Genomic DNA, 72,089 nt, shown 5'->3' with positions numbered 1-72,089 from the left:
CTTTTAGCCATGGAAGCCCGGTAAGCGGAGCTCAGAAGTGTGGATTTATTTCACTTTTAAATGCCTGGGTCGGCACAGTGCAACTAGTGTTGTCAAAAATATCGATACTGAAATATCTGTAAAGATACGATAGCCTGCTCAGTTTCTACAGTATCGATCCCAGCTGCGCTCTCCTCTCCTCTCCTCTCTGACCGACAGCGAGTTGACGCGCAGCCGCATATTCTCATTCAGCCCGGTTAACCCTCTGAACACGACGGACGCTCGTTCTGCTGGACTTTTCCTTACGACAGTGTGTGATCGGTCTGAATTTCGCGTGGGATTGCACATCATTCTACGAATCCCCGCAGATTTCGCGCTCACATCTAAAGTGCACACACATACCGTAATAAAGCCCCCTCTGACATACAAGTGCAAATATTTGCTTCTTTTTCCAGCTCATTATTGGTCAAACACTCAAACAAATTCTCAGTGCACATTTTGAAGAGTATTAATGTAAACAGTCTTAAACAATTCAGGAAGAAATGAAGAATGAGTAACAGGAACAGTGTTCAGGATCCATGATTGCGGCAGTTCTTAAAGGGACAGCAGTTATTTGTTATTCAAAGTCAAACTACAAAACGACAAACGATCACACTGCTTTTGACTGATCAGCTTGTGTAACTTTAATGGTTTTATATGTAACTTTTTAATTCTTTGCAAAAAAACATTATCCGATGTTATTTTAAATTTAATTGGTTTTTTAATTAAAAACCACTTTGCGTTTTTATTTGTGCTATTTTTTGTAATATGTTTATTTGTTCTTATTTTATTACTGTTTAGTCGTCTTTGTTAATTCAATTTACCATTCGAAATCAAGCTTCCTTGTGCTGTGTGTAAACTATTGCAACATAGTTACCCCATTGTAAAAAATACATTGAGTTATCAAATATTTGATAATTTCAGATAATTTTAACAGTAATTGATCAATGTTTATATATGAGAAAAAGCTTAAAAGCTTTATCATATAAAGTGATCTCTTCAGAAGAAATTTTTGATTGCCTAGACTTTCAAAAGACAGACACAATTTTTTTTAATATATAAAACATTATATCTAATTGACAGTATATGCAGCGTTTTTCCCCCTGTGGTATTAAAAATAGCATTGAATATCAATGTGACATGTTTTGACTCCACCCCTCAAAGAATCGGAATCGAGAAACGAAAAGAACCGGAATCGAAAGTAAGAATCGGAATCAGAATCGTTCAAATTAAAACGATGCCCAACCCTATTCCTGAGGCTTTTAAAAACTCCCAGCCTGGTTCATTACTCACAACCGCAATCATCACTGCCGACCCGACCCTGTCCAGAAGGCCATCATTGACACCCTCAAGCGAGAGGGTAATACACAGAAAGAAATTTCTGAATGTTTAGGCTGTTCCCAGAGTGCTGTATCAAGGCACCTCAGTGGGAAGGAAAAAGTGTGGCAAAAAACGCTGCACAACGAGAAGAGGTGACCGGACCCTGAGGAAGATTGTGGAGAAAGACCGATTCCAGACCTTGGGGGACCTGCGGAAGCAGTGGACTGAGTCTGGAGTAGAAACATCCAGAGCCACCGTGCACAGGCGTGTGCAGGAAATGGGCTACAGGTGCCGCATTTCCCAGGTCAAGCCACTTTGGGCTACAGAGAAGCAGCACTCCACTGTTGCTCAGTGGTCCAAAGTACTTTTTTCAGATGAAAGCAAATTTTGCATGTCATTCGGAAATCAAGGTGCCAGAGTCTGGAGGAAGACTGGGGAGAAGGAAAGGCCAAAATGCCTGAAGTCCAGTGTCAAGTACCCACAGTCAGTGATGGTCTGGGGTGCCATGTCAGCTGCTGGAGTTGGTCCACTGTGTTTTTTCAAGGGCAGAGTTAATGCAGCTAGCTATCAGGAGATTTTGGAGCATGCTTCCATCTGCTGAAAAGCTTTATGGAGATAAAGATTTCGTTTTTCAGTACGACCTGGCACCTGCTCACAGTGCCAAAACCACTGGTAAATGGTTTACTGATCATGGTATTACTGTGCTCAATTGGCCTGCCAACTCTCCTGACCTGAACTCCATAGAGAATCTGTGGGATATTGTGAAGAGAAAGTTGAGAGACGCAAGACCCAACACTCTGGATGAGCTTAAGGCCGCTATCGAAGCATCATGGGCCTCCATTACACCTCAGCAGTGCCACAGGCTGATTGCCGCCATGCCACGCCGCATTGAAGCAGTCATTTCTGCAAAAGGATTCCCGACCAAGTATTAAATGCATAACTGAACATAATTATTGGAAAGTTGACTTATTTGTATTAAAAACACTTTTCTTTTATTGGTCGGATGAAATGTGCTAATTTTTTGAGAAATTCGGGTTTTCATGAGCTGTATGCCAAAATCATCAGTATTAAAACAATAAAAGACCTGCAATATTTAATTTGGTGTGCAATAAATCTAAAATATATGAAATTTTATTTTTTATCATTACATTATGGGAAATAATGAACTTTTATCGCATATGCAAATTTTTTCAGAAGGACCTGTATGCTGGAGCAACAACTCGGTGAGTGAACGGCTGAATGCGACTGAGCATAAACACACAGAAAGAAAGAAATTATGTGCTTTTACTTCCAACATGCTCTCATTCATGGCTGTTTTGTTTCATTCATGTGAAGTTACGTCTTTATTGTGACATGACGGATTACCTGATGACTCTGTCAGTGAGTTCGTCTCTACCACGCCAAGTTTAAACTACATAATATCATTTCATAACATCTTATTTGTACATATTTTAATTGTGTATTAATGTTATGTTAAACAAAGTTTATTAATTAAGGGATGCAGGTTATATTACCTTTGAACACCGTTGTTGACTCATCCCCGCTCAGACAGTCCGTTAATGGGGCGCTTGTATGCAATTCTCAAAATGTCCACAAGATGGCGCCATTTATCGGGAAATCCGATACTACAAAACCGATACCCGATTATGGGAAATGCTTAAATATCGGGAAAAATATCGGGAATTCGATATATCGGTCGATAACTAATTTTTACCATCCAGAGATATATGGAATTCACAATTCATGTACGAATGAGGTAATGAATTTGTTATTGTACTAACTGTACACACTATTTTATGTCACCGTAAGGAATTAGCTGCAAGGTATGTGAAATGTAATGCTATTAGCCCGTTCTGTTCTATTACTGTTCTGACGATTTGTCAAATGATTTGGCAATCAGGCCAATGGCCTCGCGTCATTCTATCATGGCCCCCATTTAAGCACTGCTTGCCGCATTTGTCCCATTGGTTACCTTTTTTAAAACATTTTGTACTTAACCATGAAAAATTGTGATCCATTATGACTGAAAGGCAAAATGTTTGCATTTGTCCACGTATTTTGCCGTGATTTCTAAAAGTGGAAACCGAGGATAGCGAGGATATTATCTCATTTGTAGGTGACAATGACAAGGGGCGAGCCATTATTTAAAAACAAAAGTTTCTCTGAATTTACAAATCTTTGGGAACTCTTGGGATAATTTAAGTACACAACTGCATGAAATGCATCACATTTTGTAAGTAATCATTTAATACTGTTTCTCAATATCCTGTGCTGTGCATATATAGTCCTCATATATAGCCCACAATATATAACTTTCTTGTTTCTTCTTCCAGTATCTTTCATCTGTTTGTTTTGTGGATTAAAGGCCTGCTATTAAATATATATATATTTATATATATATATATATATATATATATATATATATATATATATATATATATATATATATATATATATATACACACATACATACAGTGCTTTGCGAAAGTATTCGGCCCCCTTGAACTTTGCGACCTTTTGCCACATTTCAGGCTTTTAACATAATGATATGAAACTAATTTTTTTGTGAAGAATCAACAACAAGTGGGACACAATCATGAAATGGAACGATTTTTTTTTTGGATATTTCAAACTTTTTTAACAACTCAAAAACTGAAAAATTGGGCGTGCAAAATTATTCGGCCCCCTTAAGTTAATACTTTGTAGCACCACCTTTTGCTGCGATTACAGCTGTAAGTCGCTTGGGGTATGTCTCTTTAAGTTTTGCACATCGAGAGACTGAAATTTTTGCCCATTCCTCCACACAGCTCGAGCTCAGTGAGGTTGGATGGAGAGCGTTTGTGAACAGCAGTTTTCAGTTCTTTCCACAGATTCTCGATTGGATTCAGGTCTGGACTTTGACTTGGCCATTCTAACAACCAAGATATGTTTATTTTTGAACCATTCCATTGTAGATTTTGCTTTATGTTTTGGATCATTGTCTTGTTGGAAGACAAATCTCTGTCCCAGTCTCAGGTCTTTTGCAGACTCCATCAGGTTTTCTTCCAGAATGGTCCTGTATTTGGCTCTATCCATCTTCCCATCAATTTTAACCATCTTCTCTGTCCCTGCTGAAGAAAAGCAGGCCCAAACCATGATGCTGCCACCACCATGTTTGACAGTGGGGATGGTGTGTTCAGGGTGATGAGCTGTGTTGCTTTTACGCCAAACATAATGTTTTGCATTGTTGCCAAAAAATTCAATTTTGGTTTCATCTGACCAGAGCACCTTCTTCTTTGGTGTGTCTCCCAGGTGGCTTATGGCAAACTTTAAACGACACTTTTTATGGTTATCTTTAAGAAATGTCTTTCTTCTTGCCACTCTTCCATAAAGGCCAGATTTGTGCAGTATACGACTGATTGTTGTCCTATGGACAGAGTCTCCAACCTCAGCTGTAGATAACTGCAGTTCATCCAGAGTGATCATGGGCCTCTTGGCTGCATCTCTGATCAGTCTTCTCCTTATATGAGCTGAAAGTTTAGAGGGACGGCCAGGTCTTGGTAGATTTGTGGTCTGATACTCCTTCCATTTCAATAGTATTGCTTGCACATTGCTCTTTGGGATGTTTAAAGGTCCCATTCTTTGCGATTCAAACTTTAGTTAGTGTGTAATGTTGCTGTTAGAGCATAAATAATACCTGTAAAATTATAAAGCTAAAAATTCAATGCCAAGCGAGATATTTTATTTAACAGAAGTTCCCTTTCAAAGCCTACAGCGAACGTCCGGTTTGGACTACAGCCCTGCACTTCCAGGTTTAATGACGCAACTAAAACCGTTTGTTGACGAACCCTCCGCCCACAAGAACACGCAAATTCGGAGGGCGTGGTCCTTTTGCTCTCCCACGTTGAGAATAGTAAGCGTTGTTTTTGTAGAGTGTGTTTGTCGCCATGCCATTGAAACGCTTTTATTTTCATCCCGGAGTCAAATCACCTTTGTTTGGCCTTCCCACGGACGCTGTACGTAGAGATCAATGGCTACAGTTTATGTTTAACTCGGTTCCGGAAAATTATAATCACAATTTAAAACTCACAAAAAAAAAAATCACAAAAAAATGTGCAGCACATTTTGCTGAGGACTGCTTCGTCAATCTCAATCAGTTTAATGCCGGATTCGCAGAAAGATTATTCTTAAAAGATGACGCAGTTCCCTCTTTGTCTGGAGAAGGTGTTGTTTATGGACCACAACCGGTAAGTTTATTTTTTAGGGTTTAGGGTTAGTTATGCAATTATGCATAATTTAGTTATTACTAGTAAGTTACTACATGTAACATGTAACAAGGGCACAAAGGTGTTGTTTATGGACCACAACCGGTAAGTGTATTTTATTATTTAAGTTGGTCCGTTTAACAGTTTATGTAACTCATTACACAAAGTGCAACGCTGTTTAGCTTTGTTAACTAACGTTAGATGGTAATTGAAACTAATCCGAAAAACTTAGCATATAAAAGTGTAGTAATTCATTCAGACACCATCGATTGTTGGTGTTTGTAATGATCAGTTTAAACTACTGAATAGACAGCTTACCATTCTGAAACATCCAGCAAAAGTCTTTCCTGAGCAGGTTGTAATCGATCCTCTTCGATATTCTTTGGGTCTGATTCCGGCTCAAATTGATAAGGCAATGTAGACATTTTTGCAATAACACTGAGCGCGCGTATCTACCCGTTATGGTAAGAGGCGGGACCTTTCCGGACAACGTGCGCTAAGCTGCTGTCCAATTACAGCGCGGGAAGCACTGGCCTAATCAGAACTCGTTACGTATTTCTGAAGGAGGGACTTCATAGAACAAGGAAATCATCAGGCCGTTTTTAGGACAGAGGAAACAGCGGTATACAGATAAGTAAATTGTGTGAAAATACTGTGTTTTTTTACACGCGAAACATGAACTCATGCCATATTGCACACTGTAAACATAATCAAAGCTTCGAAAACACACAAAGAATGGGACCTTTAAAGCTTGGGAAATCTTTTTGTATCCAAATCTGGCTTTAAACTTCTCCACAACAGTATCTCGGACCTGCCTGGTGTGTTCCTGGTTCTTCAAGATGCTCTCTGTGCTTTAAACGGACCTCTGAGACTATCACAGTGCAGGTGCATTTATACGCAGACTTGATTACCCACAGGTGGATTCTATTTATCATCATTAGTCATTTAGGTCAACATTGGATCATTCGGAGATCCTCACTGAATTTCTGGAGTTTGCTGCACGGAAAGTAAAGGGGCTGAATAATTTTCCAAGCCCAATTTTTCAGTTTTTGATTTGTTAAAAAAGTTTGAAATATCCAATAAATTTCATTCCACTTCATGATTGTGTCCCACTTGTTGTTGATTCTTCACAAAAAAATGCAGTTTTATATCTTTATGTCTGAAGCCTGAAATAGGGCAAAAGTAGCCTGACAAGCCAGACCCACATCAAGATGTTTGGTCTGAAAACTCACCATAGACGGGGCTCAATCCGAGGGGCGGGATAAACGGTTGTCTTTCAAACTCCCTCTGCACGCGATAGGATAGCGCTAAGTTACACCAACAACCAGAGCAACGAAGGTGAAGCAGAGCTCGCTGACTGATTAAACATTCGCCGTATCCGGTCGGCTAAACTACGAACACATCTTCCCGCTCTTTGTTCTTTTCTCAGAGAAAAGCTTAACTCCAAGTCTTCCAGAGTCGCGGTCAGAGCTGATTCGAAAGACTGCCGCCGTTCGCCAGTTTCTGTGTTAACTAGAAGCACGCAAACGCAACTTGGCCGTCGTCATTATGGCCCCGCCTGCCGACTCTATACACGATGTGATTGGGCCGTCCAGATTTTGAGGAACACAGCTCAGAATTGAGAGTGCCTAGACGACACTTGCGGGCAAATTAAATTTGCTGCCGCTAGGGTGCGTCTAGATTTCTAGGCTAGGGCAAAAGGTCACAAAGTTCAAGGGGGCCGAATACTTTCGCAAGGCACTGTGTGTGTATATATAAGTACTTATTAATTGTAATTAACTACATTTATTATAGGGTTAGGATTAGACTTGGTTTAGGGTTAGTTATGCAATTATGCACAATTTAGTTATTACTAGTAAGTTACTACATGTAACATGTAACAAGGGCACAAAAATTAAGTGTTACAAAATGGAAAAGTGGAATAATTGACTCTGAATGCAATGAATGCATTTTCTTTGTAATTTATTTGTCCATCATCATTTATTTCTCAATAACCACATTCTCCAACACATATTTAACACTCATCTTCAATGGATATTTCGCAAAAGAAGATATTTGAAAGAATGTTGGTAACAAGACTTGACTTTAGCCACTGACTTCCATACTAGGAAAAAAATACTAAAGAAGTGAATGCCTACCATCATCACTCTATCTTCTTTTGTGTTCAACAGAATAAAGAAACTCATACAGGTTTGGAAGAACATAAGGCTGAGTAAATGACATCATTTTCATTTTTGGGTAAACTATCCCTTTAACAAATTCATTACTATTAGGGAGCAACAATAACTTAAGATAAAGGGTAAATATGTAGAACACCAAATAGTTCTTGGGCTCATCAATCTGTGCTGCCGGTTTTATTTATAGGGTCACTCACCACAAAAAGAAGATAATCCCCTTAGATTTGTGTATCGGTAGCATGGAGCGCTGCTTCAATGGAGGAAGACCGCCAAGGGACAAAACAGGCCTCTCAGTAGGAAATGGGGCTTGCATCTCAGTAGGGTACAACCATGTTCCCCTCTGAGACGGGGCCTGGAGAGCAGAATATTGCACAGTGTGAGAATAGTGTGTTCTTCAAGCGGATTGTGGGAGAAAGTGTGTGCAATGAGATGAGTTTGGGGCGTCAAATACAAGCTGCACTGGCTTTGTCAATTGAGAATTTGGTCAAGCTAGGCGTGTCTGTCATAATAATAATGAGAATAACAACAATAGCAAAAGTGCATTACTATTTGTTCTCATTGTAAAGAACTGACCAGGGACAGGAACAACGAGACTTGCTTAATCGCTCAATGGGAAGCGAGTTAGCGCGTAGCTTTTTGACGAAGACTGACAGACATGGAAGCACCCCCCTGTTCTCAGACGCCCCAGAGATTGTGCTACAAAAGAACCTAAAGACGTCCAGGTTAGGAAACAAACAACATTATGACCACACCTCCCCTTCATCGCTGGCTCCCAGTCTTGGCAGCGGGAGTCGTTGGGCACTCTACCCCACGCCTCGCACAGTAGGGGTCAACGTTGAGAGGGGCTGGGTACAGCATGAATAAATGCGCCTCTCAGTGTCGGCTGCCAGTCACCTTTGTGTTCTGATTACTGATAGCCTGAAAGGTCGTTAAGGGGATTTACATCGCATTTTGCACCACTTCCGCAGTCTCGTCAAGAAACGTGCGCAGCCTTCGCAATATTTCACTGTCATCGAGTTAAGTTTCACCCACAGCACGAAACCTACTCTTTTGGACTTGCATAACGAATTGTGGTTAGAGCACAAGGCTTAAAGGGATAGTTCACTTTAAAATGAAAATTCTGTCATCCATTACTCATCCTCAAGTTGTTTCAAACCTGTATGAATTTCTATTTTTCAGCTGAACACAAGGGAAGATATTTTGAAAAATGCCAGTAACCAAACAGTTAACTGGAGCCTTTGACTTCCATAGTAGGAAAAAAAAATACTATGGAAGTCAATGGCTCCAGTTAACTGTTTGGTTACTGGCATTCTTCAAAATATCTTCCCTTGTGTTCACCTGAAGAAAGAAATTCATACAGGTTTGAAACAACTTGAGGGTGAGTAAAGGATGACAGAATTTGCATTTTAAAGTGAATTATCCCTTTAAAGTATTGGGAGCATAAAATTCACTCTTAAAGGGTAGCATTGTGAAAAATCTTGATTTCATTGATATATTGGTATTTAAAAAACATCTGTGTCAGTTTTCAGATCTCCAAACTTCCTCTCAAATCCAAGATCTTTCTTTGAAACTAACCTAAAAAAATGGTTTGCTGCAACCCTGACATCACAATCATTAATACATAAACACCGCTTACATTTGCATGACACCTATTTGGTGTTCAGCCACTTGGCCCGTGCCATCATGGTGAAGAAATAAGGGCCTGTGAGGGAAGTTTACTGAATGTATTTCTTAGTTAAGTGGTAGCACTTGAACAAATGAAACCCATGTATATTTTCTACCAGGGTCCTTGAACAGTCTTTTGGAAATGATGTCTGGTTTACTTTGTAGATTGCCAAGAAAATAAAAATAAAGAAACTTCTCCTCAATGTTTTTAAGGGATTGTTCACTCCAAGATGTAAATTCTGTCATAATTTACTCTCCCTCATGTGGATTCAAACCTGTATATTTTTCTTTGTTTTGTTCAAGATAAAATAAAATGAAAAATTTCTTAGTTGTAACCAAATTAATTGGTTACCAACTTTTGTGTTCCATGGGTGTCCAATAATGTCATAAAATTTTGGAATGACGTGAGGCTGTTATATGTTGACATCATTTTCATTTGGAAGTGAACATTCCCTTTTCATGTGAATGTTTAGTATGTACATTTTATAAGCAGTGTAGATACTTAAAACCAAATTGACATGGCCTTTAGTGTCACCTTGTTTGGCATGCTTTGTGAAACGCTTAGCTTGTTGAAACAAACCTGAGACCAAAGACAAATCCACTTGGCACAGTGCGCCACATTGTCATTTTGATCTGTAAGCCACCCTTGCCTCACAGGTGTTTGTCCTCTCAGGATGAAGGCTAAGAGATGGCAGTCGAATTCCCCTAATGGGGTTAAAGGGAGTTTAACCATGTAAAGAACCTCTCAAAGCGTCAGAGATCTCATAGCTCTAAGGTGGTCCAGGCGTGTCTCCTCAGTGCATTTCACATCACACCAGTGTCTCTTTTGATATGATCAAATCCCCATAGACAAGCATTTCTCCTTGATGGACATAATTTCTTTAATTATATTTAATCCTGCACTTGTGGCAGAGTCAGTCTATTGATTGTGAAGTATGAATCCCTTTTGACACTTAAGAACGCTGCAATGTAGTTGTCAGCATTTCACCCATGTCACAAAGAGACTTAGATACTCCTTTTGTTTTTTTCGGAATCAAAAGACAGTACAAATAAATGAAGATGCAGGAAAATATTCCTTGATAATGGAATGATTCATTTTTACGTTAATGCAGTGTCTTGTCTGTGCGCCAACACCTGTAGCGGCTTCCAACTAGAAGACCTTTGGCATTCCCTCTCTCATGCTGTTGCAGAGCACACCTGTCCTCCTCAGGGCTAAATAAAATACCTCAGTACCTGGCAGGCGGCAACAACCACTCATTGCCGTCTGACATGGTGGTGTGGTAACGTCTCTGGAGACTTGTCATTTTGCTTTATTAAGCCCCACTGACAGGCTGTTTGACACTGTGTGTGGGGTCAAAGGTGTCAGGCCACTGTGAGTGAGATGTGGGTTATACTGATTACTTCACAAATTACAGCTGAGGAGAGCCGAGCAACTGAGCTTCATAATTACAAGGGATGCTTTCACCATGAAAGGCCTCTTGAGAGACTTTATCTATATGTGTATGTGCGTTTGATCTGCAGGGTGGAATGTTAGTCCAGGCAGTATTTGAAAGATCTACAAGCACATCTGTATGAAATGCACCATCCGCAATGTTTGGGTGCAGTAAAAACTTTTGGAGCTTCACAGGAATTTTTATGCATGCCGTAACTGATTTGAAATTAGGACTTTGCACACGGTAACCCAGTGTTAATCCTCAGTTTTAACTTGTCTTTATGTCATACGCAGATCAGACTTAAAGGGTCAGTTCACCCAAAAAGGAAATTTTATCATCATTTATTCACTCTCATGTTTTTCCACATTCATTAAAGGGGGGGTGAAATGCTGTTTCATGCATACTGAGCTTTTTACACCTTTAAAGACTTGGATTCCCATCCTAAACATAGACAAAGTTTCAAAAACTAATGTTGGACGTTTGATGGAGTTATTTCTGTGTTAAAAATACTCCTTCCGGTTTCTCACAAGTTTCGGCGAGTTTCCTATGGGTGACGTCGAGCGACTTCAACGCTTCAGCACAGCATTCCGGGAAGGCAGCGCTGCATTTGAACCGATTTGAACGCAGAAATGACGGGAAGCTTCAAGGCATCGCTTCAGTCGCGTCGCAAAGTGGATTTCCACGGTCACTGCTGTCACAGGACTTCACCAAATCATACCAAAGAAGTGTGTTTTTGACAGAGCGGTCCTGCTTTGGAAGATCCCGGTGAGTAAATCAACTTCAAATGTCTCTGCTATTGGCTACCGTCGCATGAGTAAACATCAGTAAACGATACGATCGCGTGCTTCGTCATTCAAATGCGCTAACGGTTACTCCATTGTTGTTCTGTATAACGTTACACTATTCTGACTCTGACGTGCAAAACCGTTTTGCTTGCTACCTCTAAGGTCTAGTCACATACAATAGTCCATAAACCGAATCATGTCCTCATAAACTGCACACAAAGGCCCCTAAATACAGTACATACCACAGAGACGGACATCCTGATGTTGCCGTTTCTCCTGTTCAATTTATTTCAGCCTCAGATTTGATTGTGGATCATTATCTGTATTAGCTGAGATAGATGGGTTTCTCCACGCTTGAGGACGTCACCGCTTTGCGCGCTTGTCATTCTTTAGCTCCGCCCACACGATACGCCTCCAGGCGTTCGGTTTTTTCCGGAAAGACTCGGTACAGCCCATATTTCTTTTATAAATATGATAAAACTAAAGACTTTTCGGAGATATGAAGGATGCAATACTACTCTATAGGTACTCAAGATTGACATGAGATTGACTGAAACTGAGTGTTTCACCCCCCCTTTAAGACTGTTGTTCATTTTTGGAACACAAATGAAGATATTTTAAAGCTACACTGTGTAACTTTTTTAATTTATTCTTAGCTAAAAACACTTAGTTCTTTCAAAAATATATGTGCTCATTAATGTATATTTACTTCTTTCAAGTAATAAAGTGTTCTCGTAAGTTTATAATATGCCATAAATAATGCCGTAAATTCAAGCTTCGCCTTTCGCGTTTTAAATGTGCCCTAGAATGATTTGAAACAATACGTTAAATTGTTCTCTGATATCTACATAGAAGGTATGTGGCTTATTTAAGGGAAAAATATGTCCAGATACAGTTTTACAGGTCCATTTACAACCCTATAAATTGTCCCTATATAATGCTCTGTTTTTGCCTTACTGGGAAGGGTCATGAATATTAATATTGAGCTCAACTCTGATTGGCTTATTTCAGCAGCTCACAGCAGTTCAGTAAAGCGGCTCAGGAGTCCTGACCGTCCTGACAGAACATAGACAGACTAAATTACACTTTTAAGCAAAACATCTCAAATGGAGATTGATAAAATGCAGCTTACTTGTTTATTTGGTGTTTTCAGATCATTTGCGCGCGAGAAAGAGCTCTCGTTCGTTCGGTTGCAAGATTTCAGTAATTAAATCCCCCAAACAGAGATTTTCTGTGAAAAGAAACCCGTATACTCTCCAGTTTTTACCTACACATGTCCAATCTGGCAACCATATGCCAGCTCTCTCTCACGCACGGATGATCTGAAAACACCAAACAAGAAAGCTGCATTTCAGCAAACGCCATTTGAGATGTTCTGCTTAAAGTGTGTCATTCAGCCTACATTTTAGAAGTGCCTTTTTTCGTCAAAGATATTGCATGTTTATATAACGTTAGTCACAATGTAGGCTAACATTACGCAGTGACTGTGATGTAGCCTAATCTGAAATACAAATAGGCAAAAACATCATAGGAAACACCATACTTCAGTTCTCAAAAATATGAATATATATAACTTATATTTTTACAAAATGAATAGCCTTGTCAAATGACTGTCGTTTTAACTTATATGGTGGAAAAGGTGACATTTGCTAGAAGGATCGAGTGAACGATCTGTAAGCAACGTATCTACGTTTGTATTTTGTAATACAAAATAATATTAACCTTTGTCATTAGACACATTATTTAGTTTTGTATGGTACTTGGTGTTTCCTATTGTTACTGTACTAGCATCTTGCGTTATCTAGACAATGCTGTCTCTCTAAGAAACTTTCAATTTAATCAGAAATTGTTTAAACAGTCAATAAGTGGATAAAATCAGTACTTACTGCTTGCAGGAATATAGTTGTCACTTTCTTCAGTTTAAGATGCTGAGCGAAGCTTGCTTGAAATGGGCCGAACGAACGATCTTGAATTAAATAGTTGTGGTATCGGATTATAAACATCAACCATGACTGTTGACATTTTTTATCTGTGGGAAGGGTAGAAGTCCTCAGGTCTCCTGAACAGCCTGGAACACGAAGTGTGTCCATGCGAGCAGCTTGTTTTGATGATTCGCTCCATTTCCACCTGATAATGAACATGTTTGGACAGATGCAAATGTTGAGGACGGGCATATAAATGGTCCCCAATGCTTGCGTCACTGTTGGGTTTATGATGAGAAGCACTTTTTTTTCCGTGGAATTTTGGATTCACGAGATTTACATAAGAAGTAGGAGGCAATGATGTTTGAGACTCACAGTATGTGATGTCCATTTACTAAACTCTTATTATTTCGCCATGGCAAGGTTAATTCAATTTTTCATTCTAGGGCACCTTTAACACTCAATGGCACTCATGGACGAGGTTGAACTAGAAGCCATGTTGATCTTGGACTAAATTGGCTACCGTAGAAGTTACAACGAAAACAGAATTGAGAGGAACAGAAACTAATATTCACTGGATGGTCATATACCTTTTCACTGCTAGATGGGGGAAAATATCACACAGTGTAGCTTTTAATAGACAAAATCCACGAGACGGGCCTATGCGTTTAATTGGATCCTCTTCGTCAGCTGGTGTTCTTCTCGCCAAGAAAACCCCTGGAAATGCCCGATCGGGTTCGTGCTCTCATTTCTCCAAGAAGGGATGGATCGAAGGCTGTCTCCTTCCCCGCTATCGCCGCCTAACATGACCTCTTGGACCCGGTAAACACCCTTGTATATAGTCTACTTCAAGGAGTGAATGTAAACGATTGAACAAATTTAGGATGTTTTCACACTTGGGTCCTCTTTAAAAGAATCGAACTCAGACTCCTTTAAGTGGACCAAGAAGTGAACCAAGTGAAAAAGGACCCAGTTCTCTTTACGTTCACACTGTCCCTGTCCCTGAAAGAGGACTCAGATCCTTTTTTTGGTCCACTTTAGTAGGAATGTGGTTTCAGACCCATTTGTGTTCATACTGTTGCTTTTTGGATCTAGACCAGTTCAGTGTTTTATGGCTGACCCTATGGCGTTCAACATTTGATCCCATTCACTTACATTGTTTGTGCCTCAGTAACCAAAATAATTGTTTACAAAGATTATTTTTTATGACATTGCTACAAATGCTGTTAAATTAAGCTGTTTATCTTTTTACACAAATATATATATATATATATATATATATATATATATATATATATATATATATATATATATATATATATATATATATATATATGCTTTTGCAATTCTACCTGTTATTGCACTAGCTATATCACACATCCACCTTTGTAAAACATTTATTTTGAATAGTTTTCCTTGATTCATGTTTATTTTATTGCAGACTTATCATCTAAGTCTGTGAACTAACCCTTTAATGCAGCCTAACAAAAATTTAACTGATTTGAATAATAGAAATGGATAATGTTCTATGTGTATGCCTGGTTAAAGAGATGTGTTTTAGAGCAGAGTGTGTCTGCTTCCAAACAATGCTAGAAAGACTGTTCCAAAGTTTAGGTGCTAAAAAGGAAAAGGATCTACCGCCTGCAGATGATTTTGTCAGTCCAGAGCCAGTCGAGCCCGCACCTGTCAGGCCAGAGCCAGTCGAGCCCGCACCTGTCAGGCCAGAGCCAGTCGAGCCCGCATCTGTCAGGCCAGAGCCAGTCGAGCCTGCAGCGGCCACGCCAGAGCCAGTCGACTACAAATTGTCATGCCCTCGAAAGCGGAAGAAAGGGAGAGCCCATGTTGGCGAGTCAGATGCCCTTCTTGAGGCCCCTCGCCTGTTGGTCCAGGAGGGCCGAAATCAAGTGGCTCCAGCCCCTGAGCGCAGTCCAGTGTCGGCTCCAGCCCCTGAGCGCAGTCCAGTGTCGGCTCCAGCCCCTGAGCGCAGTCCAGTGTCGGCTCCAGCCCCTGAGCGCAGTCCAGTGTCGGCTCCAGCCCCTGAGCGCAGTCCAGTGTCGGCTCCAGACCCTGAGCGCAGTCCAGTGTCGGCTCCAGCCCCTGAGCGCAGTCCAGTGTCGGCTCCAGCCCCAGAGCGCAGTCCAGTGTCGGCTCCAGCCCCAGAGCGCAGTCCAGTGTCGGCTCCAGTCCCAGAGCGCAGTCCAGTGTCGGCTCCAGCCCCAGAGCGCAGTCCAGTGTCGGCTCCAGCCCCAGAGCGCAGTCCAGTGTCGGCTCCAGCCCCAGAGCGCAGTCCAGTGTCGGCTCCAGCCCCAGAGCACAGTCCAGTGTCGGCTCCAGCCCCAGAGCGCGCTTCAGAGGTGGCCGTCCCAAGAGCCCGCTTCAGAGGAGGCCATCCCAGAGCCCGCTTCAGAGGAGGCCGTCCCAAGAGCCCGCTTCAGAGGAGGCCATCCCAGAGCCCGCTTCAGAGGAGGCCGTCCCTGAGCCCACCAGTCAAGCCCAGAAGGGAGCTCCCGAGTCAGTCCCTGAGCCCGCCAGTCAAGCCCAGGAGGGCGCTCCCGAGTCAGTCCCTGAGCACGCCAGTCAAGCCCAGGAGGGCGCTCCCGAATCAGTCCCTGAGCACGCCAGTCAAGCCCAGGAGGGCGCTCCCGAGTCAGTCCCTGAGCAGGCCAGTGCAGCCCAGGAGGAGGCCCCAGAGTCAAGTCCAGTATCTGTCCCTGAACTTCTGGAGGATATCTCTGCAGTTCCAGAAGGTGTCTCCAAGTCTGTCCCAGTAATCATGTCCAGTCAGAGGTCCCCACCATTGAAGAGGCCCCATGCCTTTGTTGGTCGTGTGCCTAATACCCCTCCTATCCCACCCTCCCTGTATCCGGGTCCTTGTGGGTTCCCTAGGTCGGCACCCCCTTGGTCAGCCCCTAACCACTCCCCTAGATTATTTTCCTCCCCAGTTCTGCCTCCCATGTTTTCTGTCTGCCCTGGAACTCCTAGTTTTGTTCCCCGTCCACCCTCCCAAGTGTTACCGCCTTTGTTTCCCTTGCCTAGTTTGGACGCCAGGGGGCGTCCATTGGGGGGAGGGTACTGTCAGGGTCCTGCCCTGGCAGCTCTGTCTGTTTTGTCTTTGTTTAATGTTTCTATGTTTGTGTTGTGTCTTAGTACATGGATCTGTCTCTCTTTGTGTCTGTCATGTGTTCCTCTTGTCCTGCCTCCTTGTTTGCTCTTACCACACCCCCTTGTTTAGTCTGGTCTAGTCCTCGTTTCACTAATTGATAAAGATAAACACAGATCACGTTTCACAGATAAAGCACGGGCTGCTAAATATTCGATCCCTTTCCCCAAAAGCGTGTATTGTTAATGACATGATTACAGATAATAATCTAGATGTGCTGTGTTTGACATAAACCTGACGATTATGTTACTTTAAATGAGTGCACCCCCCAAGATTATTGTTATAAACACGAGCCGCGTCTGAAAGGTAAAGGGCGAGGTGTTGCTGTAATTTATAATAATATCTTCAATATTACTCAGAAGTCTAGTTTCAAATATAATTCATTTGTGATTTATGTAACTTTAGGAGAGCTGATTTGATACGTTGACATCACGACATGCACTCAGCTTGTAGTGTAATTGATAAATCCTGTTTGACATTTGTGCTTGTTACTGTCTACAGGCCACTAGGGCACACTACAGGCTTTATCAAAGAATTTGCTGATTTTCTATTAGCATTAGTACTGGCTGCAGATCAAGTACTAATTGTTGGTAATTTTAATATCCATGTAGACAATGAAAAATAAGCTTTGGGATTGGCATTTAGAGACATTTTAAACTCTATTGGAGTTAGACAACATGTGTCAGGATCCACTCATCACCGTAATCATACATTAGACCAGTAACGGCCAGAATGGAGCATGCTGGACAGACAGTCTCTAGGCCGGAGCATGCTGGGTCTCCAGGGCAGAGAACAGGACCACCAGAGCCAGGCGGATGGAACCAAAAACTCCCAAGGTGGATCATCTGTGAGCCAAGGCCAGGCAAACCTCACAAAACTAATCTGGCAGAGAGACTTGACATCCACATTAGTGGTTGGAGTGGCCGGGTTAACCAACGTAGACACAAGGCAGTATTCAAAATGACCTCAGGCTTGGCATCAGGTTTGTAAATATAAAGTGCCCAGACTCATTGACAGGAATATATCTATAGACTCGAACAGGTTCAGGAACAGATCTGCAGATAAGGACTGGCTCAGGAACAGACTTGTAGACTAGGACGGGCTTAGGCTCGGATTCAGAAAGAAACTCGGGATCAGAAATAGACTTGTAGACTAGGATGGGCTCAGGAACAGACTTGGGCTCAGGAACAGACTTGTAGACTAGGACGGGCTTAGGCTCGGATTCAGAAAGAAACCCGGGATCAGAAACAGACTTGTAGACTAGGACAGGCTCAGGGTTGGATTCAGAAAGAGACTCAGGCTCAGGAACAGACTTGTACACTAGGATGGGCTTAGGCTCGGGTTCAGAAAGAGACTCTGGCTCGGGCACAGACTTTGAACAATGTGCAGCTGCATGTTGTATTCAAAGCCGTATTTACGAATGTCGACCACGCACACAATAATGCCATTGCCATAATTGAAAGCACAGAGGAAGACCAAATAAACTCAAGGATCAGAAGAATACTAAAGGATAGTGGCTTAGGAAAGCCAGCTTTTCTGACCGTACTCAAAGATGGATCAGCCCCAATGTGGATAGAAAGCCTTGGTGTCCTCAAATGCTTCATCAACTACACCCAGGAACACTGGGCTGGTGTTTGTGATGGCTGAAGACTGAAAGGTTTTATCCTTAACGGGAGACTTTGAATTAACAACTGTGCTGACAACTGACAGTTCTGCTCTGACTGAACTGCACTGGAAGCTGGCTGCTCTGACTGGACTGCACTGGCAGCTGGCGGCTCTGACTGGACTGCACTGGCAGCTGGCAGCTCTGACTGGACTGCACCGGTGGCTTTGACTGGACTGCACTGGTGGCTGGCATGGCTGTACTGGCAAGCAATGTAAGCACTGGGGTTGTCAGCATTAGCATGGGCACAGATTGGAAGTGCACGCCAAGCTCTTTGGCCATCGGAACATGTGTCACGTAGCCACCTTGGAAAAATTGTTTAGGCAAAGCCTCCTCGTTTGCCACTCCCATGGTGAATGGGGACCCGCTTAAACCCAATGCATACTCAAGAAAGTCACTGAATAACCTTCGGGGAGCTTCATAAATCAATTTGTCCTTGAGAAGAGGGTTAAGCCCATAACAGAAAAAGTCAATGAGAGCACAATCTGGTAAATCCAAAGCATTTGCAATGTCTAAGAAAATCTGTATGTGTTCTTCAATAGTGCGGTTACCTTGGCACATACGGACTAGTACAACTGCTGGATTCATGATGATGAAGTCTTATGTAATGATTTGGTGTTATAATGAAAGCCTACAGCAGAAGAGGTGAGAATCCAAACGCAGCTTATTTACATGTATTATCCAAGGTCATAGTCCATACCAGGCAGAGGGTCAAGCACATATAATCAGTTCAAATACACCACATACACTACAAGGAGGGCAGACAGAAACAGGGAATCCAAGGCTCAGACAGGAATCAAACTTAAAGGTCCACTGAAATCAAAATTTAATTTTTTTAGCTTTTAGTATGACTGTGTTAGCCTTAAAGTTATGAATAAGCTGGTATGTTCCAAAACTGACATTTTGCATTTAGGAGATATAAGCATTCAAAATTTACAGTCTCCCACTTCCGTTAAAACAAATCTCAGATTTTGGTGACATCATCGCAGACTTCACTTTCTCATCAAATCTTCTGTCCAATCAAAATGCACTCTAGAATCTAAAGCCGTAGCCCCCACACACACACGCACACACACTGCTGAAGCTGCTGCTGAAATCGGTCAGTTGTTAACACGCATTTACTAATTTCTACATGGTGAAAGGCACATCGCACACTATATATGTGATAGGAAACGATTCAGCGTAAATATGCTTTCATTTGAGGCGAATAAAGTCTGTTTTCACGTTAGTTTCACACACCGCAGCAGCGCACACACACCAACGGCTCTGGTCTAAATTTAGACTTCAGCCACGAGAGCGCAGCGCGGATCATATGCGCGAGTCTGCGCAGACAACAAACATATCGACCCATTCGAATTCTGCACAGAATGCTGCATTTAAAGCGATTTTAAGCTATATGGAGGAGATTATGATGGTAAACAGTGTTAGAGGAAACTGGCTTTACCAAACAGAGAAGATCCGCTCTTGCTCTCTAGACAAACTGTATATTAACGAAAAGCTATTGGCTGTTTCAAAAAAGGAGAGGAGCTGCTAACAGCTGAAGCCGTTTCAGGGGAAATTACGTCAACACATTGAATAATGCGGCGCGTTTCAAGGCACTTCAGTGGACCTTTAAGAAAAACAAGAACTGCTCGAAATGCCAAAAGAGAATGTTAACCAAAACCAACAGATAAACAAGACTTCATCCAGAATACAGGGCAAATGGCATTTAAATAGACAGAATAATAAAATAAGAAAACAAGACACATGTGAAACAGGTTAACTAAAGACCAGAGGATCCTAGAAAATTAAGTCCAAGAATAACAGTCTATGGAAACTAGGCTGCCATCTGCTGGTACATAAGGGTACCGCAGCTGACATGTTACACAGACAGTTGCTCCCCTGCGCTTAAAGAAAATAGTCCAACACCGTGGTACAACAAGCACACCTGGGCCTGGTTAAAACAACACCCAGAAAAATGGAGTGCAGCTGGAAGAAAACAAAACTGGACATTTTTCATATTTCGTGGAAAGAGAGCATGATTGCACACAGAAAGGCCATACAAACTGCTAGATCTGCTTATTTCTCGACTCAGTTAGAAGAAAACAAACACACCACTTGGTATTTATTCGATACAGTGGCTAAAAAATAACCAAAAAATAACGCTAACTTCAGATGTTTGTAAACAGCACAGCAGTAATGACTTTATGAACTTGTTTAAGTGCAAGATTGGAGATAATATTAGGAAAAAATTAAAATCACATCAGACAGAGCATTTTAGTGTCACTGATGAACAATTACACTCATTCACTGCTATAGGAGAAAAGAATGGGCTAAACTCATAAAATCATCAAAATCAACAACATGTATGCTCGACTCTATACTGACTAAGCTACTAAAAGAGATGCTTCCAGAGGTCATAGATCCTCTTCTTAATATCATTAATTCATCATTGTCACTAGGATATGTACTGAAACCTTTTAAGTTGGCTTTTATTAAATAACATAACGTAACTTGATCCTACAGAATTATTCAATTTCAGGACAATCTCGAATCTACCCTTTCTGTCAAAAATACTAGAAAAGGCTAGCCTGACAAGCCAGACCCACATCAAGATGTTTGGTCTGGAAACTCACCATTGACAGGGCTCAATCCGAGGGGCGGGATAAACGGTTGTCTTTCAAACTCCCTCTGCACGCGATAGGATAGCGCTACACCAACCAGAGCAACGAAGGTGAAACAAAGCTTGTTGATAGATTAAACATTCACCGTATCCGGTCGGCTAAACTCCGAACACATCTTCCCTTTTTAAGAATGACTTCAGTGCCGTTCTTTGTTCTTTTCTCAGAGAAAAGCTTAACTCCAAGTCTTCCTGAATCGCAGTCAAAGCTGATTCGAAAGACCGCCACCGTTCGCCAGTTTCTGTGTTTACTAGAAGCACGCAAACGCAACTCGGCCGTAGTCATTATGGCCCCGCCCGCCGACTCTATACACGATGTGATTGGGCCGTCCAGATTTTGAGGAATACAGCTCAGAAGGGTATTAAGAGTTCCTAGACGACACTTGCGGGCAGATTAAATTTGCTGCCGCTAGGGTGCGTCTAGATTTCTAGGCTAAGAAAAGGCAGTGATCCTCACAATTATGCGGCTTTTTTGGAAATAATTAGTATTGCTGAGGATTTCCAGTCAGGATTTAGACCATTTCATAGCACTGAGACTGCTCTTCACAGAGTTACAAATGATTTACTCTTATCATCTGATCATGGTTGTGTCTCTCTATTAGTGTTACTTGATCTTAGCACTGCATTCAATACGATCAATTCTCCACAACATTATTTTTAAAGGTCCCGTTTCTTGCGATTCCATCTTTCAAACTTTGGTTAGTGTGTAATGTTGCTGTTAGAGCATAAATAATACCTGTAAAATTATAAAGCTCAATGTTCAATGCCAAGCGAGATATTTTATTTAACAGAAGTTCCCTTTCAAAGCCTACAGCGAAAGGCCAGTTTGGACTACAGCAGGAAGTGCAGGGATGTAATGACGTCACTAGAACCGTTTGTTGACTAACCCTCCGCCCACAAAAACACGCAAAAAAGGGGGCGTGGTGTTGATGCTCTACCACAAGGAGAAGAGCGCTTCAGCGCTTGGATCTCCTCGTTATGGTAAGAGGCGGGATCTTTCCGGGCAAAGTGCGCTAAGCTGCTGTCCAATCACAACACGGGAAGCGCTGGCTCAATCAGAACTCGTTACGTGTTTCTGAAGGAGGGACTTCATAGAACAAGGAAATCATCAGGCCGTTTTTAGGACAGAGGAAACAGCGGTGTACAGATAAGTAAACTGTGTGAAAAATACTGTTTTTTTACACGCGAAACATGAACTCATGTTATATTGCACACTGTAAACATAATCAAAGCTTCGAAAACACGCAAAGAATGGGACCTTTAATAAACTCAAGAATTATGATGGCATTAGTGGTATTACATTGGCATGGTTTAAATCATACTCATCTGACCATTATCAGTTTATAGCAGTAAATTAAGAGATGTCAGACCAATCACAAGTTCAGTATGGAGTACCCCAGCGCTCAGTGCTAGGACCAATGCTTTTGACTCTATACATACCACTACTGGGAGATAGCATTAGGAAGCATGGTTAATTTTCATTGCTGTGCTGACAATACTCAGCTCTACATTTCTTTGCACCCAGACGAAACTTACCAATTCACAAGATTAACGGAATGCATAGCTGATATAACAAATTGGATGACTAGTAATTTCCTGCAACTTAATTCAGAAAAAAAATTATTTTTTAATTATTGGACTAATCTCCATAAATAGTAGAATACTGTCTAACACTTGATGGCTGCTCTGTCAAGTCCTCGTCATCAGTTAGGAACCTGGGTGTGCTCTTTGATGCCAATGTTTCATTTGAAAGTCAAGTTGATAGCATTTGTAAAACTGCATTCTACCATCTTAAAATATATCTAAATTATGGCACATGCTTTCAATGCAAAATGCTGAAAGTTAGTTCATGCATTCATGACCTCAAGGCTAGATTATTGTAATGATCTACTGGGTGGTTGCCCCACGTGCATAATAAAGAAACTGCAGCTGGTCCAAAATGCAGCAGATTGAGTTCTTACTAGAACCAGGAAGTATGACCATGTTAGCCTGGTTCTGTCAACACTGCATTGGCTCCATATTAAACATTGCATACATTTTAAAATCTTGCTTATTACTTACAAAGCACTAAATGGTTTAGCTCCCCAGTATTTTTCCTATTTAGCACCTAAACTCTGTAATAGTCTTCCTAGCATTGTTCGGGGAGCAGACACATTCTGTCAGTTTAAATCTAGACTAAAAACACATCTCTTTATTCTTTTATGGCATACACATACAATTTTTTTAATGATTGCTAGGCTGCATTAACTAGGTCAGCCGGAACTGGGAACACTTCCCATAAAACCTTAATGTACTCTGTTACATCATAAGAAGAATGGCATCTACACTAATGTTAGTTTCTCTGTTTATCCAGAGGTTTAATGCAGTCGGCCGTAACCGGGCCGTATCCAGACCAGATGGTAGACCTGCGTCTGGACATGACCAATGCATCCCTGAAGTGTCTGCAGAGAGTGTGTCAATTAAACACCCCCCGTAAATGCCGCATCGACACAACATCCTCGTTAAACGCATCTTTGGCGTGATGACTGCAATCTTTCGAATAATCTTACGAATATCTATCAATCTAATATGACTTGTGACCTGTAATGTTGCCAGAATCATAAGCATACTCTATTTGTTCGTCGACCACAGGACTGGCACCCTGACAGCCTGGTTTCTCCCAAGTTTTTTTTTCTCCATTTTGGCCCTGAAGGAGTTTTGGTTCCTTGCCACGTTGCCTTTGGCTTTTGGCTTGCGCAGTTGGGGACACTTAAATTTCAACTATATTACTGATCTGCCCACACTGACAATATACGATAATTTAAATTAGCTGGATAACATCACTGTTTTCACCAGAGCAGCTGTACAGCCAAGTCAAATTGTCACATTAATTTGTCACATTAACACAGTGAAGCTGCTTTGAAAAAAATTGGCATTGTAAAAAGCACTATATAAATAAAGGTGACTTGACTTGACTATTTTAGGTTAATACGTGCAAAGTTTAAATTTTTCTCCAATAATTAGAAACAGAATAAAGTAGAAGGAAATTACTAATCATCTGTTTTTTTTGTTTTTTTTAAATATCAGCCGTGCATTCCGCAAAGAACTTGTCATTCGAAACTTTTTTGACTTAATTACTACATTCAAGCTATATTATCCCAACTAGATTTGCTTTGTGCTCAGCACTCAAAAATTATTATTTTGTCATTACTTTAATCTGTTTAGGACATTGACATAATAATTATACATCAATTTGGATCATTATAAATTGTACTATACTACGCTTTATAAAGACTCAAAGTAAAAGTTGTGAGGTCCAAAATCCTGGTTAAGACTAAGTTGAGCTAAAATGGATAACACCAAGAATCTTTTATCCTTTTATCCTGTTCAGATCCCTTAATCCTGTGGCCATTTCAGTTTTCTGCAGTTATTTCTATTCAGTGCAAACAGCACTTGCTTGGTTGTCCAGCTCTGGAATGCGTCGGCACCGTAGAATTAGAAGCAGGGACTCAAGAAGAGCAGCTCAGTTGTGCCAAGAACAAAATTAGATCTCTTTTAATATTTTAATGGGATGAACTTCAGCATCCATATTTGAACAAACCTCTAAAAATGGTTAAAAAAACGGTTAAAAAAAGGTTTTAATATGATTATCGACTTTGTTAATATAATTAACAATCATTTTTTTATATAAATAACATAAATTAATGTAGATTTTGTCATATTAATTATGTAATTTTTTTTTATTTAGTGCTCTAAACGGTGATGCAAACATTGTACAATTTCAGAAATTCAATTAATTTACCCCTCCCTCAAATATTTTATAAATCCTTAATTAAACCCTAATTTAAACTGCCCTATAAACAAATTATTTACTCTCTATTTACATCCCTAGTGTTCAGTGGTCAGACCAGGGGGCTGGGCAAGCCGGCACCAATAAAAACGGCACTAAAATGCAATTACAGTGCCTGAAGAATGGCCAAGCTTAGCAATTTGCCCGGGTTAAAGCAAGGAGATTGCAAGTCTGAGGCCACTTGGAATTCTGTGCCTGCCCTGTGTGGGAAAAACAGTGGGATGGCGAAAACCACCCTTTGTGAAGTAATTACTGGAACTAGTTGTGAACAGCAGCAGCAGGCTTCACTGATAATAACCCCTCTCCTCTACCCCCTCTAGCCACCTTGTCATTGATACTTACGCTGATATAAGCACACTTCACTGCAGGGTGGGGTTCACACAATGGATTCTGAGCTGAAAAAGTGAATTAGTTTTCTGCTCATCACTGTCATTTGTAGGTAAACCAATCCATATCCATCAGATTTTTTGCCATAGCTTGCAAAAGAAAAAAAAGGTTTAAATATGGAAATACTGACATTTTAGTCGTATGAATTTTGTTATTTAGCATATACAATGAAAAAACTGCTAAGATGTGACGCATTTTCTAAAACTGTTAAATGTTTCTCATCTCAAACTGACCAAGAGGGTGAACATTATTTCACCAAGTACAACGTGTTCCTGGATTAACACTTTTGTTGATCCTGGAACAACATTCCAATTAACCAATCAATCAAGTTTATAGGCTTACAGTCAGGGTGCTTCTACATCAGAGCTATTCATCTATCATTTGGGGACAGATTTTAGGGATATGGATTATATCTTTATTTAAACAGAAATATATATCAACATATCTATCTAAATAGTAGTCTCTAGCATCTTCAATATATTTAACGACCCTCAAGCATCTTCTAACAATGTTACCAAAGAGTCATCGATCGGCATTAACAGCATCTCATGTAAGTATGAGTGAAGCCTAAAACTCATATTGAGCATAAGTGTGTAAACTGCAGGGAAGATTGTCAGAATACTGATTATAATTGATATTCCGTAGAAAATTGGCATAATTGATTACTGTAACTCAAAACATTCATGCAAAATCAGGAGTTTTTTTTTTTCCCCTCCTATTTTTTTGTTATTTTGGATTAAAAAATGGGATGCATTTTTAAGAGTGGACCCTTACATTGAAATGCATGCTTTTGTTTCTTGTAATCGTCGAATCCGATCTAAATAATAGGAGATAAAAGCTAAGTACAGTGTTTATTTTGTTCAAATGGCAGGTCCTTCCGCATTTCATTTAACCCTTTCCTCTCTTTATTGCAAAAACAAGTACAGAACTTAAATCTGTTTTATCTTTCAAATTAGTGATAGTAAATAAAATGTAAAGTTCTACTTGAGTTTATTAACAAAAGTATTTTAGGTAACCACTCTTCCAGCCAAAGCCTTAGCTTTCCCATGCTTAGTTTCACCCGGTAACCAGTCAAAAGCAACGGGTTGTCAGCTGCAGGGCTTTTCAAATGTCATATACATAACTGGCCATGTGATCATCACAAAGAAGACTGACACAATTTAAATTTGTGTTGAGAGACAGTTGTAGTTACTTAAACTTAAAAGTAACTACAATACCAATCCAGATAACTACAATACCAATCCAGATCGTAATGTACACGTCCATGCAGTCCATTTAAAAGAGAATTAAAATTTCTAAATACTTATAAAGGTTGACTTTATTTAATATAATTTGTGTGATAACTCTTCAGGAGCTGACCATAGTGATAGTGTAGCAGAAACATAGTGTTAGTGTTCACACACACCACATCTATGTATGTGTAGTGTTCACAATATAAGCTACAAAAACAAAAACACCTTTAATGATACTGTACATTCAGGGGCTTTAAGCTCAGGTTTCTTTTGGGTGAATCCAAATGGAGCAGGCAGTCAAAACATGACATGCTACTGGAACAACTGTGAGTGTCAGTTCCCAACATACTCATTACATACTGTTCATAGTCATTCATCTAGCACTCCAGAAAGGCTAGTTGAAACCTTCCATAACACCAGCATAATAAACCCTGAATATAACTTAGTTGCTCCAGTAAGTACTTCAGTATTCCAAGTGATCTATACACTAGATCTGAAAAGCAGATCCATTATTGTAAAAAAAGAAGATAAGATTCAATAGCAGTTTTTACAATGCCAATTGTTTCAAAGCAGCTTTCACAATCACAATGTTAACATTAATAATATATTAATAACATTATGCCTTTTTTTTCGCATTTAGAAGATTAGAGCTTAGTAATGATATCATTTACATTTTGTGACGATACAAGCAGTTAAGCAGTTAAAATTTGGTATAGGCAATATATTGCCCTATGTGAGTACACTGTACAGTATGCAGATAAAGCTGGATATACATACATAATCTTTAAAGGGGGGGGGGGGGGGGGGGTGAAATGCTGTTTCATGCATACTGAGCTTTTTACACTGTTAAATGCTTGGATTCCCATCCTAAACATAGACAAAGTTTCAAAAACTAATGTTGGACATTTGATAGAGTATTTCTGTGTCAAAAATACTCCTTCTGGTTTCTCACAAGTTTCGGAGAGTTTTTTACGAGTATGGGTCTACTTGACGTTAATAGAACGGAAGGTCCTTGTATGGGCTGTACAGGCTCTTCTCCCGGTAGGGTGCGCGCGCGCGTCACTAGAGGGAGAGAGGACATGCACGGCCGTAAACACTCTCTCAGCTGCAGATCCAGTCGTCCGTGAACACTAATGTCGGTTATAGTCCGCGCCGCGCTCCACTTTATTCCTCCACTTTGACATTAAGCGACTTCAACGCTTCAGCACAGCATTCCGGGAAGGCAGCGCCGCATTTGAACCGATTTGAATGCAGAAATGCTTCAGTCGCATCGCAAAGTGGATCTCCACACTCCAAGAAGTGTGTTTTTGACGGAGCGGCCCCAGCGATAAAGGTTCGGTCCTGCTTTGGAAGCAGCTGGTAAGTAAAACTGCTTCAAATGTCTGTGCTGTTGCTTATCGTCGCGTATGTAAACATCAGTAAACGACACGATCGCGTGCTTCGTCATTCAAATGCGCTAACGGACTTCATTGCTGTTCTATGTAACTTATAACGTTGCACTACTCTGACGTGCAAAACTGTTTTGCTTGCTACTAAGGTTTGGTCGCATACAATAGTCCATAAACCGAATCATGTCATGTTGACAGGCCTCTAAATACAGTACATACCACAGAGATGGACGTCCTGCTGTTGCTGTTTCTATTTCAACCTCTGAATTAGATTCTGGATCATATCTATTAGCTGAGATAGCGATGGGTTTCTCCACGCTTGAGGACGTCACCGCTTTGCGCATTTGTCATTCTTTAGCTCTGCCCACACGATACGCCTCCAGACGCTCGTTTTTTTCCGGAAAGACTCGGTACAGCCCATATTTCTTTTACAAATATAATAAAACGAAAGACTTTTCGAAGATATGAAGGATGCAATACTACTCTATAGGTACTCAAGATTGGCATGAGATTGACTGAAACTGAGTGTTTCATCCCCCCTTTAATAAAATACTTTATTATATTATATACTGATCAGACATGACATGACAGGTGATGTGAATAATGCTGATTATCTCTTCATCAAGGCACCTGTTAGTGGGTGGGATATATTGGGCAGCAAGTGAAGATTTTGTTGCGAGGGCATCGCGGTGTGATCCATAAGAGCACGTTTACTTTCACGATCAAAGAGGCAGGGGCTCAAGAATCCAAATTCCCCAGATCTCATTCCAATTGATAATCTGTTGGATGTGCTGAAGTGTCACAGCAGCTGCTGAGCGAACGCACAGAGCAATGTCATAACACAATTTTAAAATCTGATATGATAAACAGAGTTGCATTACTTCATATTCATAACCAGAAAATAGGAAATGGCGCTGGCGACTGTGTCCCGTCAAAATAAAAGTCCCGCTGCTCGCGAGCCGTGTGTTTCGTAACAATCGCTCCAGCAGCCTTGCTCATCTCCCTTAACATTCAGTCCTGCTCTGCTTCATACTACAGTAACATTACAGTTTTTCTCAATTGCTAAAACCTACCCAGGCTCATTGGAAATACGTGACTCTGCCTACATTTTTTTAACACCCGAATTATGTAACTCCAGGTACGTTTACCTGCACTTTTTGGGTGAAATGTCCACCGGAGGCGCTAAGTTGTAATATTTTTTCTCCATTCCAGATGTGCAACATGACATCATGACTTTGCGTAAACATACACGTGCCAACCTGATCTCACAGAATGAATATTTATAACCTAATTTTATATTTTGGAGCAACTATCTCCACTCCTATCCTAAATCTACCAACTCTCAACTATAAAAAACACGTAACAGGCAACTAAATGTACAGTCACATGTATTTATTGCAAAAACTGACCAAAAAACAGTATAAAAGTATTAACTCATTTTGCATTCCAAGTCTTCTGATGTCATACAATATCTTAATGTGAAGAACAGAGTTGATCTTAATGTTTTAGTCGTTGAAATGATGATCGCGCTCCTTTGCGAACAGAACTGAATAAATTATGCATGCAGTCGTATCTTCCTGTTATATCCTGTGTTTTTATAATACACAAATGGGTAGGTTTAGGGAAGGGATTGAGTTACTCGTTCAAAATGTGTCTGAATATGTTTGTTTGTCCACAAGGTAAATGGATTTATAAACATTCTTAATTGTTTTTTTGAAAATGTAAAAATTGAGAATGTTTCTTGTTGATGGGTAGGGTTTAGGGGCTGTGTGTGTGCGTGTGTGTGTGATGGGTAGGTTTAGTGTTAGGGGCAGTGTAGGAAGATAGAATGTAACGGCGTTGATAAACACGCTAAAAAGCGATTATGCATCTTGATAGGACGCCAAAATGGCATACGAATTGGCGTGTCATACATATGCCATTTCATGAGATCAGTCTGGGAAATGGAGAAAAAATATTACCACTTAGTGCCTCCGGTGGACGTTTCACCCAAAAAATGCAGGTAAACGTATCTGGAGGTACATAATTCGGGTGTTGCAAAAATGTAGGCAGAGTCACGTATTTCCAATGAGCCTGGGTTGGCTAAAACACTATTTCTGTTTCCATTTTCTGAAAAATTCATATAAATATGCATATAGATTTCATAAAGATGAAAATTGCTAAAACTATTGCTATAATGTGGAAAATATATATTTTTTGTAAATCAACACTCATTATTTTTACTGTACAATTCTCTCATTCTGCCATACCTTAGTTATTGTCTAGAAATGTGGGGGAATAATTACAAATCAAATATTAATCCAATCTATTTACTCCAAAAGAAGGCAATTAGAATTGTAAATCAGGGAAAAATATTCTGCACCAACAAATCTTTTATTTATAAAATTAAATATTTTGAAAATTCATGACCTTGTTGTCATGAGAGGACATTATATTATTATGTATTATATATAGTATTACTATATTATGTAATATAGTAAAATAATTTTAAAAATTTACAAATATAGAATCATTGAAAAAATAAGGTATTAGAATTATAAAATATAAACAAACAAACAAACAAACAAACAAACAAACAAACAAATAAATAAATAAATAAATAAATAAATAAATAAATAAATAAATAAATAAATAAATAAATAAATAAATAAATAAATAAATGCTTAATTAATAGGATTATTATTATGACAAATGTGTGAACTAATGGGAAGATGATTAACTTTATTTAATTGTGTTTTAATTTCAGTTTTTGGTAATGTAAAGTATGTATGACTTTGTTTTCTTCTTGATATATATTCCTATGGTAAGAGGGCTAGGCATAATAAGTTTAGACTTCAGGATTATATAATTTAATTTAAAATGCTTTATTCTTTTAAAATTTTTGTTTTCATTTTGTTTTATGTTCTTTGGATGAATGACCGAATAAACTAATAAACTAAACTAATAAAAAACATTAAACACAAAACCTTATCTTCAAGCACTACACTGTAAAAAAAAAACAACAACTGTAAAAAAACGGTTATTTTCTGGCAGCAGGGGCGCCAGAAAAAGTCTAGTAAAAAAAACAGAAAAATACTGGCAGGAAAAAAACATAGCTAAACTGTAATTTCTGATCGTATAATTACAGTTTATTACTGTTATTCTACACAAAAATCATACAATGAAATCTTTTACTTTTAACATACTTGAATTGTTAAAATACAGTCATACACCTCAACACAGAAAAATTATCTTTAAAAAATGATAAAAAGTTAAAGTACAGATAATTACATATATGTTTGTGTATGGGTATATATACACTGTAAAAAAACTGTAAAAAAGGTTATTTTCTGCTAAGAAAGAAACAAAGTTGATCAAGTTTTCAGCCACATGAACTCTAATAAATCAATATTATTATTTCTGACCAATATTTTACCAGCAAAACTTTGTTGCAGTAGAGCAGACCTTCTGAACTTGAAAATACATTATTGGGGGGAATGTCGTACTACACACAGGCATCAAAAATCAGCATGTGAATCTCAACAATGGTGACATGCTTCATGCCGCAATGCATGCTGGGAGCCAACGTAGTATTAAAATGAGTGCTCCCAGCTTGCATTGTGGCATGAAGCATGTCACCATTGTTGAGATTCATATGCTGATTCTAGATGTCTGTCTGTGTCTAAAAAAAGTTCCCACAATGTATTTAAAAATCAAAATTCAGAATGACTGATCTGCTGCAAAAAACAACAACAACTTTGGTGGTAAATATAATATACCATTATTTAAAAAAAAAAAATAAATTCATTTTAATCATGAATAATGTAGTCAACTACTCCCCTTTATAAAGCTGTTCTCTAGATCACTTGATCGTTGGTTACAGCATTATTTGCAACAAATTATGTGTTTTGTTTAACACTGTTACAAACTCATACAATTTGCTAAGACTCAAATTGCCCAACTAAAGGAAACACTCATCACCAAAATGTTAACCAAACATTTTCAATAAAGTCTACATCTGAACCTGTTCATACATATACACACAGCAGCATTTGCAACTTGATTCGGAAACCCATAAAATGTACATGAATAATAGACGTGGTTAGGAAATTTAGGGGAGAATTAGTCAGTGCAAAAATAAAAAAAATTCCTTTTTTTTTTTTTGCAAGACAAAGTTAAAAGATAAGTTGAAAACCTACAGATACTATCATTTAGCCTAAAAAACTTGCTTTAACAAGCACATTATCTTGTTAATGTGTTAAAGAAGACAATACACATTAAAAATTTTGAATGACTGCTGATTTCTACATTAATTTCCTTTTTCCTATTTTTACAGAAAAAAATCTGTAAAAATGCAAAATTACATAATCAAACTTATGTAAAAATACAGAAATTTCCTCTTAAAAAACGGATATTTCATGTAATACCAAAATACAAGCAATTCCTGTAAATTTAATAGTCAAAAATTAAATTACAGCAAATATCTGTAAAACAACAGGTATTTCACTGTATAATGAAAAAAAAAATACAGACCATTACCTGTAAAATTATGTTTTTTTTAAAAAAAAATTTTACAGTGTATGCTTGAACAATGTGTTTTCTATTTTTTGGTGTATCGTTTACTGACTGCTTGATAGTGTATATCATTTTGATCACTTTGCATGATTTGAGAGCAGTGTTTGATTTTGAACACAGGTAAAACTGCATGTTTTAAGGCGAAAGTTTCATTTTGCCAGAGGAGTCAGAGATTAGTTCTCAGGGAGAAGTGCTTCAACTATTTTGAAGGTGAGTTTGAGGAATTCACGGATTCTCAACAGCAACAAAGCACTTAAACATAGTAAATCATATTGCTTGCCATTCTATGTTTAACCTTTTAGTTTGTTTTTGTATAAGGATATGATGGAGAAGTTACATGGTAGGTGCTAAACCTTACTCCCTTTTATTGTACCACATTACTGACCTCTCACATATCACTAGCACCTACGCCTCCACATTTTGTTGTCCTTTAGAGTCCAGCTGAAAAACCCTGGCTCTTGTAACAGCAAAGTAATTTCACTGCAAATACCTCAGACATCAAAAGACCTTCACGTGTGAAACAAGAACTGTTTGAACACAGGTGTGACTTTTTCATAGCTCCACCTAACCTTACGTTCACCCAAGAGAGCATCATCGTATTGGACCTCAAATGCATACGAGAGGTCCTGCATTCAGATGCATTGAAACGCTGTTGTAAAAGTCTGCTGAAATTCAGGTCATTAGAACAAAAGTGAGTGAAATGTAGGAACATAAAGACAGTAGTGCCGCAGGACACTGATTGCAATTAGGGCCATTGTCTTCTATTTATATGGTTATTGGGTGGTACCACTTCGACTGTGTCAAAGTTCTCACACTCGTTGAGTGAAGTCTCCCGCAGTGGAGCTGACAAGTCCTCTACAGGCAATTACCTGTTAACTAGGTTGCTCTCACCTTGGTGACAAGCTTGTTAGGTGGGTTTCTGCTACGTGACAGACAATTTCCCTTAGCCTGAGGGTGAGGTGCTCAGCTCCCTTAGGTGAGGTGTACAGCTACTGTCTCTTCCGGCTCAGATTTGTCCTTTTTTCTGGTTCTTTTTTCAGTCTGGCTGATAGGAGTTTGGGGCCAGATACACAAACATCTTCTTTAGTTCTTTAGGTTAGTTTTAGGTTAGTTCTTCTTCTCAGCTAGTTCACCCAAAATTAAAATATTGTAATTAATTACTCACCCTCATGTCGTTGCAAACCCGTAAGACCTTTGGTCATCTTCGTGACACAAATTCAAATATTTTTAATGAAACCAGAGTTTTTTCATCACTTTTTAGACAGAACCCGGCTTACCTTTGGCCGATGCATACATACATGTGATGCTGGTGCAGGAGCTGACCAATGTAAACTGAATAGAAGACTGACACAGACGAGAAGAAATTGTTGAATAAAGTTGTTTGTTTTTTTGCACACAAAAAGTATTCTAGTCGCTTGATATATCTTTATCTTATCTTCATCTTATTTTCTAATTTATATATATAAATTAGAAAATAAGATGAAGATAAGATGAAGTTATTTTGTATGAAATCCGATATATATCAGTATATTATATATATATATATATATATATATATATATATATATATATATATATATATATATATATATATATATATATATATATATATATTGCAATAGACTGATCAACTCGATAAAAAAATGCCTTAAAGGCTGCCATTTTTGCATGTCACAATAATAATCATAATAAATGCACAAGACTGTTTTCGTTTTGACTGACTTAATGGGAGTTCAGAACTAGGCAACACATTTTTTTAATGCACCATGTATTTTAAATATTTTTTAAGCCTATGTGTTAAGATGGAGCTGTATGGTGAATGAATGTGTTTTTGCACTCTCTCTATGGCTCAGTCCCAAATGGAGCCCTAAGCACTTGCGATCTTCCCCCGTCCGCACTTTCATGATGTAATGCTGTTTTGTTTGTCCAGTAGAAGTCTGTTGCGGAGCTCTGATATGTGATGAATGCTGCTGAGAATTGCCCCAATTATGCAATTAAAAACAATGTCCCTGTGATTTTTATACAATTGTTACTGATTTTTAAGTTCAGCAAAAAGTCTCATCAGGCATAATCATGACATTACATTATGGATCAGTGATGTCAAGACAACTTGGAAGTTATCCTTAACTTCAAGATGTTATTTATGATGACTTTTTTTTCAGAATTTCAAAATTTTCAAAGTTCATTCTGAAATACAATTTTTTTTAACATGTATTCTTAAACTGGAAAATAGTACAATTGAATTATTAAGAATGTTTTGTGAATCCAGCCCCTGGTATCAAAAGTTTCAAATATCTAAATGAATATAATCTTTATCTGTGCTTGCATTTCCCACAGGCAACTATGATCGGAAGTTTCATCGCTACCAACACAATTCAAAGGAAATGTACCCCTGAACAGTATAGCAATTTGAAAAGACTCTATGTGTTTTCAAAATGACTTATTGAAAGAAAGTAGTATGCAGTATATACTGAAAAAAGAAAAAGGAAAAAAAATGGAGCACAGCTGGAAGAAAACAAAACTGGAGGTTTTTCGCAATTTGTAGAAAAAGAGAATGATTGCATACAGAAAGGCCATAAAAACTTCTAGATCTGTTTATTTCTCAGCAAAGAAAACAAACACAACCCTAGGTATGTATTCAATACAGAGGCAAAAAAAATTAAGCTTCAACTTCTGATGTTTGTAAACAACACAGCAGTAATGACTTTATGAACTTCTTTACTAGTAAGATTGATAATATTACAAATTATAACCATGCAGCCGTTTACTAATATATCACTTCAGACAGAGCATAGTGTCACTGAGGAAAAATTACACTCATTCACTACTATAGGAGGAGAAGAATTGGATAAACCTTTTAAATCATCAAATTCAACAACCTATGTGCTTGACCCTATACCGACTAGGCTCTTAAAAGAGATACTTCCAGAGGTCATAGATCCTCTGCTTAGTATCATTAATTCATCTTTGACATTAGGATATGTACCGAAAACTTTTAAGTTGGCTATAATTAAACCACTTATTAAAAAAACACAACTTGATCCTAAAGAATTAGTAAATTACAGGCCAATCTCAAATCTACCGTTTCAATCAAAAATAGTAGAAAAGGAATGGTATATGTGAGGATTTCCAGTCAGGATTTAGACCGTATCATAGTACTGAGACTACTCTCATCAGAGTGAAAAATGATTTACTCTTATCATCTGATCGTGGTTGTATCTCTTTATTAGTGTTACTCGATCTTAGCGCTGCATTCAATACTATCGATCACAATATTCTTTTGAATAGACTCGAAAATTATGTTGGCATTAGTGGAACTGCATTGGCATGGTTTAAATCGTACTTATCTGACCGTTATCAGTTTGTAGCAGTAAATGAAGAGATGTCACACCGATCACAAGTTCAGTATGGGGTACCGCAAGGCTCAGTGTTAGGACCGCTGCTCTTCACTCTGTATATGCTACCACTAGGAGATATCATTAGGAAACATGGCGTTAGTTTTCATTGTTATGCGGACGATACTCAGCTCTATATTTCCTCACGCCCTGACGAAACTTACCAATTCACAAGATTAACTGAATGCATAGATGATATAAAAAATTGGATGAATAGTAATTTTCTGCAACTTAATTCAGATAAATCTGAATTTTTCATTATTGGACAGAAATGCTTCACAAGTAGAAACCGAGAATACTGTCTAACACTCGATGACTGCTCTGTCAAGCCCTCTTCGTCAGTCAGGAACCTGGGTGTGCTCTTTGATACCAATCTTTCATTTGAAAGCCACGTTTCTAGCATCTGTAAAACCGAATTTTACCATCTTAAAAATATATCTAAATTACGGCACATGCTTTCAATGCAAAATGCTGAACAGTTAGTACATGCGTTCATGAGCTCAAGGCTAGATTATTGTAATGCTCTACTGGGTGGTTGTCCTGCTCGCTAAATAAACAACCTTCAACTGGGCCAAAATGCATCAGCTCGAGTTCTTACCAGAACTAGGAAGTATGATCATATTAGTCCAGTTCTGTCAACACTGCACTGGCTCCCTATTGCATACATTTTAAAATCTTGCTTATTACTTACACCAAATGGTTTAGTTCCCCAGTACTTGAGTGAGCTCTTATTATACATTATACTTTACATTATACTCCATCACGTCTATTGCGGTCTCAAAACTCTGGCCAGTTGATAATACCTAGAATATCTAAATCAACTGCAGACGGTCAATCCTTTTCCTATTTAGCACCTAAACCCTGGAACAGTCTTCCTAGCATTTTTCGGGAAGCAGACACACTCTGTCAGTTTAAATCTAGACTAAAAACACATCTCTTTACTATGGCATACACATAGAACATTTTTAACTCTCATTATTCAATTCAATTGCCTGATTGTTAGGCTGCATTAACTAGGTCAGCCGGAACCGGGAACACTTCCCATAACACCTGATGTATTCTCTACATCATTAAAAGAGTGGAAACCAAGTTAATGTTAGTCTCTCTGTTTGTCCAGAGGTTTACTGCAGTTGGCCGAATCCAGGCCGAGTCCAGATCGGATGGTGGACCTGCGCCCAGACATGACCAACGCATCCTGGAGTGTCTGCTGAGACTCTGTCAATTGAATTCTCCTCTGAATTTGCCTCACCGGCATGTCATCCTCAATAAACCTGTCTCCGGCGCGATTACTCAGATCTTTCAAATATTCATACTCTTGTGTAATCTAAACACGTCTCTTACCTGATTCCCAGAAATTTTGAATATTCCGATCTAATATGATTTCTGACCGTTAAGGTTATAACAATAACAATATTAGCATTGTAATTTATTCAACTAAATATACAAATAAAATTAATTAATTAGGTCTTATTTAATTCTATAAACTATAATATTGATCTGCCAACATTGTCGCTATATGATAAATTAAAATGAGCTAATAACATCACTGTTTTCTCCAGAACGACTCTACAGCCAAATCAATTTTTGTTGAAATATTGTCTTGTTTAACACTGTGAAGCTGCTTTGAAACAATCGTCATTGTAAAAGTGCTATATAAATAAATTTGATTGATTGATTACTGTACACTGTATTTACATTTTTCTGTATGCTGTGCTTTCTATGACTATACTACCTTGCTAATGCTGTCTTGGTATCCTCTGAAATTCCTGAAAGTAATAGTCACAAATAGTTTTAAACACACCAGATAGCTTGATTATTCTGTAAACCTATTTTTGATTATTTATTTTAATTACCAATTGAATATATATTTAAATTTTTTTTTTTTTTTGCAAATCTGTTTTGTTGTATGATTTTCCTTCATTACAAAGGGAACATAAAATTGTGAGAGAAATAACATAATTTGGCCCGTTTCTCTAGCATGGAAGAAAGACGAGTACAAAATATAAATTAATTTTTATTCAATTAAATTTTCATTTTTACACACATTCTGGACATAACACTCAAACTCAAATTAGTTATTTTGCATGTTAAGAATCTGAGGAACAATTTGTTTTAAATAAAAGGCTATCAATGTAAGCATTGTATTCCGAACATTGCTTTATTTTAGCTATATAGCCATGAGGGGGCCATGTATGTCAATATTTTTTGGAAAGTGGGGTAAGACGATACTAAGACTTCTGGCAGGGACATTGTGAGGATAAGAATGAGTTATCAGGGGTCCTCTATTAGCCTCTAGTATTGGTGGGCTCTATTCACTTTGGCCTATAATCTGCTTCTGGGGCTGATCAATGATGCAGTCCTGTCCCCACAGAGAATTTTTGCCTTTATTGTCCCCCAGAGAACTAAGCTGGCTCCTGAGCTTTCTCAAAAGAATCAAGTTATTATCAAGGGATTTTTCCCCTTCCTTTCTTTCACACCAAAATCAAGAAAGAATGATGCTATTGTGTCCTGTGTGTTCCCAGATCCTAATTGTGGACAAGACTGACAACTATCCCAAGTTTTAATCTGGTCTATTTATCGGATGGTTTGCTCTTCAGTGAGTCAGTGGGGGGGAGATTCCATATAGACTGATGTTATAATGACCTCTAAGCTCTATACAAGCCTGTACAGGCCTGTTTTAGCTTTTCAATTTCAGATCTGCTAATATTGTTATATTTGTCACACCTTTCCCAGATATTTTTCTTAATATGGAAAGAATGGCATTTGCATCTGTCAGGTTTGCCATAAGGTGCACCCAAGACCAGAAGATTACTGAAGTGAAACTTTATTGAATTTGCTGAGAAAACAACAAAAATTTGGTGGGTTGCTGAGTCCCTTACCAGCTCAAACCAGCAGGGAGAAGTTTGAAATGGTCAGTCCAATCCATCAAAAGTACCAGGGTACCAGTACCAGTTTATTCTCATACACATACATATATTCATATGCACTTAAGATAATCATCATGTGAACTGGTCCCCAAAGAAGCTATCTAAAGCTTATACTAGGGGGCCATGACAGGCAGAGTTCAGTACCATAGACCATCCATGGTAGCAAACAATTCAGAGGGTAGATCAAAACCCAGAGTCAGGATGAAGCATCTTCAGACCATAAGCAGATTGATCAACAGGGTGAGCAATAAATTGGAGCAATCTAGTGAACTAAAGACACAGCATGAGAATAAACCAACAGGAAACAATATCCTGATCCACCAAAAACTGGAATCTCAAACCACATTGCCTAGAACTGACAATCCTCCTAATGATGCACTATCACTGGATCAATTACTCTAGTGATAGGGTATGGCCTGATTAATCAGGAAGCCAACTTATGACCTGTAACCCAAATATATATATACCCGTTGTCCCCAAATGTAACAGGACACCACAGTCTGACATTGGTCAACCGTTTTTTCATGCATTTCTCGATCTGTACCTCATCTAGATGCAGCAGCAGCATTAGATGAATGCCTGGCCTGAAGGAATGGGAAATTAAACAGAGGGGGTTGAAAGCCAAGACACTACATAAATAGGGGGAAGCCCAGCCTATGACACCAGCAGACTCCAATAAAGATGTGTTGTGGGAGACCAGATATTGGTCATTTGTCTGGGATTGAATCCAGATGACAGGCTAGTGGTAGTGCCAGTTTGCCAACAGACCTTCCTCCAAAAGTGAGAGATGATCTGGAGTTCCCTACCATTCATCATTCCACGAAAAGAATGATAGCCAGTGACGCCACCCTTTCACAGTTAGCTGCACTACCAGCAGATAACAGTTTCTCATGTGGTGTCAATACGTCCAGGAATGGCTGAAGTGATACATTAAGGCTTAGATGGAGGAGCAGCTTTGGTTTTCCGCATCAATAAGTGATGGGGAGCGTGAGATCACACTTGTCCAAGCACTGATATCCTCTGCCCTGCTCTGATTCTCTCAGGGGCTCTGCACATGCCACACACCTAAAAACGAGGTTATGTACTACAATTCACTCAAAGACACCTGTTATTCAACAGCGTGGTCAAAACCTCTGTGGAAAGCAAGGATGCACTGCATGATGTCCTGCTTTCCATGGAGCTCTTGTGTACTCCACTTTGGGCCTTCAATGTCCCTTGGGAATTAGAGCACACGCCACGAAAGGAATGACCTCCTTGCTTCAATCGCAAGTCCTTTCTACATGAACTGTTGCCCTCACGTGTTTTTGTAATATTCCCAACTTAGTCTGGGAATAACCACTGTCTGCCCAGTACATTCATAAACTACAGTGTAAATTTTTTTTTTATCTCCAGTTGAAACATTTCTTGTGACTGATAACATCTAAAATTGCATCAATTCACAGAACTTTCAATTCGGCCCAATGAAAAATGTATCAATTCACAGAATTGGTAACGGAAACATTTAGATATGATTAATCACTAGAAATTTTCAGCCATTTTTTTTTTTTTTTTTTTACAGTGTAGGTCCTAGTAATGGGGTTCTGGTGAATGACTTGGAGCCCTTTGTTAAGTGCTTCTCACTTTATTTAGTTGTCATCTTACATAGCACGGAATAATTGTATTATCCCTGTAGTGTCTTGTCTTATTTATATTAATAAGACAAACAACGCAGTACTTGAGTAGTATCGCTAGGGATGTACTCGGTTACTAACGTAACCCCGGTTACCTTATATACAGAACAAGTACTGTGCTACATGTGAAGACACCTATTGCGTCACTTCAGTCAAAAGCAATCAATTTGCCATAGTGAGATGGATGCTTTTATAGCCAGAGTCTCCGCCCATTTCAGTGGGCTTGAGTGGGCTCACAAATCATTGGTTCAATTTCTTGAACATTTTGAACCAATCGACGTGCAGTATTCACTGCGTGATTGTAGGCTTCAGAATCTGAGAAAAAGAAGTTTTCTCCGTAGCATCTTGTCGTCTTTATTTCATGATGACTTTTATTTTTAAGACAAACGACACAGTACTCATTCCGTATCTAAGGGAAATGAAAGCTCTAGCGTAAAGTTCTGCCAGGAAGATTAAATGTTTTGTCACTCATCACATTCATACCTGACCAATCATGTCCTAATTCTCAGAGTATAAAAATGGTCACTTATACATCTGAGTTTGCAGATGCTGACGCCAACATTTACCTCCATCCTCCCCACCACCACCAGGATGGTCCTCGCCTATACCTCCCAGGAGGTTGGCTGCACCCCTGCCTTCATCTTCAGGCAGGAAATGCAGAGTCTCTTACCTTTGAGACGAGAGCTATGAATGGGGCCTATGCCAAAGAACCTCTAATTATAATACTTGCTGGTCTGTTAATAAACTTGTTACTTTATTGTACTTCATCTAGCCTCTCGAGTCTTTCTGGTAGAACCTTGGTTATGTTAGTAACCGAGTATATTATAGTCATAGTTGCATATTTTAAATAGTTTTTCTATAGCATTTTGCTCTTGCAAATTACAAATAGGACTATTATTGTTACTCATATTTAGATTTGATCTTACCCCTAAATAAAAATATTAAACTTTCATATGCAACTTGATGTCTATGAACCAAAAACACATTTGAATCAAAAATGACGAAAAATAAAAATTTGCTTGTATTTTTTTATTATTTAATTTGGTTATAACATTAACAGCTAGAATTCTAATAACAGAGAGCAGGACATACAGTGCATCCTATGTGGTCAGTGAAAAAAACAGCAACAACAGTTTCTGGTTGCTGATGAAACTTTTACACAAAACAACATTTTCCACACAAGTAATAATCTTTTGTCAGCAAATATATACTCTTACTAATATATACAGTACAGTCAAATAAATAATCATAAAAAATCCTCAAACTTTAGAAATCCATAAACACAGAACTAGTCTGTACAAAACTTTGGAATTTAAGACCATGTTTAGAATACAAATTGAACTGTGTGGAAGCAAGCAATTGAAATTAAGATGCAGTGATGTACACATAAAAAAAAAGAAAAAGTATTGATTTTGTTGTTAGGGGCAGATCATAATGTTAAATAAAGCTTTGTGGAATGCTGAATAGGGCATGCACTTTGAAATGATCCCTGATTGATGAGAGATTAAATCAGTGTGAGATGGGCAAGAGGAAACTTGAGTTAATTTTCTTTGAGGAAAGATCTGCGAAAAGAACTTCTGCCAAAGATTTTTACAAGCTGGGGATTTATCTCTGATTTCTCACATTTCCCTGCAATACTAGACTGACTTAATATATTACAGGGTATGCTTGCTAGATACACATATTTGTATAATATAATATTATACTTGTGAATGGACCATATGATCACAAAATATTCTTCAGAAAGTTGGTTGTACATTTTTCAATGTATTTCAAAATATACCGTGGCTTTTAATAACATTTTCAATGCATCTTAGTTTTCATACAGCACATATATTTTTACAAGCTATTGTTCAAAAGGAAATGCAAACGTGTTAGAATATCTCTATTTGGTTAACGAATACAAACTCTATCAAGATTCCATTAGTAGAAAACTTCACATTTTAGTTGTTAACTATGCTTACACAGTGTCTTTCACAGAAAGAAGAAAACAAAGAGCCATGCACATATACAGACACATTTACATACGAACATCAAGACACTTACAGTAGATTTACACAGAAACACGAATGCACAAGCACATAATCACACATAAATATAACAGCAAACCTGTTATTAGTTAGCAGCATTCATTATAAATGAGAGTAGTTCATTTAGTTTCTGCACTGCTGCTAACATTCAAACCGGGTAGGTAAAGTCTAAAGAATAATAAAAACACATTAATTTTGGTCATGGATTCACATATAATGGCTATTAAAGACAGATGCTAAAAATACTTGAGTATTACAATTGTGAATAAAAACTGAATAATTAATTTTGTCATAGCTGAAACAAAACCAATCAATGGTCCATCATTATCCTTTTACCAAACAAAAGTCTTAATAATAATTACAAAAAGCTTTTCACCGCCTGTCAAATGTGGGTGGATTGACAAAATTATCTTCTGTTTTGCATTAGTTTCTTAAAATAAAATAAAATAAAAAAAATAAAAAAATAAAAAATGCATTTAGCCACATTTGACACTTGGCAAATTTTTGTGTTAATTTTGGACCCTACATGTAGTGTTTCAGCTAGTGAATGAAGGCACAATTACCTTGTATATTCATTCTGAAATGTCATAAACCTCTCTGTCTGTGAAATATCAATAATACTGTCACATACAAATAAGGCAAATTAATATCATGCTCCGTTTCAAGATAGAAGTGCTGCCATCGGTTGATTTCGCTTTAAAAGATTATTGATCTTTGGGGAAAACTGGGTTTTCACACTAGCACTTTTGGTGCACACCCGGATTTATTTGGACAAATTGTACAACATGAATGCTTTTTTCGAAATCAGGTGTGCACTCATGAACCAAACCCGAATCCACTTCAAAAGGTAGTCTGTGATGTGATATGGGCACAACTGTCCTAAATCGTTGACGTGAACAACTATTGGTGGCACATGATATGGTCATTATGTGTTTGTGTCTGCTCACTCATCTGATCTAAAATGAAGAATATATAGAGGCTCAATTACTTTCCTGACAAGCAGGCCTGACACTCTGCAAGCAGATGTTCTTTGGATCCTTTGCAATACATTCGCGGCAGACAGACACAAGTGCCGTTTTGTGTTAATGCTTTGGAAACAAAGCCAAAGATTCAAAAAACAAAGTACAAAATTGAGCCTGGCTGTCCATTTTACAGTAGTTGTTGACTAGCAACAGGGGTAAACAGCTGCAGCATTGATAAAGAAAACATACCATGGTTCCGATCCAAAAATACAGTGTGAACACAATCCAGCAAGGTCAGGAAAAAAGGTGGAGCAAGTGAACTCTGGTTTGGCAGAGCAGTTGAAACAAGTATGAAAGCAGCCTAAATGACTCTAGCTAAAAGAGGTCTTGATATGTGCGATACGTTCTAAAATCATCTCAAGAAAATGACATATACATGTATGGACATTCACTCAGGTACAAGTGCATTCATAACCTAATGTTAGTAACTTGCTATGAACTCAACTTAATATATAAGTCCAATGTTTGGTCTTAGACACAAATACAACATAAAGCGAATTATATGTTGTAAAGGAATTTGTTAATTAGTTGTTTGCTGGTATTCAGGTTTGTTGGAATGCACTTTGTATTAAAAATATACAAATAGCTTCTTTAATGGTGTTAGTAGTAAGGCTATTGTTAAAATGCAGCTATTAACATATTTCAGAGACACACCTGGGCAAACCCTGGTATTCGGTTTGTGCTGCCTTTGTTGTTACAAAAAGTTTGCTGCCACGTGCCGATAAAACTTCTCTCTTTCAAAGATTTTCTGTTTTCTTGGAGACACAATTGGCCAAAGTCCCAAAGGCCTGAGTCGCTAGTAATCTGATCCATCACTTGTCCCCTCCCATATCAGACTGGAAACGATTAGTCCCTTCCAAAGGCCTGTGTTTGTCCTCAACATTGGTCCAGGTGGATCTTTTTGTCTGATTAAACAGCATTCTTATTAAAGGTCTTTTAGAATTATTTTACTGTCCACTGTATATTTTTTGTGATTGTCTTATTAGTGAAACCACAAACAACTCGATTCAACTCAGTCCGCAAGTTTCGGCGAAAGGCCCTTGCATGTTCACAACCGCAAATGTCTGATCTGGCACAATCTGGTTTTGGTTTGGTGCAAGTGCTTACTTGCAGGTGTGGACATCATAAACTCGCGTACACTCCTGGCAACTCACGTAGCAGCACCAGTGGAAAATGCAGTGGCATTTCTCCTTGCGTTTCTCAGTTCGAGTGTTGTGGCCTCGGCCGCAACAGAGCAAGTCGCAGCCGTCAATGCCGTGTGACGTCAGGTTACACATACGGTCACGAGTGCCAAAGGAGCCGGTTTCTGGGTTGGGTTCACAGAAGTTAGGTGAGCTTTCATAGTAGACAAGGTCAGTTTCAGTAGGGGGCTTGAAGAAGGTGTACTTTGGCCGTAAGGTCTCAACCCAGCCTCGTGATTCCCGATGTTTTTCCACCACCATTTCTGATGCGCTGTCATACTTATCCTTCATGTAGTCACCTATCACCCGAAAGTCAGGCTGCGACCACCAGCAAGTTTTCACCTCACAGCTCCCCGAAAGTCCATGACACTTGCATTTCAGGTACATGTGTTCATTGATTGACTAGAGGAAAAATGAAAACAGAATATTGATCTTAGTACTAAAATTGCATATGCAATTTAAGTTAACATTTTCATTTAAGTTTGTGTGTGTGTGTGGGTGTGTGTGTGTGCGTGGGGGGGGGGGGTTCATAAGCAAGTAGCATAAACTAACCTCACCCTAAAAAATGCTTTTCTTGCTTAGCATTTTTTGTCTTGTTTCTAGTCTAAATATCGAACAATTCTTAAATCAAGATACATTTACTATATAAGTAAAACGACATAAAATATTTGTTCTTGTGTTGTTGAAAATCAAATCAAAATTAAGTTAGTTTTTGATTAAAACAGGCAAACTTGTCTGCCAATGGGGTGAGAAAAATAATCTTGTTCCTTGTTCTTGTTTCTTGTTTCCGTCCCAAACAGAAATAAGATTCTTTTTCTTACCCCATTGGCAGATCATTCTGCTTGTTTTAAGCAAAAACTCACTTCATTTTTAATATTTTCCCCCAGAAAACAAGAAAAACTAGCATCTAGTAAATGCATCCTGATTTAAGAATTTTTTGATATTTGGACTGGAAAAAAGAAAAAATACTAAATAAGAAGAGCATTTTTTGCAGTGCTGAGTATATACTAATCTACCAGCAAAGGAGAATAATCTAACCTGAACCAGAGTGGAGAAGCATTTTGGTATTTTCAGCAGGTTTTTTTTACCAGGCCAACATAACCAGGGAAAAAGTGCTCACCACACGTCCAGCTTCGTTGTTGTGACGATTCATAGCAGAGCGAGCGTCTGGCCGATTCTCACGAGCATCAGCAAACTCTCGTGATACCATGCTGCCAAACTCTACATCCTCACTGCAGCCACCCCACTTCCAGCCCTCTCCTGGCGGTCTTTTCCTCTGCGTATCACAGCCGCAGATGGTGGCAGAGCCCTCAGAGCAAGCCCGCGTCACAGCGAATGCTACCCCCGCTGAGGCTATTGCATGGACAAATGCTGACTCTCTGGTGGCTATGGAAATGCACAGAGAAAAGATCAAAGTTACATGTGTTACACCTTAGGATGTTATAGAAAAGTTATGGACTGATAGGGAGATTACATTCTATAAAAAAGCATAATAATAATCTCAATTAAATTAAACATCTGAGCATGTGGTAAAATGTGCAGGTAAAGGCAGTTCACTCAGGTCTCTTTGTGGACAAGGTGAGGCATTACTGAGGCATGAGTCAGGGAAGACCAAGCATATCCTTCCAGATAAGGTAAATACAAGGCTGACAAGTCTATAATTAGAAAGACTCAATTAAGCAACTCTGAGATGGAGAAATAGACCCATATTACTCATAGCTAAGACTCACTGTTGAATTGTGGTAACAAGACCCAGCGCGTTACTTTCAGAATTAATTTGAAGAATGAACAATGCAAGTTTTTGGTTGATTATAATCTCAAAAGATGATCCAACATTCTGTCTAACAGGGGATTTTGTGACGATTCTTGCTGACGAGGGCCCCATACAAACTTAAAAGCATTTTCCAACAGACAGCTAATGAGGTTGGTAATTTTGATAAATACTCTGTAGTCTTGTGCAGTCTTGCACTTGCAGGAGAGAGGAAACGGCTATGGAGACGTGAATCAAGTCTTCCTTTGTTGCAGGTTCCAACTGGTTAGAGAAATCAAGGCTAGAGATAATGATGTTGCAAAACTGGCCACAAGTCTTTCTTTTTCCTTAATGCTAATTATAATGACAAAGAGATTTGGTGCCTTTGAATGTTTCTTTGTTCTTAACTACAAAAATATTAAAACCTATATCAGTTGATGGTCTTTATCTGTGGCACAAATGCCTTTGATTTCTCTTCCTCAAATTAGGAACGTCTGTGTCCATATCCATCAAATAAATCATATAGTGGCTAGGGGTATGAATAGCCAGGCCTGAAAGGGCCATTCAATTACAATTTAAAACCAACTGAGTGGCCTATGTTTTATGATCAGGAAGCCAATAAAATGTGGGTCAAATACGGCTGGCTGACAATGAAAAGGAGGACTGGTTAGGGGAATAAAGGAGAGACAGTGTTGGGGAAAAGAGGGGGCAGATTAATATCCAGAGGAAGAATGGATCAAAAAATGGATAAATAGGAGATATAGAGACACAGAGTGTCAGGGAGTCTTTACCTGAGAAAAAAATGCAGGTGAAGTCCGACTGGACTGATTATTTGTGACAACAGTTGGCCCCTGCTGCCCACCTTCTGGCTAACTTTGCTGGACCCTCACATGGCAAGTGGTCCCTGTTACCTGCTGGGATCCTGAATCCCCCATTGTGCTGCCACTGTCACGGTGAATTACACACACAAAAGCCCCCCGATATTTTATATGAAATTTGCCCTTGCCAGTGATTAGTGGGGACCAAGTTAAGTCATAGCAACAGAAAACTATGCATTGGCTGGACCCCACTTGTCGGCAGACGGGGAAATCCCCATTGAAATGGTTTAATAAAACAATCTAAAGGGCGTGTGAATTGTGAAAGGAGCTTTCTCTCTGGCTTAATCTTATGGTCGCCCAGATATTGTGTGGTGAGTTGGGCCCAGCAGGAGGCGGGGCTAAGGTCCCACCATCAACTCCGTTTGCCACACCCCATTCTTTCTTCCTTGGGCAGAGTTAATGATATGCTGGTGAGCAGACCTCCCCCGGCACAGTTAAACATGCATTTGATGAAAGGCATGGTGCTCTCAGTACATCCTAAATTGTAACAGTTTCTCCTCCTGAGGGCAGAGGTCATAACCCGGGTAGCCTGACCTCATGCAAAGTTGTTTTAGATGAGGGTGTTAGCATTAAGAGTCAGGGGATTCCTTTACTTCACTTTGTGGTGTTGGCCAACGATGTCACTTAAGGAATTGCAATGTAAAGGGACATGTTAAATGTCTGAGGAAATTGCAAGAACAGCTATTTTGAATAAATATCACAAAAACAGTATAGTGGAACATGTACGTAAAAGACCAGAAAGTTATCTGTGTGTAATCTGTCGGTACATAAATCACTGCTTTTCAGTTTAACTGTCTGATTTCAGTAACAACAGAAATCTCGAGTGACAGTAAGAACAAGTTAATTCTGGTGTCCAGTTACAGCTTGCATGCGACTGGCAACGTTATCTGCTAAAGGTGTGTTCATCAAACTCTTCTAGAACACCTGCGCTGACTCTCCTTTCATCGCGAGCAGATTCCAGTGGGCCATGTTTTGACACTTTGGTTAATGTAAATTAATGAGCGCTGATACAGACGTAGCCCGAGGCAACACTGTAAAATAAATAGTTGAGGCTTTGGAGATTGGAGAGGCAGTTTACCTTTGCAAAACAATGCAATACTGTAGGCGACACGGATTTATGAGAAGTACAAAGCAAGCAAAGCTAGGTGGCAAAACGGACTGATTTTCCATGCCAAGTTAGTGACTAAGAATGCTGTCAATCTCTTTACAACAGTACACGTATAAAACAAAGGCCTTTAAAAGAGAAGTTTGAACTTTTTGCTCCAGTGTCCCCATTGGGATTGAAAAAATAAATACATTCAAATACATTTTTTTTTTACTTCAGACAGGTTTCAAAAAGACTCCCCTCATCTGCCAATGGACAAATAATACCGCCCTAAAATCATGTCATTGGGATGCTGAAACAAACTGGGACTGTCACTTCATATAAAACATTTCTCTGTTATCACCTCAAATGCTAAAGAAACATCATCCATGTCTGCTGAAAATACCCGAGCAAATCTCAGACAGTTGTGTGATTGTCAGTAACAAGCCACTGAAGACTTATTAAAGATCAGCGCTCCATTCAGCCCAGCACAAAACAGAGGAGGAAACCGACACGCATCCGTCTGCACTACAGACATTAACACCACCACACAATAGCACTAGCTCCGCTAAAGTGACAGCGCTAGTCACAATGGATTGAAAGTGAGAGGTGCTCTTCTTTAAGCTCTATGAAAAGCTTCTGAGCTTCGAAGCGGCCCTTAAACCGCCCCCAACAAAGCACTTAATCTGCCCGCTTTGACCTCTCACATTATTAAGAGCTTCAGAAGCTTTAATCCAATCAAAATGATTTACTAAAGCCACCCCTGGACCCCGATGACTGACCTGGTTTAAACCTCCATCACCCCTGTCCCTGACCAATCTCCCCTTCAATTTAGACCGGAGGAGGGGGAACTGCAGGGGATATGGAGTGGCTATTAACACTACAATGGAGAAGACCTGAGTAGTCCTCCCATCATCAGTGGCATGCTTGGGCTCAAGCCCTCTCCATCAATGTAACAATTGCTTGAGAGTTTATTAAAAGCAATTGGCTCGCCTTCCACTGTAGCCGGTTATCAGCATTCATCCCCTCGACGAGCTCTGGCCCCTTGTACCCTGACCCCTCGTTGTTTCTCCTGGACTCTGTGAGAGGTGAACTGATACAACAGAGGCAGCAACAGGTAGCCAAAAAGCCTATTAAACACATCTCTACTCTTTCAAAATCTAGACATTCCAGAGCAACATCTGAAAACTATATTCTTCAGTAACTCAGCTGTTTTAAAAACATTGTATTTTTTTCCAGTAGATACTCCACAAGCTACTTCTACAAAGTGTAATGGTGTTGTGTGACAAAATATTACATTGCTATTTTGTAACATTTTGTTACAATGACACACTCATTTTAACAGTAATATTATATTTAATTAAATGTGGCTATATATTGATCACTGTTTTGATAGTTATATAAAATAAATTAATAAATAAATGACTTGATACCTCTGTATTTAAAAAATATTAACCCCCATCACATCAAATAGCTTAAACTGTAGTTTACTTAAGTATTCACAAGTTCCTTGTCAAGTTGCAGTTGTTTGAGCAATAGCAATTATGCTTACCTTAGCAAAACAGTTGATTGGGAGTTTTGCTGAAAATGCCACCTCATGTTGTTAAATCTACATAACCCTAAAATATGTGTTATGCACAGACTTGTGCCTTAGACAAGAATCCCAACTGATTAAAGACCAAAACAACACATTCATAACTTCACCTTAGACAAACACACAAGCTGGCAATGTAATCCATTTGAGCGGTGAAGTATGTCTGTTAATGTGTGCGTGTTACACACACAGTGAGATACTTCTGAAGTGCGTAGTGTTTTGCTGCTGTGAGATGCATTACTTTTACTGTGCCGGGACAAACACAATGAAAAATGTGGGGATTCCCTTCGACAGAAACAAACAAAACATGTCCCACCCACTTTACACGCGTACATCACTACATCTGTACAAACTGTCATAGTCCAGTGCACCTGACTAATGCCCATTGAGAGTGGGATTAGAGAGCAGCAAATAAATAATGTGCACAGAACAACAGAGTAATCTCAGTAATCAGAGCTGTGTGCAAACAGGGACTTTTCTTGTAATTGAAAAGCCATTTTGTTACATAGCCACAGAATACAAAGAAGCACTGAATGAAATATGATTTTTAGGTAGCTTTCATTATGGTGTGGATAAAGACTGATCACATTCCTGTTCTTAAATTTTTTAGAAACGGTGGCTTTATAAGATTCGAGACGGATCTCACGAAAATGCGTATAAATAGTACGAGTTTGCAATCTCGTGGAATGTATACGCCAAAATGAGTTTTGGCGTGCATATGGTACGCGGTTTTTCGCGTGCATATGATACGCACTTTATGGCGTATTATACATACGAACCCCCCTCCCCACCACCCTAAACCTACCCAAGAGCGTGTCATATGCACGCGAAAAACCGCGTACCATACGCACGCCAAAACTCATTTTGGCGTATACATTCCACGAGATTGCAAACTCGTACTATTTATACGCATGACCATGAGATCGTGTTGAAGATTCATATAGGATTTTTAAATCTATAAGAATAAGCCAAAACATTTAAAGGCAGTATAAGTATATTTGGAATGATCTGTTTCACCACTGATCTGGTTGACAACCATTGCAAAACAGTGTTAACTTGCACATATTGGGGTATGGTTGCTACTATGGGCAATTCCCATTTTGTTCCCGACTATCTTCTTTCTCTCTGTCTCTAATTTCCATTATTCCCATTAAATCTTTTATTATGCTTACCTTTATCCAGCACTGGTCCGAAGATGGCCAGGTTATCATTGATAGTAGTACAATTCCATCTGCGGCCACGAAACTGATGCTGACACTCTTGGATGCCGATTTTCACCCCCTCTGCCACACTAGGCATGATTTCCACATAGTTGCGGCAGAAGCGGAGCTGTTTGGGCACCAGACCAGGAATTGAGCTGCACAGGATGGGCTGGGTACCCAGAGAAGTGTACTGGTGTCCCACCGCCAAAGACCTGTGGTGGAAAACATAGAGGTGAGCAACTGACTGGGTTCACAATTTTACAGTCTTTTTCTGCATGTGCATACTATATGCTTACTATAGTATTTATAATAACTGTGTAATAACTTATTACTAACCCTGACTGCAACCGCAAATCTCTCCTCGAAGGAGTAGTTCACTTTAAATGAAAATTACCCTCAAGCCATCCTAGGTGTATATGACTTTCTTCTTTCTGAGGAACACAATCCGAGTTATATTAATAAATATACTGACTCTTACACACTTTATAATGGCAGAATGGTTAAATATGGGTATTTTTCATACACAAACCCATTGATTCCACTTCCTGTTCTCATACGTAGCAGACGTGTCTTCTGGAGAGCGCGTGGCGGCGCTTGTAATAGCTGTGGCCCGGAGGTTTGCTCCGATCGACATTTCGTTGCAGTGTACTGGTACATTTGTAATGACAAATAAACTTCTATCTATCGATTTGCTTCATAAGGCCTTTATTAACCCCCAGGAGCCGTGTCGAGTACTTTTATGATGGATGGAAGGATTTTGAGCTTCAAAATCAAAAAAGGATTTTGCACTTTTTTGAGCTTCAAACTTAATGGACCCATCACTGCCATTATAAAGCTTGAACACGTCAGAATATTTATTAATATAACTCCCGATTGTGTCTATCAGAAAGAAAAATGTCATATACACCTAGGATGGCTTGAGGTAATAACGAGGTAATTTTCATTTTAAAGTGAACTACTTCTTTAACCAATGTTAACCTTATAGCTCTCAGTACTATCTCGGGTAAGTACACTCTAAGTACATGTCCTGGAACATACAGTGCGACTGTCTTTTTTCTTGTTTTTTTTCCCCTTTTGCTAAACTTCATTGCTATCTAAAATATGAATGTTGTCTTGATTACAGACAAAATGATTTTGAAACAAATCTAGCATCCTGCCAGAGATAAAGGGCTGAATGAATAAACATGGCCTGTCTATGGTGGTTAGCTCCTGGTCTATCTGATGGACCTGTTTAGCAGGAATGTGTCTGGTGGGCATGGTTTACCAAGGTATTCTCACTGGTTTAGCTAGTTAAGTGGCATGTCATGGACAGCAGTACATGAGCATCCTATGCTGTGGTCCTACATCTAAACCAGAACATTTGATGTTCACATTTCAGATTCGGAATTTCATGTAAAATGAGCTTTAAACACAGACCCTTCTTTACTTACAACTCATGCTTATGGCATTATTACGGGTGTATCATTTACAAAGTGGCTGAAATAGCCAAAACAGTGTAATTAGAACAATTATAGGATCAAAGGGTAACGTGTGTATGGACTCCAGGTCCCAAAGGAGGAGATCAATCCGACACTTGGCATTATAAATGCACCACATCAGTTAAAAAATTTAGCAGTAAGAACTATTGATGCTTGTGTTGTTTGAACCTGTCATAAGCATTGAACATCTTTTGCTTTGTGGGAGGGGTTCAGATAAAGCCATAACATGTTGCTAAGTGGTAAACAAACATGAAAGAGCCAGCTGATACAGGAGTAGTATACTGATTAAGGATTCACAGTGCGGGACAGGCACCTTGTCATTAAGGGCCACCGACATCCTTAAACTGTCCAAAAGTGAAATAGGTCTGTGGCTTCCTGTAATGACACAGTGTGCACTGGTCTGGCTGAGCATCAGAGGATAGTTTGAACTCGACCATTCTTTGATGACACACGGCTCAGATGTGACATGTGCTGACACGCTTTTCACTTACAATTCAGAGTTTCCATTGCAATGTTGTGGAAAGTTTGTCAGCTGTCTGTAATATTAGCACATTGCTACTGTTTTTTTTCCAGGTTGTTATGTCATCAATTTAAAATATAACAGTCTATCCTAACTCTCCCCTAACTATGAAAAAACAAAGACATTCATGGAAGTTCTGCATTTGATGTGCTACCAACTCATGTTTAAGAACAAAATCTCATCAAAAAGAGCCAGTTGTCTCTAATACGTAGGGATGTGCCCAAAGCTGAAAACCTTATTGGGAAAAAGGCATGGATAATAACAACAAATTGCAATGCAACAGTGAGTATGTAAAGTAATCTCTATGACCAAAAAGGAGCGCAGCAGTTTCTGATGTCCAACCCAAAGCGTTTGAAGTCACATTGCATGCTGCTTTCCTATAAAAGCTACGAAGGTCGCTAGAAGCTTAGAATGTAAGCAGAAGCCTCATTCATTATGGTTGATGTATTCGGACATCCTCAGTGTCAGTAAAGTGTGCTGTAGAGGGGTTCCGAAAGCATTTTTTTCTTATTACTTTTTCAAAAAGGGGTTGAGACAAAATTGCAAAGTGGCAAAACGTGTTGGGAGCATGTCCCATATAACACATGGAACTGGCACCTATTTTTTCTATTAAATAACTTAATTTACCAATTTTATTTACCATTTAGTATCATTGTTTTAATTTAAATATATTGTCAAAAAATGTTGTAATAAAAGGGAATCGTTTTATAAATCATACACAGGATTATTAATGTTAACTATAAAGAGAAGAGAATTACATTTAAAATAGTATAATATACTATAATAGTCTGGACACACATCTGGTTTAAACCACCAATTTGTATTATATATAATATTTACCGTATGTTAAAATATTTTGAATATTAAATATTAAAATGTATTTACTTGACATTTTGCACCCTAAATTAAAGGTACGTCTTTGTAAAGGTGTAAGCAGTCTCAATTAGCTGTGCGTTGACCTGTGTTATGAACTGATTTCTAATCACAACAACTGAGCCCCTTAGTGACCCCTGACTGGTAGTGCTTAGACCTGAAGGGCTCTTTCAATGACAAAGACTACAACATTCCCTCATCAGCTGATGCACCACCGACCAGTTCCTATACCTGCTGCATTCCACAACACTTCCTCTCATCCATTGTTCTGTGGGGAAGTTATGGATCTCTGGCTGTAAAGGAAATTAATGATGACTTCGATCAACCATGCTGGCCTAAAGCAAATCACTAATTTCATTGTACGTCACTGTAGTTCATTAATTGGGCCTTTGTAAAAGAGAACAAAAAGTACTTGTACAATCATGCTCAAAGAAACGCGAACGACAGAAGTACACATACTAGCCATTGCTAGGCAGCTAACAACTTCCTTGTTATTCTGCTGCATGCCGTACTATTTGATGTCATTTCTATGACCGCTCTTGTCTAAACTGACTTCAATAGGCTATACTTTGTATAAGTTGATCCCTGGCATTATTGTACTATGAGTCAGGTCTTTTTACATCTTTCTCAGTGAAGAGCTTAATCTGAATTTTTACTTTAAAGACTAAGAGAGCACAAAACAAGAGGGAACTTGAATGAAACTCGCTCGAGAGAAGATCCAAACCTCATCTAGCAGGGTGTAGCGAAACTATGAGGATTTGTTCACTAAGTAACTCCTATTACAATTTGACCTTTTCTTAGCCTTTGTCAGTCCTTTGCCTCAGGGGCCAAGTAGCCTCTCAAACCAATGGCATGGGACGTTTACATCCCCCCTCCCACCCCGTCTGTCTCACACTCTTGCATGCATTTCTTTTGCATGCATACAAATACACAACGAACCTGAGAGCTACCCAAGGGCGGAACTAGGGGGCCACCATTGACCAAAGCTTGGCCACAACAACACGACTGACCAGAATTGTATTGATTTATACATAGAACCATCTTTTAATCTTTTTACAAAACACGAGAGACCTTTCAGACAGGCCCAGCAACTTCAACTTAGTTCCAGGCGCGAGTCAAACGAACACAAAATAGGCACAGGTGCCGAGTAAGCTTCAGAAGTTGAATGGTGAACAGCGAACAGTAGTTGTACAAGATAGAGAACATAAATTAATACAGGTTAATAGGTTAATACAACATGATTTAATGTGGAAATGGTTAAAACAGCATCAAAACTTTGCATGCATGCATGTAACTATAATAAAGATTGGAATGATTCCCAGGGAATGCATGAACTAATCTAAGGGTTGCCTTGAATTCAATGTAAGTTTTATTCAATTTGTTTAATGCTTTGGATAAAAGTGCTGCTAAATGCATACATTTAAATATTTAAGAACATGTCTCTAGAATAAAATATAAGGCTATGTAAGATCACAGTATAAGGTTCAAATGTATATGTAATTTTTAGCTGTAATTTAATGTCCATGTCCAGAAATGGAATAAAAACATCATCAAAGTAGTCCATATGTGACATCAGTTAGTTAGTAAGAATCATTTGAGGCATTGAAAAAACATTTTGGTCCAAAAATAACAAAAACTATGACTTTATTTAGCATTATCTTCTATTCCATGTTCCTCAAAAAAAAGATTCAAACGGCCATGAATCAATGAATCGATCAATGATTCGGATCGTCAATGTCACCAGATTTCAGCAGTTAGGATTGCGTGCTAAACTGTCAAACTGCTGAAATCATTGATCGATTCATTGATTCATGGCCGTTTGAATCTTTTTCTTGAGGGGTTCAGAAAGAATGCTGAATTAAAGGTCCCGTTCTTCGCGTTTTTTCGAAGCTTTGATTATGTTTACAGTGTGCAGTATAACATGAGTTCATGTTTTGTGTTAAAAAAACACAGTATTTTTCACACAATTTACTTATCTGTACACCGCTGTTTCCTCTGTCCTAAAAACGGCCTGATGATTTCCTTGTTCTATGAAGTCCCTCCTTCAGAAATACGTAAAGAGTTCTGATTGGGCCAGCGCTTCCCGTGTTGTGATTGGACAGCAGCTTAGCGCACTTTGCCCGGAAAGGTCCCGCCTCTTACCATAACGGGGAGATGCAAGCGCTGAATGTGCGCTCTTCTCCACGTGGGAGAGCAACAAGGCCACGCCCCCTATTTTGCGTGTTCTTGTGGGCGGAGGGTTAGTCAACAAACGGTTCTAGTGACGTCATTACATCCCTGCACTTCCTGCTGTAGTCCAAACCGGCCGTTCGCTGTAGGCTTTGAAAGGGAACTTCTGTTAAATAAAATATCTCGCTTGGCATTGAACTTTGAGCTTTATAATTTTACAGGTATTATTTATGCTCTAACAGCAACATTTCACACTAACTAAAGTTTGAAAGATGGAATCGCGAAGAACGGGACCTTTAAGTTATAATTTTTGTTATTTTTGGACCAAAATGTATTTTCGATGCTTCAAGAGATTCTAATTAACCAACTGATGTCACATATGGACTACTTTGATGATGCTTTTATTCCCTTTCTGGACATGGACAGGAAAGTGTGCATAGACTGCATATGCTCTGGGACTAAAATATTAAAAATCTTTAACTGTGTTCTGAAGATGAACGGGTGAGAAACGACATTAGGGTGAGTCATTAATGACATAAATGTCATTTTTGGGTGAATTAACCCTTTAAGTGTGTTTAACTACTATGTACTAACATGTAGATTAATCAGTTGATAGTGTTTTTGCATACTTATATTTAAAACTTTAAAACTTAAACTTTAATTACAGCTGTGATTAATTTTACTGACCCCTCTCTTATCCCTTACCCCTTAACCCAACCTTAAACCTACCCATACACATATCCCACCGCAATAGCAGCAAAAGTGGTCTGCAATACAATATGAACATAATAAGTACATTGTAGCTAACATTTTTTGTATGTAAGTACATAGTAGTTAAAGATATCAAATAGAAACTGAGACCCATATTTTGTAATTCTCTTGCACTAAGAATGTTAAATATTGAATGTTTAGTTTTTCACTTGCACAATTTTCAAACAGACCTTATAATCTAAGCCATAATTATTGAAAAGTTAATTGGTTTTATTTTATTCAATAAAAGGCTGACTAATCTTTGAACTATGTAGTTATCTGCATTTCAACCATGAGGATGCAATGATGGAGAAGAAGCTTATTGGGGTGTTGAAAACTAGAACCAAGAACTATAGATGTAGAATGATCTTCTTTTCTATTACTATGCCTGGAGGTGAGGAATAAGAGTTATAAAATAATAGGAATAATAAAAGACAAGTCACTTTTATTTATATAGCGCTTTATACAATACATATTGTTTCAAAGCAGCTTAACAGTGATACGAAAATAATGCATATCAGCTATTATTACTGAAGTCAGTTTAGTGTTGAATAAGTTCCATTGAAAATATCATATTAAATTAGTTAATTTCATTTATAAAGCAGTTCTGCAAAAAATTGTGTCATTTTTGAATAAGACAACAAATTGTCAAAATCACGCAGTATTATTAATTTCAAAAGAAAAAAATAATTTTCTTCAGGAATTAATCCCCCCCCCCCTGCATTGTTCTGCAATGCAAACGTGACATTATTTTTGTGACAATTAAGTACATTCCACAATTATTATTATACATGCATTATACTTTTGAGGGTTTTTTTGTAAGTACATTTTTTTCACTACTGTATTTTTTTAAACATTAATTAAAGTAAAAAAAAAATACTACATTTTAATCCACAATGTTTCATTTAAATCAGCATTAATTTTATAGTACAGCAAATCATTATGAGTACATGATGCGTTTTCATCATAGTCAGAAAGAGATTTACAGTTCCAATAGCGAGAGCTTTAAATGAGCTTCATTATTTCTTATTTCTTTTTTATGACCTGGACATATTCTTGAGAGAGGTTTTGTTATATTCACCCAAAAAGGCAAGAAGAGGATGTTAGAATCGTTTAACCACAGGTAAGTCTTGATTAAGCGTTATCTTAACCAAGGAAAAGTGACTGCAAGTAATGTTAGATCATTAGACCAACTGTACAGTATAGTTGCCAAGCAAATTATAGAATTCAATATGAAGTCACAGGTGTGCATGCACTGACAGTTTCAATTCTGGATCCTCCAATCATATCCAGCTAGAACTATCATCTTCTTCCTTTTTTTCTTTTTTTAAGCTGGCAAACGGTTTGTGGGTTCCATCAAGTGTGGACAGCCCTCAGGTATACTGCAGTCAAAACTAAAGTGATAATTAATAGGCTCTGCTGACGGCTAGAATCACCACCTCATACTTTGGTATTGTACTTTGCCAGAAGCTGATGAATTTGAGACGTCACCACCGCTGAGTGAGGTGAACAGGTGTTTCAATGACATGTCCTCGTGCTCAGCTGTCTTGGGCGTGTGTCTGCCCCGGTCATCTGTTGTAGCTTATGATATTGAGATCATCATTTAGTAAGAACAGAGAATGGAACACAACAGAGATTGGAGATTCTTGGCACACTGGGCAAACTGGATTCATTGTTAATGTATCACTGCACTGAGATTGGATTATTACTGGTATTTATTAAATCAATCAATCAAACGCAACACAAGCATTTATATGGTTGTCCTAATTTGCGTCAGTTGAGGTCAGTGAGGTGGAACTCATAGCATTCTTTGAACTAAGTTGTCATATTTTTGCGATATCCCAAAGGAACAGCTGACATCTACCCTACACCCTAGCAGAACAGTATCGTGTTTACCTCCCCCAAATCTCTTAAAGCCAGGTAATTAAAAGACAAAGGGACAGAAATGAATATTTCCATTTTCTCTGGAGCCTTAGATATATTTGCTCACTTTTCATCTGAAGTGTATCCAGTCTAGGTTTTAATGCATATTTCAGCAAGCCCAAGCAAGTGCACCTCTGAATTACCACTTTACTTGTAGGCCCCGGGGCCACAGAGCCGACTTTGACATCAAGAGAGAAGTGTTTGGGCGAAGGAATGTGCGGCAAGCTTTCACCTCCAGGTATTTATCTTTTAAGGTGGAGTGCGGGGGGTGGTGTTTAGGGTGCAGTCAGGCAACACCATCTCATAAGGAGAAGCAGGAAGCCATGAACCTGGTCTCTATACCTGAGCCACGTCAAAAACCTCCTTCATAATGGCTGAAGCTAAATGTAACAATAGGTTATGGGTTAGATGTTATCAGCTGGTATATGTATGACAAATCCAATACTTTCAAGGTCTCCCATGCATGGACATGAGCAGTCCTGCAGGTTATTATATCACATACATAACTCTCTCAGCTGGAGAACTGCAGGCCACCCTTCTGAGTTAAATGGCCCAGCAATATCAGTATATTTTCACGCATGTCCCTTCTGTTACGGAAAACCGAAACTGTGACGTATTGCACTTGTTTCTTAGAGAACAATCTGGCTATAAAAATAAAAAAATCAAATCCAACTAACTTCAGTGACTTTATTTAGACCTCTGTCAGAAGCTGATAGTTTTAACCGAGAGAGATGGGCACATCATTCAGAAGCAGTCTTTGTTACATTCATAACAAAAAACAAAAACAAAACAAAAAAATAGCATAGACTGAATTAGGCCAAACTTCTGTATTTATAAAAATATTTAGAGGTTTTCAGATACCTCTAAATATTACCATGAATTGATGCCAGAGCTAAAAAAACATGCTACTCCATAGGCAATGAACAGCAAATGTACAGATATATATATGGCTTTAGGTTTCCGGACACCTAATAATATGTTATTTACAATCCATGAAAATGTATTATAATTTAAATGTATATTTAATGCAACTAACTGAGCCACTAGAGTAGGACTTGCATACACCTTTATATGTAATTTCATAATTACTTTTCTTGTCTTTGAAATACGGTTAAAGTGTTTAAGGGTTGAATGGATTTGTGATAAATTTATCACAAATCTAAAATATGCCTTGAAGTAATTTCTACCGAAACTTGCAATTTCCAATAAGTAAAGTTATTTGATAACAACATAACAGTTAACATTATAAGAAATACCTGTACATGTAGCATGTTAGTCAACACAACAAGTGCCCTTCTTTAAAGCAAGACAAAAGGATATTAAAACATGAATTCAGATGTTCTTTACATTAAACCGTTTAATGACTTTATAACAAAGTGCACTTTTTCATAGTGAATTGTGTTAACAAACCACATATGTGACCTTATTTCATTGATATTATGTGCAAGTGCAGTTTTTAAAAGTACACAACAAGTGTTGGCTACTCATAATAAGAAACAGTAGTTCCTGGATGCTGTTCTCTGAATTGGCATTGTGAATGAGAAGGAAAGCACAGCTTTTAAAATCTTAAGAGGGTCAGACAGACAACAATTAACAAAAAAGAGTGGCCTGGACTGTGACTAATGACCTACTCAATTACAGCTTTTACAACCACTGAGAAAACTCTGCTTTATTGTCTTGCATCCCTGAAACAATGAGTGAAATCTGGGGACTAGTTCAAGAGAACACCTTTTGTTTCTGTCAGGCACGAAATGATGACATTTTCTACAATTTTTGTTCATGATATAAACCTTCTATTATATTCTTTTAAATATATTCTCAAATGATTATGCAGTCCTGTATATTCTTAACAATCAATAATTTTCCAAAATCCTTAGCACCAATTGCCTTTTTAATTTTATTATTAGGCTACTACAATTGTTTTATTCAAATTACCAAACTAAATTATCTAAGCGTTCAATAGCCCATATTAAATAATGTGCATACAAATACAACAACTAAAATCCAATGTTGAATACGCTATATGCCTAGATTAAACGAATTCAGATAAAGTTTATCTCTGATTAACGAAACAAATTGAACAGCTACATTATCCAACGATCTACATTAATGATCGATGGCAAATTACACGTAGACCAACTATGAATTCCTCACATGGGTTTTATTTAAAGAACACTCGCTTCTCTTGGAGAAGTTTGACGTGATCCAGCCTGTCATAAAATGTAGCTATCAGTGACAAAAAGACAACATATGGATCACTGAGAGAATTTTTTTTAAACATTTTTAAAACTCTTTTTAATATTGAAACAAATAATTGTACCAACTCTTTTAATAAATTCATTGAACATTTTAATAAACTAATTAAACCCGTTATCCATATCATAGGTCTATGTTGATTAAAGTTGATACAGCAATTTATTAAACTATTAACAGGTGCACGACAGACAGACAGACAGATCTATATCAGATAGATAGATAGATAGATAGATAGATAGATAGATAGATAGATAGATAGATAGATAGATAGATAGGTAGGTAGGTAGGTAGGTAGGTAGGTAGGTAGGTAGGTAGGTAGATAGATAGATAGATAGATAGATAGATAGATAGATAGATAGATAGATAGATAGATAGATATCGCGTCATCTCTATCAACACCAGTTATGGCTTACGTCACAGACATTTTCAATCCCCAAAATCAAATCATTGTCAAGTTGAAAGCTTGTCAAACCCTTTCTAGACTACTAAACTCATTGCATTTCACATAGAAAGGTTAAAAAAGTAATAAAACTTACCACCATATCGGGTAACTTGCCATGACACGCGTGAGCCCACAAAAAAGAAACAGGAAATATCCAAGATATATCATCCTTTAAAAAGTTAGGCTTAAATAGACACGCACGCACGCACACACGCACGCACACACACGCGCACACACACATACACACACGCATACACACTCGCCCGCGTGTGTCAATAAGAAAACACGAGGTGATTATGAGCGATATTTCTCTCCGATAATCCTACAGCCTTCTTCTGTGCGCGTTCATGAGGCACATATTAAAGTTGAGAACAGCTTTTCATTCGGACCCAATCACAGGCTTTTGCCACGGGCGAAATTCTGATGATAGAGTCACTCAGTCAGCCTGAACTGCAATGCTCAGGACACTCACTGTTTTAATAGTTATTGGGACATGCAAGGCTTTCTGTGTTATATATATAAGGTTGTCTACTGGTGGGTGGAGGGACCCCTGTGGATTGGGTAGCTATAACAACCTGTCCGGATTTCACCCCCCGATTTAAAGCCCCTCATATGCAAAAATGAAAACGTGTGAATTGCTTGCTTGCCCCCGTGTTAGTTTTTCTATTGTTTTTTTTTTCTTCGTTCAATTATTCGATTCAAGCTATTTTATTATTTAAAAATAAATCAAATAAACCATTTAATAAATGTTTAATTATGCTAAATTATAAACATAAATTAAATGTCCAGCTAAAGATACGCGATCCGTTGTTTTTTCCAATTCGAATATCAAATGCAATTAAAACGTTTCAACCATGGAAAATAACCTGATCTGTCCTTATCGCAACATTAGAAATTGAAACAACTGAACAACTGCAGGCTACGTTTGCCACTATGATATAGCGTGGAATTGTCATTTTAACTAGCCTGTTGTAAATCATCTTAAATAAGGATAAAATAAAGGGGAGAAAATAAAATTAAATAGGTCTATATTATGCTATAGCTAATAAAAGGTAGGCTATAGCCTACTAGTTCTTTTCCCCCCCAATGCATTTCCCAAATCGGAAACTTTCTTTTAAGCTTGTAAGAAAGTAGGCTATTTCTTTCACATGCTGTCTTTCCGACTGGAAGTGTATTCATCTTGTGTATTCATATTCATTGATCCTCTACACACCTGATCAAACGCGGTTTGTGGTTGAACAGGTCCTTTACAGAGACTTACCTAAATGGCTAAGCTCGAATCGAGTAGAGTTTGTGAATTGATTAACGAATCATTCGTTCTCTCTCATTATAAAGTCTTAAAAATATAATGACTAACTTAATCAGAGAATTATTTCCGACTATTAACCGTTAAATAACTATAGATGACACAAAGCTGCATAAAGCTTTCTCCTGTAACATAGTCTACTAGGAAACTAACGAGATAACAATATAGGCCTAAAATTCCTCAAAGGTCGTAACTTTATAGGCTAATGTGGTGATTGGTTGTACCGACCTGCTTTATTTTTCTACCGTCATAATACATTTTAAATTCATTCGTGTTCACAATATATATTGATTAAAAAAAATCAGTGATATCGTCCTGAAATTCTAATCTGGTCAACCATTTATTAAACTTACTTACTTATGTTTTTTTTTATTTTTTTTATTTTTATTTTTTTAAGTAATTATAAAAAGTCATTTTTCATGCTTTATTTAACGACTGCAGTTGATATATTGTGTGTACTGAAACAGAATTAAAAGTTCTGTTTAACGTCTCCATCTAGTGGCAATGAGCAGCAGCAAACTCGATGGCAAACACAATCTCACTTCAGTCATGTTGCTCAGAGTATTGAAGCAAATGTTTTAAAACACTGGCCTCACAGAGCTTTATATACAGTATAAATGGATCCATTTCTGAAAGCAGGAACTTTCTTTTAAGCGGTTGCAGTATTCCTTTAACGTGTTTTCCGATTGTACGTGTAGGCCTATTCATCCTGTGATAATGTATAGCCTAATATTCAATGGTCCTCTACACACCGGATCAAATGCAGTTTGTGTTATGTATTTTATTTTATTTTTTTCTAGAAGACTACCGGACAACTTTCGTCCCGTCATGTCTAGCTCACAGTGCTGTCAAATCTGTGAACATTTGATCTGACCAACCTATGCCCTCTAGTGGGCATTGCCTTTGAAATGACTTCGGCTGAGTAATAAAGTAATAACACATAGAGCTGCTTTACAGCAGAATTTAACTCTGTTTTTTGTTTTGTTTTGTTTTTTCCATATTTGTTTTTATAATTTTTTATTGGAAACCATACTGGTTCACCTTGATTATTGTAAAGGGCTGTATAAATAAATGTTGATAGATTGATTGTTTGCATCATTTATTATTTTCCTGTTTATCACTGTAAAGCTGCTTTGAAACAACCTGTGTTGTGTAAAGCACTATATAAATAAAGAAGACTTGACTTGATTAGTGTAAAAGCCATGTTATAACAGACAAACACGATCTACATATCTCTAATGCTTACCCAAAGATTGCTTTTTGCCAATTACTAAAAATTAATAAACTGAAGAATCATCTTTGTGATGAAGATCTCTGCTGTGCCTTATAAACATTTTGAAATATATCTTCTTTACAAAGCAGCTTTGTGGAATGACGGAAATGTATTGCTGTTAAGTCAGAAGGGTTTTGGAAGTTATTTTGAATGCCTCTGTGTTGTAATATGTGAGTCACCTGTGTTGAATGAGAGAATTAACTTTTGGATTAGATATTATAAAAGGAATATCTCACATATATTTATTCTTATCACAAATATTGACCCATGTTGTTCCAATGACATATGGCTTAAATAAATATTTATTTTGTTCATTTTAATGTTGGGGTAAACTATTCCTCTAAGCTTTGAATAATTCATGTTTGGTAAATATTGATTGTTGATGCTGAAGTGATATGGGTTTCGATGCAAAACATACAAAAAAATACAAATTTTCTAAAGACTGTGTTTCTTTATTTAAACAATCTATTAATCCATGCAAGTTTGCTTGCATTGTTTTGTTAATATTTTTGTAAAAAAAAACTCTTTTAGATTCTGACGCATTTTCATGTGATGTTGGGAGGTGGTTTGTAGAGCGAAAATAAGCTCTGTGCAGCGTGTTTTTACTTCTTTTTTTCTGGAGAAGAGACAGCACAGGTGTGAGTCGAGGTACTTTTTTCCACCCGTTTGTAATCATGACCTCACAGGCAGAGTCAGCATTTAAAACATACTCAAGTGACATGAACAACGTCAGCTGCAATCCTGTCCACAATATCACTGGTGGAGGAGAAATATGAAACAGACAAAAATGTTTGAGGTTCTGCTTCAGAGTCCAGCTAACAGAGCTTGAAGAGGGTGAGGTGTTGTTTAGTCATGGGTTACAGTATACGAGCAGAGTGTCAGCTCTATTATTCCAGCCATGAGAATGGAATATGATTAATATTGCCCCCAGGTGACTATGAACTCAGTGAACCTTCACACTTTTTCCTCCTTACTCAACGTGACTACCAGATTATGTTAAAAAAAAAATTTGCTAAAACTTTTGTCTAACTCATTTTTTATTTATTTTTACATTTGGGACATTTACATACAGGCTACATAAGGTACCATAAAGTCATGATTGATTGATTTATTTATTTATTCTTATAATGTAGTTGTATTATTATTATTATTATTATTATTTTACATAAAAATAAACTGCCATTTTCTACCCTGTTTTTGACCCTGTTCAAGGACAGGATATGTCACCAACCATCAAATCATTACATTTAAGTGAATATTATTCATTGAATCCAGTGAAAATGTATCGTGTTACGACTGTAACCCTTGTTTCCTCGCACTGTGTCCGTGACGAGACTTTGGGGAACGAGTACCTAATATGCCACACCGAAACACACCTGCTCTAGTGTGAAGCTGAACCAGACACAACTTAGGACAAGAGCACTCATGCACCCGACGTAGAGAGAAGGTGCAGACTATAAAATCTGATGATGGAATGTGGGGTGGCCCACCCAGCTGCATCGCAGATCTCTTGAAGTGGGACTCTTGAGGCCATATTGCTAGAAGAGCGAGCCCTTAAAGGTGAGATAAGTGTTATTTCAAAACTGTTTTAGAAAAAGGACTCGGGCCGAGTGGAATAACAAACTTGTAGCCAATCAGCAGGCAAGGGGCATGTCTATGGTGAGAAGAGAGGCTCAGTGAGTGCACGTCATTATTCAAAACACACGAGTCACACAGGATGGACATTAGCCAAGAAAGAATATATGCTGGCTTTTGCTTGAATATGCTTGTGTCATGTTCACTTGTTTGTCCATTTGCGATCGTTTTGTGGCTCACTTCCCGATGATAAAGACCCGTTCATTTCCACACTGTATGGAGCATCTAAAACCCCTCACTGTTTCAAGGTTTCAAGCGTCACCTCACAAAATGTGTATGACAGGTAAGATACTAAACTCTTAATATATGTTTGTTTCCTCTTTTTATCTATATAACCCATCCGGTCATAATTGTAATATGTTGTTAGCTGGACTATCGAGCTTGCATACTAACTTTATCGTATAGTTAATGAGAACTGTTTGGGTTTTGTGATCGCTAAAACTCTAATCTTGTCATAATTGTAATATGTCGTTAGCTGGACTGTCGGCTCGTGTACTATCGAGTTGTTCATGAGAACAGTTTGGGTTTTGTGATCGCTATAACTCTAATCTTGTCATAATTGTAATATGTCGTTAGCTGGACTATCGAGCTTGTGTACTATCGAGTTGTTCATGAGAACTGTTTGTGTTTTATGATCGCTATAACTCTAATCTTGTCAGTTTTACTGTCGTGTTCGTGTTCTATCGAGTTTTTCATGAAGACGGTTTGTGTTTTTTGTGATGGAAGGGGCGACTTTTTCATTGAATATTCGACCTGGATTAGCTACACACAGATTCTGCTATAGTCGTTGCCTGGGTTATGTATGTGTGGGGCGGGGCTATCAAAAAAGGGCAGAGACCCTTTTGGGGGTAGGGGCGTGTTTGTTTTGGTGATTTGAAAAATCAACAACGGTTACCAGATAGCACTTACCCCACCTTTAAGGCCAGAGATGAAGGTAAACTTCGCACCTGATAGGTCAAGGCAATAGCCTGAACAATCCAATTACTGATTGTCTTCTTGGAAGCAGGAAGCCCCTTCTTAGGTGAACCAACTACACCAACAACTGGTCTGACCTCCTCCACTTAGTAGACCTCTGAATATAGAGGTTCAGTGCTATGACATGGCAGAGAAAATAAAGCCTCTCTTCTTCCACCAACACATGTGATGGAGGATGGAAGGCCTGAAGAACCATAGACCATGCCATGTTAGACAGGACCTTAGGCACATAGCCAGGTCTAGGGTGTAAAATGTCTTTAACTCCCCAAACTCCAAGCATGTCGGTGAGATAGCCAAGGCCTAGAGGTCCCCCACTCTCTTAAGAGAAGTTATTGCCAGGAAAAAGACCATCTTAAATGTCAGGTTCTTTGATGCCGCAGACTCAAGATGTTCATTGGGAACATGGATCAGGTTGGGATTCTAATACGAGTCACAGACCTCCTCCTCCATGCACCACAGAGGAAATGTATGACAAGCTGACGGCTCCCCAAAGGCCCATCACTTAATGGAGAAAAGTGGTCGAACACTGAAGCCACTGGGCAGTTACCTGGGTCCAGACCTTGCTCTCTACAACAGGGGTCTTCAAAGTTTTTCAGGGCTAAGACCCCTTGGGCGATAGAGACGTAGAGCGGAGACCGACAATACAAAATGTGTCAAACAGAGCAGCAACATATTAAGCATATAGCTCAGTATATAGCAATGAATTATCGCTGCAGTTGTTGTAAGTTATTTTAATCAATGTGGAGAGTTATACATTTATTTTACTAATCAGATTAAACAATTACACATTTACTTGAACTTTAGATTCAAGTTTACAAAAATCTATGATTTTTAATCTATGATTCTGCATTTACACCACGTATCTATTTTGATATGCCATATTTTTGTCCTGAGCTAGTTATCACTTTCAATTGCAATTTTGAGAGTAATTTATGTATTTATATGTATACGTCACTTCCAAAACTTTGCAGGCTGTAATTGGCCATTGTTCCACTATATATTAGGTGGCTTTAACTAATGTAATGTAAATAATGTACTTAAATCAAAAAATAAGTACAATGTACATATTGTGTTCATATTGTATTGCAAAACACTTTTACACTGATATTGAGGTGGGATACAGGTAAAGTTAGGTACAGGTGTGGTGGTATGGGTAAGTTTAAGGTCAGGGTTAGGTGTAAGGGAAGTGTCAACAGTGTAATTATAAATGTAACTTCAGAAATAAATTACAGATGTAATTAAATGCAAGTATTTTTTAAAAATGTAAGAACAATGTAAAACACTGTATGTACACAATAAGTGCATTGTATCAAATTCTTAATTAAAAGGTTAATACATAGTAGTTAAATTAACTTTCAAGAAATGTATTTCAGTTAATCATAAAATGGCCCTGATAAGTCACTAGACATTAAAGGAATCATGTTAATTTCAAATACTAATATCACGGACAACAGTAGTCCATCCAGGATATTGTCATCAAAAAGTTGTTGTTGCAGCCCTTAACTGATGTTGATGTTGACATGTTGTGTTTTGGCCTGAAGCGCCACCCTCCACCTATCTACCAATGACGAAGTCAGTAGTGTTTAGGCTTCCGGGATGTTAGCTCTGCTCTAGTAACCACAGCTGCAGCTACAAACGTTCCTGCTGGATCCTGCAGTCTGGCAGACTCGAGTCAAAGGGGAGGGGAAGAGGGGATACACCCCTCTACAGTCATTTGAAAGTGATTGCTGTACCACAATCTTGGCCACAATCTTACATACACTTCCTTTAAGGCCACCTAATATAAAGTGGGTCCCAATATTTTTATTCAATGGATTATAACTATATAGCCTCAAACGCACGAAAGAGCGCTCACAATTAAGTTTAAAATAAAAAAGAGCAAGACCGGTGCGTGTTTGAGAATGCGCGTTACCTGCGAGGCACATCGGGGAGTCCCCTCAAGTCCTCTCATGGGGGAGCCCGGAGGCAAAAAAGGACAAGTGACCCCAGTGAAGGACGAGAGAGGACCAGGCCTGGACTTTTACGTTGTGTTTTGTTTCTGTTTCATTATGTGTGTGCCTGGTGGCTGTCTGTGAGTGGCTGCCCACGTTACTTTCATTTTGTTTATTTATTTAAGTCTTTGTTAAACGCTCTCCGGTTCCTGCCTCCTTCTTCTAGGAACTAAGAACTCTGTTACAGTTCAATCAAAATCAGTAAAGTTGTCTACACTGAATAATGCTTCTCTTACTTACATTGTCTTTATTAATGAGAGAATTCAAGAGAGCAAGCAGAACTTCCCTTTCGGGGAACTCGAGCTGCGTCGAAACGCTGTGAGAACGCCTCTGCGTTAATGCGTCGTGAAGCGCCTGTAGAACTATTCCATCGGAAAAAAGATCGATCGTCGGCGTGATGACGTCATCGACTGGAAGCTATAAAACGTCCATGCAAACAAACAGGAACTAGCTTCTGAGCCTTCAGCAAGCGATCTGTGTGAACCTGTCTGTCTATTTGGTGTTTTTGTCTGTCTATTGAAGAGTTTTTCCACCCTTTTTGTTAAATATTTCATATATATTAACAAAACAAAGAGAAAATAAAATAGATAGAGAATTATGGCGAGTGAAAGCAGTTTTAAGAGGTGTGTTCATCCCTGCCCACGTTACATCACGAGTGGGGATACACACTCTCTTTGTGTAGCCTGCTTGGGAGCGCAGCATGCCCAGGCAGCCCTCGAGGGGGCTGCTTGCGAGCATTGTGAAAAGTTACCGCTGAGAACGCTGCGCTCCCGCCGGGCACTCTTTGAGGAGGGTGCCTCGGCCTGTGTTCCCCGCGGCTCTGGTCCCGCTGCCGCCGAGGCGGAGCGGAGGCTGCAGTCGTGGGGATCACAATTGGATGTTGCAGAGGGGTTAGAGACGGGCGCTGCCTTATCTCTGCCCTCACCTGCACCATCCAGCGGCTCTTCTCGGGGCATGGAAGCACGCATGGCGGTTTCTTCCCCCCCGAGAGAGTCGCCGGTGCTTCATCTGTCCAGCTCTGAGGAGGTGGACGTTGAAAGCATCGAGACTGAAGACTCGCCACTTCAGTCCCCTGCATGCGAGGAGCTCGTTGAGGTTCTGACGCGAGCGGTGGCCAGGCTTAACATAGACTGGCCAACCGAGAGATACGAGGCAGGAAGAAAACGTGCAAGTAAATTAGACGAGAGATTCCTGCCTTCTCGCGCTTCAGAGCCTCAGCGGCGGGGCTTGCCGTTCTTTCACGACTTGCACACTGAGGTGGCGAGATCGTGGAAGAGACCGGCATCATACCGTGTTTTCAGCCCACAGACTTCGGTCTATAGTAACATCGCTGGGCTGAAACGGTATGGGTATGGGGCGATGCCAAAGGTTGAAGAGACGCTCGCGAGCCATCTCTCGCCTTCCTCGGCATCATCCCTTAAAGCCCCGTCTTTGCCCACCAGACCTCTAAAAACAACGTCGGCGTTGGTGGGCAAAGCGTTCTCGGCAGCGGGTCAGGCGGCTGCATGCCTGCACACTATGGCAATCGTGCAGGCATACCAGGCGGACCTGCTGAGGGATCTGGACAGTAGCGATGCAGTGGGGGGAGATATTATCACGGAACTTCGTTCTTCTGCCGATTTAGCTCTCCCGGCCACCAAAGAGACGGCCAGATGTGTGGGCCGCTCTATGGCAGCCCTGGTGGCCACGGAGAGGCACTTATGGTTGAACCCCACTGACATCAAAGAGAGGGAGAAAGCTTTTCTGCTGGATGCGCCGCTTTCTCCTGGAGGCCTCTTTGGTGACGCAGTCCATACTGTCACCGAGAGGTTCCAGGAGTCCAAAAAGCAAGCTGCGGCGCTCAAGCAGTTTCTCCCTCTCAGGGTCCAGGTCCCTGGGGCTGCTGCTGACATCAAGCAGCCCAAGCCGAGTACGAGCGCCTCGCACAGGGCAAAACAAAAACAGAGCGTCGCCACCCGAACTCCCCCTCAGCGCGGGGACGAGGGGCGGCGCTCTCAGACGAGGCCGTCGAGGGGCAGGGCTGATCTGAGGACAGTCCTGATCGCCAAGAAGGCCTCGTCGAAGCGTTCCTGACGCTAGAAGCGCCAGGACGCTGAGGGTGGTTCCCCCCGTAGGGAAACGGTGTTTACCCCTGCCTACGGTACCCGTTTTCCCTGCGGCACCCTTTGGGGGCCGCGCTGCCAACCCCGCCGCAATGACGGGGCGCAGACGGTCCCCGCGGGCCACTCGAGGGTGGTCCGCTCCCCCTTCGGGGGGCTCCCGAGCAGTCAAGTCAGTCGTTCCCTGCCGGTCCGCCGCTTCAGGGCGCTGTGCTTGTTGCTCAAAGTACACCAGAGGCCAGCCTCGAGAGGCTGGTTCCCTTAGTAGATTTTCTAGACGAGTGGAAACTTCAATCAAATATATCTCATTGGGTCCTGCAGATAATCGAAAGGGGGTACGGCATTCAATTCAAAAGTCGGCCACCTCCTTTCAGTGGTGTCCTACCTACAGAGGTGGGCCCGGAGCAGGCTCTGGTAATGGTACAGGAAGTACAGACACTCCTGCAAAAAGGGGCTATAGAGAGGGTTTCCCCTCCCAGCAGGGAGTCTGGGTTTTACAGCCGTTACTTCATCGTGCCGAAGAAGGATGGGGGCTTTCGCCCGACATTAGCTTCCTTTCGGTCTAGCACTGTCACCCCGCTCATTTACCAAGTGTGTGGATGCAGAACTGGCGCCGTTGCGTCTGCAGGGCATCCGCATACTGAGGTATATCGACGACTGGCTGATTCTAGCGAATACAGAGCAGATGGCGGTTCAGCATCGAGATGCTGTTCTCGCGCATATGTCGAAGTTGGGGTTGAGGCTGAACGCCAAGAAGAGTGTGCTTTCTCCGGCTTAGAGAACCACTTTTCTAGGTGTGAACGGGGACTCTGTAATAATGCGGGCGCAATTATCGCCAACACGCATAGCATCGATCCTGGCAGCAGTCAAAGAACAGAAGCTAGGCCGGGCCATCACTGTGAAACAGTTCCAGAAACTGTTAGGTCTCATGGCAGCAGCGTCCAATGTAATACCTCTTGGCCTACTGTACATGAGGCCACTGCAGTGGTGGCTCAAAACAAAGGGATTCTCCCTGAGTGGAAATCCGCTCCGCACGATCACAGTCACGCGGCGATGCCTACGTGCTCTGGTCATGTGGAAAAACCCGGGGTTTCTATCTCAGGGTCCCGTGTTAGGGGCTCATGTTCGTCGCGTAACGCTAACGACAGATGCCTCTCTCACGGGCTGGGGGGGCGACCATGAGTGGTCGCTCATCCTAGGGTCTGTGGCAGGAACATCTGCAGCACTGGC

At 39.3% G+C, this 72,089-nt stretch overlaps 1 protein-coding gene across 1 annotated transcript; it reads right to left on the bottom strand.

Annotated features, from left to right (window-relative positions):
• Window positions 1–41,541: 41,541 nt before the first annotated feature.
• wnt3a (wingless-type MMTV integration site family, member 3A) lies at window positions 41,542–62,038 on the bottom strand. The gene is made up of 4 exons (XM_067452141.1): window positions 61,675–62,038; window positions 51,140–51,381; window positions 45,782–46,047; window positions 41,542–45,063 (listed from the first exon to the last, which is right to left on the bottom strand). The coding sequence occupies exons 1-4, from the start codon at window positions 61,746–61,748 to the stop codon at window positions 44,584–44,586; spliced, it is 1,062 nt and encodes a 353-aa protein (XP_067308242.1). The 5' UTR covers window positions 61,749–62,038; the 3' UTR covers window positions 41,542–44,583.
• Between the last annotated feature and the right edge of the window lie 10,051 nt (window positions 62,039–72,089).

This window comes from Pseudorasbora parva, chromosome 9 (assembly GCF_024679245.1).
Source record: "Pseudorasbora parva isolate DD20220531a chromosome 9, ASM2467924v1, whole genome shotgun sequence".
In the NCBI taxonomy this organism is placed as follows: domain Eukaryota; kingdom Metazoa; phylum Chordata; class Actinopteri; order Cypriniformes; family Gobionidae; genus Pseudorasbora; species Pseudorasbora parva.
Note: the sequence above shows the minus strand (reverse complement) of the source record. Positions and strands in the feature narration are given on the sequence as shown.

Excerpts from the sequence above, each read along its gene's own strand:
- wnt3a (XM_067452141.1), bottom strand. The coding sequence starts at position 61,748 with ATGATATATCTTGGATATTTCCTGTTTCTTTTTTGTGGGCTCACGCGT. Across the intron at positions 51,382-61,674 it reads GCAAGTTACCCGATATGGTG|GTCTTTGGCGGTGGGACACC; the intron begins GTAAGTTTTATT and ends TTTCCACCACAG. Across the intron at positions 45,064-45,781 it reads ACAACGAAGCTGGACGTGTG|TCAATCAATGAACACATGTA; the intron begins GTGAGCACTTTT and ends TTTTTCCTCTAG.